The 67,460-nt window shown below is 38.9% G+C and overlaps 1 protein-coding gene across 2 annotated transcripts; it reads left to right on the top strand.

Annotated features, from left to right (window-relative positions):
* Window positions 1-14,313: 14,313 nt before the first annotated feature.
* Window positions 14,314-59,291, top strand: ERAP2 (endoplasmic reticulum aminopeptidase 2). 2 transcript variants are annotated; one of them, XM_025387274.1, is made up of 19 exons: window positions 14,314-14,897; window positions 17,932-18,628; window positions 22,180-22,318; window positions 26,194-26,328; window positions 28,673-28,793; window positions 31,726-31,880; window positions 34,666-34,779; window positions 35,734-35,865; window positions 36,098-36,229; window positions 39,529-39,597; window positions 40,869-41,044; window positions 43,958-44,037; window positions 45,057-45,240; window positions 50,635-50,791; window positions 51,255-51,439; window positions 54,010-54,171; window positions 54,688-54,828; window positions 57,068-57,149; window positions 58,849-59,291. In XM_025387274.1, the coding sequence occupies exons 2-19, from the start codon at window positions 18,054-18,056 to the stop codon at window positions 58,990-58,992; spliced, it is 2,883 nt and encodes a 960-aa protein (XP_025243059.1). In that variant the 5' UTR covers window positions 14,314-14,897; window positions 17,932-18,053; the 3' UTR covers window positions 58,993-59,291. The 2 variants fall into 2 exon arrangements, with proteins under 2 accessions (XP_025243059.1, XP_025243060.1); XM_025387275.1 differs by lacking the exon at window positions 26,194-26,328.
* Window positions 59,292-67,460: the final 8,169 nt, after the last annotated feature.

The following is a 67,460-nucleotide window of genomic DNA, read 5'->3' on the forward strand; positions in this document are numbered from 1 at the left end:
CCAAGAAGTTGCAACCACAGGTGCACACAATCATGCCCAGCTAATTTTATTTTTTTCTTTTTCTTTTTTGTAGAGATGGGATCTTCCTATGTTGTCCAAGCTGGTCTCAAACTCCTGGCCTCAAACAATCCTGCTTCAGCTTCCCAAAGTGCTGGAATTACAGGCATGAGCCACCCTGCCCAGTCTAAATCAATTTTTACAAAAGGTGATACTATAAGCTCTTTAGTGGACAAGACATTGCTACCGAAGTGCTATCTCAATAAACAGTAAACTTTTACAATAAATAATCATATAAATTAAATAAATAAACTCGCCTTCTTATTAGTGAAATTGAGGCTGCCAACCAGGTAAAGATGGCCTGAGAATCAGCCTAACCCAAGCAGTCACAGAAAATCAGAAGGCAAATATTTAAATATTAGCAAATATTTCAGTGTGTCAAAGCCAGATATGAGACCTGGAACTTATAACAGAAACTCCCTGAAATTACAGTGGTTATGAATAAAGGGCATTAAAAGATTCCATCATTGTCTGGTGAATGGTTGACTTTTAGTAGCAAATGAGTTTTAAGGACCTCTGTTGTTTCATTTTAAGCTGATCTTTTCTTGATGGCAACGGGGTAACCTTCCCTGAAGCCACCATGATTGCCTACAGATTATTCTTTATGTTCTGCCTCATTCTAAGGATATGAGGCGATTGAGAGATTAAGGAGGAAGAGGAGTGCTCCTTACAAGACCATCCCTGCGCCATTCTCTGGGCCCATCCCCAAGAAAAGGTCTCATTTTGACCTTTGCTGTCCCCCTGCCATTTTGCTGTTACTTCCTACCAAAATGCCTTGGACCTTTCAGAGCTACCTCTTTTACCCTCACCCATATCTGGGTTGAGCAGGGCATAACTAAAAGTGACACACTTGCCATGTTAACTTGTGCTTCTTGGAACCTTATGATTCACTTACTTTTTTTTACATAAATATTTCTTCTTTTGTCGGAAGGTCCACCTACACTATCCTCTCAAGTCTCTCTTCTCTAAATCCACCACTGTGCCCTAAGTTTGCCCCTGCCCCCACCTTCCCATTCCCTGTGTGCCCTCCTCAGGCTCCTCTCTATTCTAAGTCCCCAAGGCTTATTCCCCAATCAGTCTCTTCCTGCACCCTTCCTCACCAATTTGCCCTCTGTCAGCTGCAGAGCCTCTACACCAGAACCTCTACAGATTCTACCAACAGCTCTACTCCCACGTCCACCTCCTTAGCTCTCTGCAGTGTGGTTTCACCCTTTGCCCACCCCTGAAATTAAGCGGTTTCTCTTAGAGGCATGATCTGTGTCATCCTGTTCAGTGGGTTTTTCTCAATCACCATCCTCACTAACCTTTCATTTGTGTCCCCTGACAACCCCTTTTTCATAAAACTCTCTTCCCCTGGCTTCTGTGTCATGTTCTTATAATCCTCCCCCGGCCCTGATTTCTCTGACTCTCCTTTCTTTTTCTCGTTCCCCAAAACATAAGTTCCTTCAGCCTCTTTCTCTTTTTACTCTGTATTTTCCCTTAGCAGATTCACTCATGGTCATGACTTTGCTGCCTTTTTATGTGAATTCATACCTGACTTTTTCATACATTTTTGTTCACATTTCTAACTACCCACTGATTTTGATGTGAAAATTCTTATTAGTTCTTCAAGCTGGATATGTTCAGGATCCATCATGCCTACCACTCCTCTCTGGTACAAACCCCTAATTCCAACCAGGAAATTTAGAAATCTCATCCTTAAAAAAAAACAAAAAAACTCATCTCGATTACTTTGCTCCTTTAGTATCACTTTTTATGTGCTCTTTCCTCCTTTTCAAATAATCATTTAAAGCCCAACTGATGTTGTGTATTATCTTCAAAGGTTTCCTTGACTCCAGCTACACTGTTAAGTTCTATAGTATAAATTCTTGATTTTTTTTTACCATGTGCATATACTGTTGTGATGTTTTTAAAGATGGGTACATTCATATACACATTCACATTTACATGCATACAAGATGCTTCAAGCAGGGGCAAGAGTTCACTCCCTGGCAATACTTATTGTGGCACTTTGCAGATAGTGTAAACACACACAAAAAAGCTGCCAAATGAATAATGTTACCATTTTCCTTGTACTTAGATTTAGTGGCGATTTGACACTCACCTCCCAAAGCTATGAAATTGCCTTATCGTTGACACAGTAGCTGAGCCAAAAGTTATTTAACTTGTGCTAAATATGTCAAAGCCATGTGTCTTTGTGTTTTCCCTTAGAGAGGCCAATGGGTGCTTTTTTATTCTTTAAAAGTTACACTTAATGTTTTGAAGATTTTATGGAAAATGAATGTACATTCAAAATGACATGTATCTTAATACACACAAGATGACAGTGAAAAGTCTCAGATTTACTTTGCTATCTTTTTTACGCATCACATTGGTAAAAAAAAATACACAGATCTATTCCAATACATGATAAACAGAAATCATATTTCAGCTGTGGTAGGTTTTAAGGTTATTTTTCAAAAAAATAAATTTGTAATAAAATTAAGCCAATTGATTGTACAAGAAACCTTTATAATCCCTTGGAAGGATACAATGCTTTAAAAGAAATTATCCTTTTTAGTTAGCTCTATCATATTTTATACTTTTGATTTGGGTATCTTGAAAATGCAAGTTCAATAGTAATTTTCTTAGAACACTGGAAAGATTTGATAGGTTGAACAGGGAACAATACGATTCTTTTTCAAAGTGACTTATATATGTGCAAGTTAAAACTATAAAAATATTATCAAAGGTCCAATTTATAAAAAGGTGTGTCTTCAGTAAAAATCTTATTGATACAGAAATGCAAATATGAGCTAATACTTTGAAAGGCATGGAAATTGAACAGACAGCTAAAAACTTTAAAAACAAGCCCTGGATTAAAGTTAATGTTTTATTTTTGTTCTTTACCTTTTGTATGCACTCTTCCTAGAACTTTTTCCATGGTCTTTTAGCCAATAATTAACTACAATTGAAGTGATGGGATATGGTCCCTCATAGTACGCTGAGGTGTTTCCTTTGAACTTATGACCTGTTACATCCTCCTTGTCTTCTAAATGAGTGAAATTTGTATCCATATCATGGGAAATGTCTCTGAATGTTTTTATAGACACAGAAAATTAGTCAAGACCTGCAACTTATAGAAAAAATGTGATTAAAGTAACCAACCAGAACAGAATTGGAAGGAGGTCCATTTCCTTCATTTCTAACATCTTCACTGAACTAATATAACCTGTTGGCCTTTGCTCCTGTTCCGATTGTAAAAATGTGTATAAAAGCCCTACTCCTTTCCAAAGTACAAACTAGTTCTAAGTAAATTAGGAAATGGAGATTTGCTTAACATTAGCAAGCTACAGAAATGATGTCAAAATACCCAGACAGAAATACTTGGTAAATAAGTAATTGTTCTCTACAAGTAATAAATCTGAGGTTTTGTTTTCTAAATTGGTAATCAGTAGTGGAAAATAAATACAATTTCCAAATAACCCTCAAATGTTTTTAGTCTGCCAAAAGAAAATGGTAACTATTCTATTTTTTATTTTTTCTTACTTTAGGCTTTAATTATGCCATACCGTACTGAATTCTAAAATTTATTTATCTTTAACGTTTAATTCCACCGCCACCCACCACACCACATCTAATCTAGTTCCACAGCATACTCAATAAGGGTTTTGGAATAGATGAATGGCCTTCATTTACATATGGGCAAATAAGATAGGTCCACATAAGCGATGCAATACTGTCTTCCAAACGCTGTTGCTTTCATCAGGCCTTGTCAAGAACTTTTCTTTCTCAAAGACATTATACCCAGACTGACAAAAATTAGTTGTGTTTTTACTCTATGCATGTATGTACCATACAAGATCGCTTTTTTCATACTCAATCTACCAAATATACATACTTACAGCAATTGTAACATCTATTTGTAACCTTACTATTCTATGTATTTACAAAAGGATCCATTTAAAAATGAAATATAGCTATTAGTTTAGACAAGTATAAAGCCTAGTAGTATTATCTACATGCTTCATACTTCCAGTGTTATGCCTTATTCTCTCATTATGCCAAGCCTGTACTTTCTCCTTTGGTCAAGTGATCACATTTTCTGAGTTCTCTTCCCCTTCCTAAGTGTCAACGTAATCTAAACTCTGCAATTAAGGTGTGTACAAGTTGTTTATACTTAATGCATCCTGTATTTTGGTCTGCGACTCTTGCCTTAAAGAGCCAACTTCTAGGCTAATCTCTATGTTTTTCAATGCTCACATCAATTTTAGTAACAAAAACACACCTGTGTGGAAAACAAATGGACAAACATTAGTATTTGTAACATATAGTATTAATAGTGATAATTATAACCTACATTCATTAAAGACGTCTATTTAACATGTATACCCAACCCAGTTGATATGCCATCCCAGCTCTGCCCCAGGGCATGAGTTGCTTTTCTGGGTGGAGTTGCCTTAGTAATAGCCAATGTCATTCCTGCAGCTATAAAGCCATAGTTCCTGCCATTGCAGCCACAAGAAACTTGGGAGACATCACAAAGCACCTTCTAGGAGAGACCTGGTACATGCACACTAGCCAGCCTAGAGGCTGGTCAGCCACCAGGAGGGACCTGCTGACACAAGCTGGAAGTGCTGAGGAGTTGATGTGCTATTGACAGACAGCAGAAGAAGCCAGCAGATAATTTGTCTACCTTTTACCCTATAAATAAACCATTCTGAAGCCAGGAGTTCCATACAGCCTCTTAGGGGATGTCCCACAAGACCAAGCAACCAGCTACGTTTCCTTGATGAGTGACCAGGTCATCAGTACCTAGCTTTGTGTTTGTTTCCCTCCTTACCTGCCTGCCTCACTTTCCTTTTTCCCTCCATTACCTCCCTGAGATTTTTTTTTTTTTTTTTTTTTTGACAGAGTCTCCCTGTGTAGCCCAGGCTGGAGTGCAGTGGTACAAGCTTGGCTCACTGCAACGTCCACCTCCCAGGTTCAAGTGATTCTCCTGCTTCAGCCTCCTGAGTAGCTGGGATTAGAGGCGCCCAGCACCATGCCCGGCTAATTTTTGGATTTTTGGTAGAGACAAGGTTTCATCATGTTGTCCAGGGCGGTCTCGAACTCCTGAGCTGAGGCAATCCCCCTGCGTTGGCCTCCCAAAGTGTTAGGGTTACAGGCATGAACCACCGTGCCGGGCTTCTCCCTGAGATTATACTGCATGCTTTAGTTATGGTTGCACAACAAATTAACACAAAACTTAGTGACTTAAAGCAAAAATAATTATTTATTATTTGTCACAGTTTTTATAGGTCAAGAATTCAGATAGGGCATAGCTAGGATGACTCTTCTCTGCTTCAAAATGTTAGAGTCTTAGGTGGAATTCCTGAAGGGTGGCGTTGGGATGATTTGAAACTCACTCACTCACTCACTTGCCTGGTATTGGATGCTGGCTGTCACCGGAAAGCACCTAGCTGGAAGCATCTGCCAGAATGCCAACAAGTGATCTCTCCTTATGGGCCTCAGCTTCCTCATAGCCTCATGGCAGGGTCCAAGGACCAGCAGAGAGAGACAGAATCAAAGGGAAGTAGTAGTTCCAAGAAATATTTAACAACCAGCTCTCACGGTGGGAAAAAGGTCCTGCTTTGTGTAATTTGTTTATTTAGCTGCTTTAATACTCTATGTGGGCTGGGCGCAGTGGCTCACGCCTGTAATCCCAGCACTTTGGGAGGCTGAAATGGGCAGATTACCTGAGGTCAGGAGTTCAAGGCTAACATGGTGAAACCCTGTCTCTACTACAAATACAAAAATGAGCCAGGTGTGGTGGCAAGTGCCTGTAATCCTAGCTACTTGGGAGGCTGAGGCAGGGAGAATTGCTTGAGCCCAGGAGGCAGAGGTTGCACTGAGCCGAGACCGCACCACTGCGCTCCAGCCTGGGTGACAGAGCAAGATTCCATCTCCAAAACAAAACAAAACAAAACAAAAACAAAAAACAAAACTATTCTCAGGCTACCAACTTGAAGTCACTGAACCCAAGATTGGAAAGAGATGTATACAATCAGTTCTCTCTTAAAAGTCAGCCCAGCACTCCACATTCACAGAAGCCACCTCCCTTCTATGACCTGCTGCATATTATTGAAGGCAGTTACAAAAATCTACCTAGATTCAAGCGAAGGAAACAGAGACCTCACTAACAAGAGCAAGTGGGACTGGCTGCCTATCAGTGTGGCCATCCTTGGAAATACAACCTACCACCCCTTCATTAGAGCATTAATACCTAAACTTTGCCTTATGCTGTCTTTTGTGGGGAACTTTGACTAAGGCAACACAGATATATCTCTTTTCATTCTCACAACAGCCCTATGAAGTTTGTGCTATTTTCACAACATTTGATAAATGAGGAACTTAAAACTTAGAGAAAAAGTGTCTTGCCCAAGGCCACCCAGCCATTCAGAAATTGAGCTGGGATATAAAGAGAGAATGTTTTATTTAAGATCCTGAACTTCTAACCCTAGGCTAATGGTTCTCAAATTTTAGTGTGTATCAGAACCATTTGGAGAGTTTGTTAAAATACAGATTTCTAGATGCCACCCTGAGTTTCCAATTAATACCATTTCGGAAAGACTGAGAATTTGCATTTCTAACAAATGTTCAGAGTGCTGCTGATGCTGTTGGAGGGGGCAGGGCATAATCTGAGAATCACTGCCCTAGGCTATACTAATGCATAGTTATTCAAGCATTCAAATTAGATTTAGTAATGGTATCATAAAAATTCTGACCCCCAGTCCTCAACGTCATATATCGGAAATCCAAATCTACCTATAAATCTGATTATCTTCGTTGTGTATTCACAGAACATATGCCATTGCTTTTTGGATTGTGTGATTTGCCACAAGATGTGTGTTTGCACCAAGTGTTAGCTCTACAATACAGGATTCTCTGCAGTTACACTTGTTACCACTAGATGAAGCTCCTGCCGCTTTTGCTTTCTTTGCTCAAGAGAACTTGTTGGTTGGCTACTAGATGACACTGATTGTAATTTAAAATGCATAGCTAGGGTCACACAGAGTTGCTTTGCTCTGAAGACAGAGTGACCAGTCTTACCAATCAATAAAATTCAGAAAGCTAAGTGGTAAAGTGTACATCATGGCCTGAAGGCTGTAATCCATAACTTCTCTAGTTGATAACTGCTTATTTAAAAGTATGTACCCATCACCCTCTACCCTCCACTGACTAGTTTTATACCAAGTGTTGGCTTCAGAGAGGCACAAACACAGGACATTCATGAAAAGAAGAAGACTCTATTTACTCCTGGATGAAAGTTGAGAATTAGCTTACTCAACATATTTCCAAAGTACAACCATGAGCCCACTCACATTTATTTAGTTTACAGATTTATTAGAAAATAACAGGTAGATTCAGGATTTTTATGGAAAAGGATGGTAGAAGGAGCAATCTGTCTGGAACAAAGGGTTTGAAGTTTTTTGCTGTATTTGAATGTCAAAAATATTGTCAAATGGCTCTGGAGAGTTAGGAAGACAGCTGAAGAAGGCAAAGAGTATTGAAGTAGGGAAGGCTAAACATAAGTCTAGCGAAAAGTCCTCAATAATCTGACCATGAAGACTGTGGAGCTATTGTAAGGTGATCAGACATCTATCCAGATTTAAATGGTTCAGATAAGAGGATGGGTGCCCAGGCAAAGGGTCCAGAAAACCATTTTTGGAGGCTGAGGGAAATCTATAAGTGGGACAGAGATAGGGGAGGGCGCTGCCTCTTGCTGTAATGGCACAGTATGTAATTGGACCAACCCTGCCACTGAAGACAATTGTAAACACTGACAAAATGGAAGAAGATCTTTAAAGCATAAAAGTCTAAAAAGACAGTGAAGAATGACTAAGCTAAGATTCTGGAAAAGATGGAAACCCAAAGAGGTGAACCAGGGATTCCAGAAATGCCCCAGGGGCATTTGCAGATTTGGAAGAGGAAACTGAGGGGCAGACTAAGCTTTTGATAGTAGGAGCAGGGGGTGCAAAATCTGAGAGCTGCTTAGAGTAATGAGAAAGGCAGTCCCTGATAGCCAGTAGCTGACCTGGCACTCACAGCCAGACCTCAGTGTTCTCCTGTTGAACACAAACAATTTCATGGAATATGAACATCAGACACAACCACTCTTGTGACTCTGATGGATCAAGACAAACACAAGCCAACTCCATAATCATGTCTGAACATAGGCAAACATGAACCTTATCCAAACCACAGAAACGACCAGACGTCTTCAAATCCTGGCTAATGTGAATGACTGCTGTTTCTTCCCCAGTTTCAGCCTTAGCCTTAGTCTAATCTCTTAATAAGATATGAAATCATAGAATCACTCCCATTTTCTTAGAACATTTAAACCAAAGCAAAGCCCTCCACCATGAAACTCTCATGCAAATCACCTATAACATGCCATAATAACTCCTTTCTGAGACTCTGTTTCTGAGATGCCCCAGGGCTCCCCAGGGTGTTTTCCCTTGCTGTAGTGAGTTAATAAACCCAGTTGGTTCAAAAATCCCCACCCATAATTGCATAATGCATAGTTATTCAAGCATTCAAATTAGATTTAGTAATTTAGATTTAGGCAGATCTCAAGGCAGAAAGCTGGGAAAATCACAGAGCTTGCCTATTTGTTTCCTTCTCTCCAGGGATCGCTGTCTTGGGTCGCCTGATACTCATTGTCTTGTAAACGGTCTTTTGTCCATCATTTTTTTTTGGTTGTTTTAAGCAGGAGAATAAATCAGAGCCCCTACTCCATCTTGGCCAGAAGCGAAAGTTTTTATAGATCTTTTAGTCAAATATTTAAGTAGGGGGGAAGCCAAAACATTACTGATTTGGTTTAATCAGTTGGTTTTAATCGGTTGGTTGAAAGCATACAAATTTACTTTCAAAATATTTAACAAGCTCAGAATCACCCTGGTTTATTTTGCCATCATTTTTCCTGTTTGAGAATGCGTCATCAGTTATTTAAATAATCTTTAATTGGAAAGAAAATAACAGAGGCACCAGCATTTTTCATTTGGCCACTAAATAAAAATTTTAAATGTGGTAAAATAGCAGTTGTTCAATGTCAAGTTTGTCTAATATTCGGTTGTACTTTAACAACATCAGATTTTTATGGTTGCATTTTTCTGTTTTTGTTTTCAGTAAGTGCTTTGTGGAAGGCATTGCAAAAGATAACCATTTTTGAAAAACTGTCTTCCTGTCAGTTACTGATTTAAAATTCTGAGAATACATGTTTTAATTTTCTGTTGCAACTGAATGAGCTTAAAAGAAGCTACAGATTGCATTTACTAGGTGAATTTCCCCTCCTTACCCCCATTTCTCATATCTTGCATAAGGCCTTTATACTAACAGGTCTTTATGCTAACATAAACTTTCACTGATTTTCTTTAAATTAAAAATTGTAAGCCCATAGTATAGACTGTCTCTATTTTGTCTGAAAATGAACATAGGCATAACAATAATTCTTAGAAGTATTTTTAATAGATTTATAGAGACCCTTTTGAAAAATAAAATGGAAGTCAGAGAAAAAGAAGCTATTTTTTAAACTATAAGTTGGCTTGAGAGTGACAAGCATCTAACACTGACCAAGGCCAAGCTGTGACTCTATTAAGAGGAAGAAGTTCAACAGCCACATTAGCAAAAAGGGAGAAGGAGATTCAATACGGTTTTGTTTGCCAGGACGCCATTTGTCATTTTATTCATTCTGTATCTCTTCACTGGCAACACAGACAAAATTAGGAAGTAATTTTTTGTTTGTTTGTTTTACACAGAGTCTCGCTCTGTTGCCCAGGCTGGAGTGCAGTGGCATGATCTCTGCTCACTGCAACCTCCGCCTTCCGGGTTCAAGCTTTTCTCCTGCCTCAGCCTCCTGAGTAGCTGGGACTAGAGACGCACGCCATCACACCTGGCTAATTTTTTGAATTTTTAGTAGAGATGGGGTTTTACCATGTTAGGTAGGATTGTCTCGATCTCCTAACCTCGCGATCTGCCTGCCTCGGCCTCCCAAAGTGCTGGAATTACAGGTATGAGCCACCGCGCCAGGCCAGGAAGTAAATTTTAAGGCATCTGAGTACCTGAAATAATGTTCAACTAGCTTTGTTTGTTGATTTTTCAGTTTACAGTATACCGAAAGAAACAATTCTGAGAGAGGTTTAGGATGGTGGTTAGGGATAACTGAAGGTGCCAATAGAAGGTAAATACAAATTGGATAATAGTGGAGGAGGTGGAATAAACTTTGTACAGTACTCACAAGAATTCAAAAAGACATAGCAACATGGGGTCATTTATTACATCTCGTTTGCCACAAGAACAGCACTGTATTACAATATAACATAAGATGTTATTATAATAAAAGTAGGCTGGGCATGGTAGCTCTCACCTGTAATTCCAGCATTTTAAAAGGCCAAGGCAGGGCCGGGCATGGTGGCTCATTCCTGTAAGCTGGCAGATCACCTGAGGTCAGGAGTTCGAGACCAGCCTGACCAACATGACGAAACCTTGTCTCTACTAAAAATACAAAAATTAGCCAGACATGGTGGTGGGTGCCTGTAGTTCTAGCTACTAGGGAGACTGAGCCAGGAGAATCGCTTGAACCGAGGAGACAGAGGTTGCAGTGAGCCAAGATCATGCCACTGCACTCCAGCCTGGGCGACCGAGCGAGACCTTATCTCAAAAAAAAAAAAAAAAAAAAAGGAAGAAAGGCCAAGGTAGGTGAATCACTTGAGCTCAGGAGTTCAAAACCAGCCTGGGAAACATGGTGAAAACCCATCTGTACAAAAAATAAAAAAATTAGCCAGGTATGGTGGTGCACATCTGTAGACCCAGCTACTTGGATGGCTGAAACAAGAGAATCGCTTGAGCCCAGGAGGTTGAGGCTCCAATAAGCTGTAATTGTGCCACTGCATTACAGCCTGGGCAACAGAGCAAGACTCTGTCCCAAAAAGTAAAAAAATAAGAATAAAAGTAACTGATGGAAGTAAAGAACTTTAAAGTTTACAAAAAATTTATGAATTGTCTTTCATATATTTCCCCTAATTGATTCTCAGATTGACAATAATCCTCTGTAGCAAAGTATCAATGTGTCTAATTTGGAGATGAGGAAGTGAATTATTTTAAGAAGATGATTCAATTCTCTTTATCCTAGGTTCAGTTTATAATTTAAAAAAAATGAAGTCATTAAGATTTAAATCTGTTGAGAACACCCTAAGAGGATAGAAACATACGTAATATATTTAATAAAAATTCTCCACAGGGTGTGGTGGCTCACGCCTGTAATCCCAACATTTTGGGAGGCCTAGGTGGGTGGATTACCTGAGGTCAGGAGTTTGAGACCAGCCTGACCAACATGGTGAAACCCCGTCTTTACTAAAAATACAAAAATTAGCTGGTCATGGTGGTGGGAGCCTGTAATCCCAGCTACTCTGGAGGCTGAGGCACAAGAATCACTTGAACCCAAGAGGCGGAGGTTGCAGTGAGCAGAGATCGTGCCACCACACTCCAGCCTGGGCGACAGAGTGAGACTTTGTCAAAAAAAAAAAAAATGCAAATTAGTGAAATCTTTAAAATATTTTGACAATAAAGTCTCATCTCTTTGGAAAATTCACTTTTAACTCATTCATTCTCACCTGTTTGTTGAGGGCCTATGATGCGTGCAACACTGATAGGTGCTAGAAAGAGGTGGAATCCTGGTGCATGGCCCATAGCCTGAAGTTGATAATCTGAGGAAGAAAATAAGACACAAACAGGTTAGCCTCAGATGAGGGCCAGTAGACCTACTAAACAAATACCTGTAGTTAGGGACTGGAAAGGAAGCACGTGTTACTTCCAAAGTGGCTTCTTGGGACTGGCATTTACCTTGTGATAGGTGGTTTACACAGGGGACACTTTGAGTGTTCCACAGACACTCTAGGTCAATGGAGAGGCAGGTGCAGAAAAGCTGAGGAAACACAGGGCTCATCCAGAAGTGGAAAGTACCCTGATGTGCCTGAAGCATGAAGCAACCTGTTGGGCAATCTAGGAAAAACAAAAAACAAAAACTAAAACCAAAACACTGAAAATGCCTTCATCCACTCAGCTAACATTTGTTGAGGGTCTCTTACATGGCAGGCTCTGCTCTAGACTGGGCACCCGGCAGTTAGAGGGCAGACTTGCTACCTGCAAAAAGCTTACGTTCTAGTGAGGAGACAAGAAAACAAACAAACAACTATATAACGAAGTATCAGGAACTGACCAATGCTAAGAAGAAACATAAAGCAGGCTGACGGGATAGGCCTTGGCGGTGGCAGGGTGGATTTAGAGAGGGGTGGTACTGCCTTAGAGCCAACAAGGAGGGTCTCTCTGAGTAAGAGACAATTCAGAGACCAGGATGAAATGGAAAACTGAGACATGAATTCCCTAAGCCACAAACCTCCCAAAGCTTATCCCAAAGAAAAGAAAAGAAGAAACAAGAAAAGAAAGAAAGGAAGAAAGAAAGCAAAGCAAAGGAAAGTTAGGAGCCCATTTTGCTGAGAAACTCTTTTAAATAAGCTGCAAAGTACTTGAATCCTGCTCAATTTTCACTTCTAGGATTCTGCAGCTCAATTCCGTAGCCTGTTTCTTCATTCTCCACCACCACTTCTGTTCCAGTGGGCAGGAGAGAGCTCTGAAAACACACATGCACTCGCCCACATACCCACAGCTAGGCTGAATCCTGTGACAAGGAATATCACAGAAATACTCCCAGCCTCCTATACCTCTTCTACTTGCCCCCACACCCTGCAGAGTTAGAGTCCGTAGATAAGCCCTTGGGGCCTCCTCTTCTTTGTCCTCTTTGTCCCCTTCTTTTTCCCACTCACTGGTTTCCAGCCATCCCCCTTCCTGTGGTGTCCCTCTCACTACGTGAAATGCAGCTCTGAGGGACCCCATTCAGTCTTATGCCTCGGGCCTTAGGTGTAGGTAACTGCCTTGCTTTCTGCCCCTTCTACGTTATCGACTTGTTCATTCAGGTTGAGATAATAAAATGTAGAAATGGGGAAAAATTAAAGCTTGAGACTTAACTAGGATCTAATCATGGCAACGTGTGCTGTTGGGCCAAACATAGGTTGCAAACACAAACCACAGCAGGACAAGGCACATGATACAAGTCTATGAAGAGCGTCTGCAACACAATAAGGGCTAAGCTTGCTATATTTCACTCAACAATAGAACTCGTATGGATGTATTGCCTTTTAATAGACTGTGATTCAAACAAAACAACTATAGGCTGGCATATAGGCTGCCAGTAGGCCACCATGGTTCCCACTCTAGGACTTGCCCCTCTGTAAATGGGGAAATCAAGGAAAGATCTTGAGCAGTGGGGGAGGCATGGTCAAGCAGTAGTTGAAAGGATTAATCTGGTGGCATTGTACAAGTAAACTGCAAGAAGCTGAGCTTGCGAAGCCGGGAAGATATGGTTGAAGGCCATTGTGAGGAAGGATGAGGACCTGGACTACTTTAATAAGCAGTGGGAGTTTTTCTTAATTGGATAGAACGAGATTGAAAATGATTCAAAAGGGCCAGTTGTGGTGGCTCATGCCTGTAATCCCAACCCTTTGGGAGGCTGAGGCAGAAGGATCACTTGAGCCTAGGAATTTGAGACCAGCTTGAGCAACCTAGGAAGACCTCATCTATAAAAATAATAATAATAATAAATTAGCTGGGTGTAGTGGTGGATGCCTGTAGCCCTAGCTACTTGGGAGGCTGAGGTGGGAGGATCATTTGAGCTGAGGAATTCGAGGCTGCAGTGAGCTGGGATGGCACTACTGCACTCCAGCCTGGGTGACAGTGAGACCCTATCTCAAAAAAAAAAAAAAAAAAAAAAAAAAAAAAAAAAAAAAAAAGGAAAAGGAAAAATCCACAGGCTTTGGTAACAAATTGGAGAGGGACAGAATCAAAATAACTAACTATATGGTTCAATCCCAGATAATGGAAGAAGGCTGGAAGCATATAAAGCTCAAGCAAAGGGTGTTAATCTGGGGAAAGAAAACACTGTTTGTGTTGTTAGGGTTCTGGTTCAGGTTAGGGTTAGACAGCCACGTAATGTCAGTCCATCGGGCTGTTGGAATTACAGCAGCAGAACCCTTGGAGGAGGGATCACAATGGGAGCAATGTGGGATGAATGGGGATAAATGCTAAATCTGGGTACTGGAAAGGATAAAGAGAGGGCAGAGCAAAGTCCAGAGGTTTCATCTTTGTGGAAGGTCTATATTCAGAGCAAAGAGGAAGTAGAAGCCCAACTCAAACAGGCAGATAAAGAGAGATCAAAGAGATGAGGGTGAGATACAGTCCCCTCGTACCCAAGGAGACGGGGAGGTTACAGACTGGAAAAATTGAGAATAATCACCTCTGATAAAGACCACAGAAGTTGCCTGGGAGGTGTTTGGTACGCTTGGAGTTAGTTACATTTGTCGGGTGGATGGGCAGAAGTCAGATTTCATAGCACTGAGGACGCAGCACAAGGAGAAGTTCAAGATCAATTCCTAAGGCAACTTGGCACTAAAAAACATGAAGTATGTTCTGAAGGCTTTACCCTGGGGATAAGGGAACGGAGGCGATAACAGCAGAAGTGGCAGCCACTGGCAATCCTGTCTTTCCATGGTTTGGCTTATACTCCAAAGCCACTTATTAGTGCATTCTGCAAAAAGTTTCTTATCCTTTTGGAATAAAGCTTGGATCCTAAGCTCCATTCACACCTGCGTGATAATGAACCAGCTAGCACTGTACTCAGGAAGCGTGCAAAGTTCTGAATCTTATAACAGAAAGCGAAAGCAAAAATAAATTCCCCTTCAGTCAAATCTGCAGCAGCATGACTTAAGGTAATGTATCAACATTTCTCTTGGGTTTGTCTTAAAATTAGAATTTTTCAATGAGAATAATGAACTGAAGGTATAGAACTGCTGTGTTGAGAAGGTTTTGTAATCTAAGGCAACATTCTGGAGGACCGGGGTGAATTGGGCACGGCTGTATTAGAAAGTGTATGCAGTTGAGGGTGGCACTTGATCTAAGACTCTGCTGCACTGACTCACTCTCTTTCAGAGATGTTTTTGTCTTTTCTAAACATTTGTGACAATTCTTGCCTCTTCAATCCCAGGATGTTTTGCTCACTGCATTGCTATTTAAGGTACAGTGCAGTATAATAGAAAGCTAGAGGTCAAAGAGCTGTGTTTTAGTCCTGATTCTGCTTCAAACTTCCTGTGTGGATTTTGAGAAGTCACCATCCTGTTTCTTTACCTGTTTATTTAACTTAATTTATGTATTTATTTATTTATTTTGAGACAGAGCCTTGCTCTGTCGCCGAGGCTAGAGTGCAGCAGCACGATTCAGCTTACTGCAACCTCCACCTCCCAGGTTCAAGCGATTCTCGTGCCTCAGCCTCCTGAGTAGCTGAGACTATAGACATGTGCCACCAGGTCTGGCTAATTGTTGTATTTTTAGTAGAGACAGGATTTCACCATGTTGGTGAATACCTGACCTCAGGTGATCTGCCCACCTCGGCCTCCCAAAATGCTGGGATTACAGACCTAAGTCACTGTGTCTGGTCCTGTTTCTTTATCTGAATACTAAGGACTTGTACTAGCTGGTCTTTAAAACCCTTACTAGTTCTAAAGTTAAAGACTGTGTGAGTAAAGCTTTTCTCTCTACTTTTATCAATCAAGTACATCTCTGGGAGTGTCTGCTACAAGTGGGGGCAGAGCTACTCCTTCATTTTGGTCACCGAATGCAAGTTATAATCCCAATAATAATTTCCTATCCAACACTCATTACTTGCTTCCTATATGCTCCATGCTGTGCTGTGCCAACTTCTTCACATGAATTATTTCATTTAATCATAGCAGCATGAGGAAGACATAATTATTACACTGTTTTATGGGTGAGATAAATGAAGCTCAAAAAGTCAGAAACTTTGCCCATGATGACACAGGTGAGGTTGGTAGACTTAGTATTGGAATCCGGTCTGATTCCAAAGCCTCAGACCCACCTAATAAGTCATTCCATTTTTTTTAAACCCTCCAAAACTCAAGTTAATAGACCAACTATGAGTGTACTTATCAGAGGTTCTTGGAACATTGAGATTTGTAGCAGTAATTTAATGCTTGTTTTTCAAAAGGAGGGAGAAGTATCTTTATTTAATATTATTTTATTTTTGCTCCTTTAATAATACCTGTTATCTGCATTAGTATTGCAAATTGAAAAATTGAAGTAATTATTTGGATAATTAATACTGCAAAACTTGTTAAGGATTATAAAAAGCAGCAGCAGCAGAGAAAACCTTCATGGTTTCAGCTGGAGCAGTAAGGAGGTAAGTAGAGGCAGGTGGCAGGGTGAGAATAAGAATTGATTCTCCTAAATTAACTATGCTGTTCATCCTAATTTTATATGTGTTATAGCTTTACCCTTCGAAGAGTAAGAAACTTAGTTCTATTTACAAAGGTAGTAAATTCAGTTTGATTTAATTGTGCTTTCAAAAGTAGTGTAAAGGAAAAGAACTAAACCTTTAAAAAATTATGTGAGAATATTATAAACTCAAAATTTATTTCAATGGCTTTTGACATATTGAAAATAAACTGAGGATAAACACCTACCTTGACCAGCAACCTTTACACCAGTAGCCATAAAATGAGGCCATTCAGATAATGTTATCGAAAGAGTTGAAGTTCAATGCCATTAGTAGTAGTAATAATAATATCTGGTATCCAAAGAATATAGAATATATACAGACTATTCTTTGTGACTTATGAAGACAAAATAGAGATATCTTGCAGAGTTTACTTTCAGGCATACTCTTAAGATTACACATGTGCCTGTGGTTCCAGCTACTTGGGAGGCTGAGGCATCAGGATTGCTTGACCCCAGGAATTTGAGGCCAGCCTAGCCAACATAGTGAGACATTGTCTTTAAAAAAAAATAAAATATGACTGGGCGCAGTGGCTCACACCTATAATCCCAGCACTTTGGGAAGCCGAGGCAAGTGGATCACCTGAGATCAGGAGTTTGAGACCAGCCAGGCCAACATGGTGAAACCCCGTCTCTACTAAAAATACAAAAATTAGCTGGGTGTGGCAGCACATGACTGTAATCCCAGTTACTCAAGAGGCTGAGGCAGAAGAATCACTTGAACCCAGGAGTCAGAGGTTGCAGTGAGCCGAGACATCGCCACTGTACTCCAGCCTGGACAACAGAGAGAGATTCCATCGTAAAAACATAAATAAATAAAAATAAAATAAAATAGGTTGGTCACAGTGGCTCACGCCTGTAATCCCAACGCTTTGGGAGGCTAAGCGGGGAGGATTGCTTGAGTTCAGGAGTTTGAGACCAGCCTGGGTAACACAGGGAGACACCCCTCTCTCCAAAAAGTAGCCAGGTGTGGCGGTGTGTGTCCATAGTCCCAGCTACTCTGGAGGCTGAGGTGGGAGGATCACTTGAGCCCAGGAGGTTGAGGCCACAGTGAGCTGTGATCATGACTGCACACTCTACTCCCGCCTGGGCAACAGAGCAAGACCCTGTCTAAAACATAAATAAGTAAACAAAAATTTAAAATATAAACAAATGTTAAAAACATTCAACATGCAATAAATTTACACACCTGCTTTCTGCTCATTGCACAAGAATTCAGAAGAAATTCATTACATTCAATTTTAAGGTAGGGTTTTTGGGGGGAATCCTAAAAGGTTTTTATTTATAATAACCAGATAACAGCTTAATTTCTGCTTTATTTTATGGATACTTGGCATAATTCAGACAGAAAGCAGATTTTCCCTTACTCACTCATACCTTTTTACATGTTTAAGATTTTATTTGTAAATTGAAATCTTTTTCTTCATGTTATAAGTGTGTTTTTTTTTCTTCTAGATTAAATTCATATATTGAAAATATTGTCCAGACCCCGTGTGACAGAACAGGAGCCAGTGCAGTGCTATGAAGAACTACGAGATTAGCCTGGATATTAACTTGTCTTCTAGGGAATAGATGCCATGTTCCATTCTTCTGCAATGGTTAATTCACACAGAAAACCAATGTTTAATATTCACACAGGATTTTACTGCTTAGCAGCCATCTTGCTCCAAATATGCGTTTGTTCTCAATTCTCAGTGCCATCTAGTCATCACTTCACTGAGGATCCTGGGGCTTTCCCAGTAGCCTCCAATGGGGAACCATTTCCTTGGCAGGAGCTAAGACTCCCCAACGTGGTCATTCCCCTCCATTATGACCTCTTTGTCCACCCCAATCTCACCTCTCTGGACTTTGTTGCATCTGAGAAGATTGAGGTCTTGGTCAGCAATGCTACCCAGTTTATCATCTTGCACAGCAAAGATCTTGAAATCACAAATGCCACTCTTCAGTCAGAGGAAGATTCAAGATACATGAAATCAGGAAAAGAGCTGAAAGTTTTGAGTTATCCTGCTCATCAACAAATTGCACTGCTGGTTCCAGAGAAACTTACGCCTCACCTGAAATACTATGTGGCTATTGACTTCCAAGCCAAGTTAGCTGATGGCTTTAAAGGGTTTTATAAAAGCACATACAGAACTCTTGGTGGTGAAACAAGGTAAGAACTTGCTCAGGTAATTTACATTCTCTTGTGATAATTTCCTTATGAGTTACATCTCTTTGCCAGGAGCGGACTTCAGCAGCCATTTATGAGAAATCCAGTAAACTATGGGGAACCCAGAAGAAGGAAAAGCTCTACCATTCCTTAAGGAAACCACAGTAGAGATGGAAGACAGGACACAGAGGCATAAACAGCTGGAGGGTGAATAACTAGGAGGAGAGTACAGTATATGACTAATGTGATGGATATGCTTATGTGCTAGGGAAAGAGATGGTCAGTGCAGAGAGGGCTGAAATAGGGAATGTTTCTCAAAGGAAGCGAGTCTTCATCTGGGACCAGAAGGAAATGTAAGTGAGATTGGGGTTGGGAGAGAGGAAGTGACAGAGTATACATTGCCTAGGTAACACCATGACTCATATAGAATAGGCAGAAATAAGGAACAAGTTTGTTTGGAAAATGGAGAAATATAGTCTATTTGATCAAGTCACATTCATTGAGCACAAACTATGTGCCAGGCACTGCACTAGGCACTGAATGTATCATGGTGGGATCTGATGGAACAGACAACCAGGGCAAGAAAATAAATAAAACCGGCAAGGTAAGGAGCCAGTGTTATGAATGAAATAAAACAAGGTGCAAAAAAGGTAGAAAATGTGACTGAGGATTGAGAGTAACTCAGTTGACTGGGCAGGGAAGTGTTTGTTGAGGAAGTGAATTTAAACTGAGAGCTTTTTTTTTTTTTAAGAGACAGTTATGAGAATATCTCAGGGCAAGTGCAAAGGCTCTAAAGTGGGATTGATTGAGAGAAGAAAGTCAGTGTGAGCTGAGGAGAGTGAACAAGAGGGAGAAAGGGATCAGATCACGTGGAGCCTTGGGGCATCTTGTAAGGAGTTTTGACTTTAACTCAGATGGAATGGGAAGTCATTGGAAGATTCTGCTGTGATTTATGCTTTAAAAAGATCAAGTCTATGTTGAGGGTATGTTATAGAGAAGCAGTGTAATCATTTGGGAGGTTGCTGCAGTAGTTCAGGTAGGAAGTGATGCTAATTTGGGACAGGCTAGTGACAGTGCTTATGGAGTGAAGCAATTGAACTTGGCAGTTATTTTGGAGGGCAAAATAACAGAGATTGCCGACATGTTGGTCATGTGAGGTGAAGGAAAGAGAAGAATCAAGGATGCTTCATAGAGTGGATGGTTTGGTTTCCCAGGGCCAGGATCCATCTGGGAGGTAAGAGGAGTCTGGCTCAGTGCACTCTGATGTTATATGAATTGTGTTCAATTGCCATTTGGAGAAAACTAAATTCCATGGCTTAACCACACAGAGGTATATTTTTCTCATGCAACAAGAAGTCCAGAAGTGGAGCAGCTCAGAGCTGCTGTAGTGCTGTTCAGTGTCATCCAGGACCCAGGCTTCTTCTGTCTTTCTGCTCAGCCATCCTATGGCTTTCTTCCTAATACTTGCAAGATGATTGCTGCACCTCTAGGCATCAAGTCCACATTCTAGGCAGGAAGAAGGGGGACATGGGGGAGAGATAAGGGCAAAAAGAAACATTCTAGTTGAATCTAACACTCTTTACAAAGATTTCGCACCCAACGACTTCTGCTAGGCCAGAATGAGTCACAGCCTCATGAAGTCACAAGGGAGCCTGAAGAAGTAACTCCCTTATCTGGACTTGCTGCCTTCCTGAATAAAATCAGGATTCCACTGGAACCAAGGAAAGGGAATGGGCACCAGGAAAGCAACTAACTGTGTCTGCTACATACCTGCTCTTCCCTTCCCTACCTTGGGTGCTCACTGCACAGACTCCAGCCATCCACGTAGGACAGCTCTTCCCCAGGCTCATCTCTTTCCACATTCCCTTGGTGACACTTCCCCTCATTGCAGCCACAATCCTCAGGGAATTGTTCTCAGGCTCAGCATAGTATTGGATGGGAAAAGTATCAACCTCTTCTCACTAAGGTACCACGTAAACAATGATGGCTTTTTTCATTTTTTTCAAATGCCGAAGGCCCCATCCAAAGGACATACATCTTAGGGATACTATTCTGGGGGCTGTGGGAGATGAGATGGGGAGATATTTGGAGTAAAGCTGGAGAGATTTCCAGCATGCCTCTCATGATTAAACGCAGGCTATTCCTGATGCTTCTTATGGTTGATTAGTCAGTTCCACTCATACTCAGTCACCTAGTAGGGCTGACATGTATGATAATGTACTGCACAATGTCAATTGAATCTTGTGAATCTCTCTTTCTCTCTCTCTTTCTTCCTCACTTCTTCATCTAAAATACACAAATAATTCAGTTGATGGTGGTTCTTTTGAGATGCAGAAAGTCACACGTTGCCTGTAGAGCTCAAATTAATCATGTAAGCAACAAAGATTCAATTTTTTTGTTTTTTCAATGTAGACTCATTACAACCAAAATTTCATGTGAGTGAAAATTATTCCAGCCACTTAGAATTCCTTTACATTTGCAGAAACTGCTACCAAATACAAATAAAACCTTGAGGCCACAAGTGAATCATTTACATCCCTAGTCTCAGTTTCCCAGCCTGTGGCATAGAAATAAAGTAAGCTGAAGTAAAATATGCCGACAGCTTCTCTTTTTGCCCTCCTGATCTCTCTCTCCCTCTTATTTGAGCTATTCTATTCTCCCTTCCTTTTCCAGTCAAAATCTGCTCTTCAGATTCACTTCTTAATTGAAGCTTAACCTCCAAGGAGTAAATCTGCAACCGTACAGTTTCAGGCATATCCAGGTGTTGGGGAAGAGAAGTTTGTCAGAGTATATATCTATTATACCTGTCATCGTCTGAAGAGTGCCAAGCAAAGAGAACTAGAAGTACCTGGGGGCACAGGTGCAACAGAGGGATCGTTAGCCAACAATGGTACAAGAATATGAAAGCCCAGCTCCTTGCCTCCAGTGGGGTACATGTGAAGGCGTAGTTTGCATCCCAGAGCAACCTGGGAATCAGGTTGATGCTGGAACTTTGCCTGTCCTGCACCCTTGCCTGGCTTCTCCCTTTTCCCTGTCCTGCTTCCTTCACTCCCTTACCTGTTTCTCCTGGCAGGATGTTCTCAGTAAATCAGGATCTGCTTCCTGGAAATACAACTTAGGACATCACTCATGTACACAATTACTCAAATGTCTGCTGAGGCCCTTTCAGGTTTAGAGACGGCACTGAACGTTTAATTTCCTAGTCAATTTTGAAGCCATGTAGACAACATGTGTACTATCTCAGTCATTTACTGGCCACGGATCCTGCTAAGGTCGTTCAAGTTGTCTGAGCCTCAATATCCTTGTTTGACCTGAGTATGAACGAAATAGTGTAATTAGGGTTCCCAGAACAGGGCATTGCTCATGACTGGTGGCTGCTAAATAAGGTTTTACCTTCATTTGCCTCAAAGAGACAGTTGAGATTCACAAAGATTGCAGTTTGAGAAATCAAGTCTATTACCTCCAGGTTTGATAAGCTGTTTGCTAAATGTACAGATTCATTTCTCTTCTTGATTTCACTTATGCATTTTGGCTGGGGGTGGGTCTTTTCACAGAATACTTGCAGTAACAGATTTTGAGCCAACCCAGGCACGCATGGCTTTCCCTTGCTTTGATGAACCGTTGTTCAAAGCCAACTTTTCAATCAAGATACGAAGAGAGAGCAGGCATACTGCACTATCCAACATGCCAAAGGTATTTCCACTTACAGAAACTTTTAGAAATTGTTCTCAAGTTTGAGACTCAGTCTTCGTTTGTTTTTTAAAATTACTTTCAGGATTTCAGCCATTAATTTGTTTTTATCTATTTATCCATCTATCTGTCTGTCTGTCTATCAATCAATCATCATAATTTCAATCCTTCTAGACTTTAACATCATTCGGTTTGGGGCATTGTTACAGAGCTTTTTTTTTTTTCCCAAGCAAAATGATTTATATTTTGTGTTCATATGGAAACAGTATCTTAAATCAATGTTTCTTGGCCAGGGATGAAATTCCGAATCTCCTAGAGCAGCACTTCTCAAACTTTAGGGTGCAGATTAATGGTCTGAGGATCTTGCTAAAACTCAGATTCTGATTCAAGAAGTCTTGGGGTAAAGCTCGAAGCTCTACTTTTCTAACAAGCCCCCAGGTGATGCCACTGCTGATGGTCCAGAGACCCCTTTTGCAGTGGCAAGGACCTCAGGGACCCTGCAGGGCCCCAATCCAGGAAATTCTGATCTAGAAGTCTGTGATGGAACTTAGAAATCCCCTCTTTTAAGTTTCACAAGTAATTCTTAAATTTATATATGAAAATTACTAATTGTGATTATACAACTTTTTTTTTTTTTTTTTTTTTTTTTTGAGACAGAGTCTCACTCTGTTGCCCAGGTGGGAGTGCAATGGTGTGATCTCGGCTCACTGCAACCTCCGCCTCCTGGGTTCAAGTGATTCTCCTGCCTCAGCCTCCCAAGTAGCTGGGATTACAGGCTGCCACCACTACACCCAACTAATTTTTTTTGTATTTTCAGTAGAGACGGGGTTTCACCATGTTAGTCAGGCTGGTCTCGAACTCCTGACCTCAGGTGATCCACCTACCTCGGCCTCCCAAAGTGCTGGGATTACAGGCATGAGCCACAGCGCCAGGCCTATACAACTTTTTTAATTGGAAGAGAACTTTGGGACTCTTATTTGGCTCATATTAGTACTCAAAATGCAGAGACTCTGGAAGACACCGTAGACCCTTTTCCTTGTTTGATACTTCCTCACTAATGATGTGCTTGCCATTTGTGCTGTTGAACAAAATGTAAAATATTTCTGTAACACTGCTTGGAAAGTAGAACAAAAATAGAGGCTTTTCTGACAGTGCTTCAGAAAGGTGGAGCACAGGAGGCAGCAGGTCATCCACAGCCAGCAAGTGGTCGCACGCCCGTTTTCCTCTCTGCCTCTACAGATGCAGGAGAGAAATGAGCCCATTATCTAGATGCTGCATCTCCCCAGATTTCTGCTTACTGTTGGAAAAGACGTTTGCTTTGAAATACTGGCAGAGCGGACCAAAGGAAAAAGTGGCAAACCTCCATGGGATCCATAGCTCAGTTTTTCTGTTATTGTTATAGATAGCAGTTTAATTAGCCCTTCATTCTCAGGTAGCAACAATTTGCTACTTTGATAGAGCTTAGGACATCACTCATGTACACAATTACATCTTTCCAACAGCATGTTCGTTTCAAGACAGTGTACCATTGAAGTAGCTTTCCTGGAAGTTTTTTATTAATATAATTTTTTATCTGAATAATCATGGTGGGTAAAGTAAAAACACGGCCCTTTTCATAAAAATAGAATGTAAACATAAATTGCTGTTATCATTATTATGTTAGAATTTAAAATTTATATCTCAGAAATCTCCAGTAATTTCTCATGTTTAAGGAAAAGAAGCAAACACTTTGAAAATATTTTCTAAGGTCCTTGAATCTCTACTTTGCCCAGTTGACTGCAGCAGCTCGCTGGATCATGCCCTTTTCAGTGAATACTGATTTAACATTCTGCTTCTTATAAACATTGACCAACCCAGGCTCGCGTGGTTAGTCAAAAAAGGAGAACTGAAGTAATGTCACAATCATACTCTCTAGATAACAGTTGTAGCACCTAAGCTGGGTTATGTAGACTGGTGGGAAGAAACAATACACACTCAGTTCTCAATTTCCTTAGTTAAGAATGCAGGATTTAAGAGAAGTGAGGAGGCACTCAAGTGCTAGTAGAGGCAGCATATCTTTTGGACACTTATTTGTCTCTTTCATCCTTTAAGGAAACACATACTCACTGGTGACAATTGCTATGCCAGTAAAGTTCTGCTGGTATTGAGAAAACAGGCAATTCCTTGTCTACCAACCAGTGTTTTGTACTTGGAGCTTACATCATCATCCTGGAAGAACTTACACTAACATCCCATACATGTTCATTTAGGGCAATATTAATCTACATGGGCCACTCCAGGTTTCTGAACAAAACTCAGCCTCCATGGACTATATCATCTTCATCTGGGGGGAATAAACCATAGCAAACACCCATTTGCCTCCTAACCGTCTCTGCCATCAGCCTTCTAGTAGCCCAGACTGATTTCCCCATAGTCTCACAGCCTCACCCCTCCACCAGTAACCCCTCCACACACTTGACTAAATGGTTTTGCTGCTGAGTTTGGTCAGAAGACCACCAATACCCTAGCTCTCAGTCCCCACCATAAGACAGCATCTCCTCTGCTGGGAGTGGATATCCAGAGAACGTTGGTTGAATCAGATTCCTAAAAATGGAGACTGTTGTTGGGGAAAATTAATTTGCTGGATAGAGTTTTTAAAAAGTACAGCCCTGTATATACTTCTACCTTTCTTAGAGTATTTGGTCAGTACCTTCTTCTTTATTGGAACTTAGAAATAGATTTCAAATAGAATTCAGTAAAATTAAATTCTGTAGAATTTAATAGCAAAAACATTTGCCATCGAAGTAGACTAGATAATTTATGATAATGCTTCAAGCTATTTTCTCTCACCAAAGCAAACTGTAATCTTCTCCAACATGTCAAATATGCTTAATAAGCTGCAGTCGGCATCATCACAAGCCTGACTCCCAGAAAGGGCTCAGGGATAGAGGTGGGGAAGAGCCTGTCTAAGAGTTGTGACTAGCTTGAAGAAAATGTTTTCAGATTTTTGAATCTGTACCCATTCAGTATTTAGGGGCATTGTACTATGGTGAAGACCATCTCTGAGACAAGCTGCCCAGACCAAATGAAGATGGAATTCAGTCATTACCCAGTGATCTTGATGGATGCAGCTGACGAGACTGCAGGCTGAAAAGCTTCTGCTTCCTCAGGAGATGGGCAGAAGCTTAAATTACTAATGACCTCCTTGGCCTGATTGCTTTCATTGCTGAATCAATGAAGCAAAGATAAAATAAGACCATGACTCAAGCTGTCATGCCGCAAGTGAGAGAATGAGCATCATCTTTGGAATCACACGGTCACCATCCACATCTTGGTCCTACCGTGGAACTAGCCATGTGATCTCCAACAATTCTGTGAACGTTTCTGAGTTTCTGTTTCCTCACCTGAGAAATAACACCAACCTCACACCCACATAAGAGGTTTAAAAGACAATGTGAGGCCTCTAGTTCAGTTTCGCTTCCTGTTTCCTTTTTCCACAGAGGTGTATTTCTTGTACAACAAAGGGAAAGGCGCCATTATCTGGCATTTTACTTAAAAGCCCAGAAGTTGAATTGATGCCAGTGTTGGAGATTATTGCATTTTAAGAAAACAGAAATATCTAATATTTTAGTGCTTTCAATCAACAAAATGAGATTTGGCATTTTTGTGCTTTGGGGATCTCAAAAGCAGGGCTTTGTGTCTTCAACAGAGTGCCAGGGTAAAAGCAATAGAGGTAAGAGAGGCCACAGAATACTAGGAGAGGCCATTGCTCTCCTAGGAGGTCATCGATTGTCCTTTAGAGTATCAGGCTTGCCTCTAACTCACTTGACATAAGTCATAGGCATGGTTGTGAAATACTCCAGTTTTCAAGTACTGATTATTCCTTTTCGTTTCTGTAGGTTAAGACAATTGAACTTGAAGGAGGTCTTCTGGAAGATCACTTTGAAACTACTGTAAAAATGAGTACGTACCTTGTAGCCTACATTGTTTGTGATTTCCACTCTGTGAGTGGCATCACCTCATCAGGAGTCAAGGTGAGACTGAGTTCTAATTTTCTACGCAGTGCAGAAAAGTGTCCTGAGAGCAATGAACTTTTATTTTCTCATGTTTTTCCTTATTATCAAAGTATTATGTTTATATTACAAAAAGAGACAGATAAAAAACTAACTTAAAAATTATCCGTAGTCTTGTCACCAAGATACAACTACTGATAATATTAATGGAAGCCTTCCAAATATTTTCTATATGTATGTCAGCATATACGGGTGTACATAGTAACAGTATTTACTGACTATATATATGTAAAGGTAGTTTTCAAAGTGTATATATATATACACACACATACACACACATATACCCTTTGCAAAATAGTATATTGACTATTTTAACCCATTTTTCATGAAAATATGCCATAAAAGTTGAATGTCACTAAAAATTTTAAATAATATTATATTAATATTTCATGGATGTTTAATAAGGATTTTAAAATCAGCACCTTATTTTTAGACATGTATATGGTTTCCCACTTTTTTTTTTTTTTTTTTTTTGAGACAGATTCTCACTCTGTTGCCCAGGCTGGAGTGCAATGATGCAATCTCAGTTCACTGCAATCTCCACCTCTTGGGTTCAAGCGATTCTCCTGCCTCAGCTTCCTGAGTAGCTGGGATTACAGGCACGGGCCATCATGCCTGGCTAATTTTTATTTGTAGAGATGGGATTGCACCATGTTGACCAGGCTGGTCTTGAACTCCTGACCTCAGGTGATCCTCCTGCGTTGGCCTCCCAAAGTGTTGGGATTACAGGTGTGAGACACCGTGCCGGACCGTTTCCCACTGTTTTTTTTTTAACTTTTTTCCCTCAATGAAGAAGGTCTTTATAATTTTTAGAGTCTTCATTGTTTGCAAAAACTTACAATACCTAATGATTATCTTTGTAGTTAAATATTTGCAAACAGCAGTGGACACATTAAATAAATAAAAAAGAACTTCTTATCCCAAGGGACCAAATTATAGACATAAAAACATCTTTAAAGAGTTATAAAATAATGCTTTTGAAAAATGGGTATAGGGCGGGCACAGTGGCTGATGCCTGTAATCCCAGCATTTGGGAGGCCGAGGCTGGCAGATTGCCTGAGGTCAGGAGTTTGAGACCAGCCTGGCCAACATGGGGAAACTCTGTCTCTACTAAAAATACAAAAATTAGCCAGACATGGTGGCAGGCACCTGTAATCCCAGCTACTCAGGAGGCTGAGGCAGGAGAATTGCTTGAAGCTGGGAGGCAGATGTTGCAGTAAACTGACATCGCGCCATACACTCCAGCCTGGGTGACAAGAGTGAGACTTGGTCTCAAAAAAAAAAAAAGAAAAAAAAATCGGTATAAAATATCTATTACAATTTACATACGTATTATGTTTATGAATAGGTAGATATATGAGTTGTGTAGCTACACATACACATCATGGCACCTCTGCACTTATATATATATATGCATAGACATGGATGTGCAGGAGGTGAATGGCACTTCAGAGGACAGGTTCCTGTCAGCCTCTTTGGATTCACATCCCAGCTCTACAACTTTCAGCCTGGGTGATCAGGAGCAAGTTACTAAATCTTTATGTGTTTTTATTGTTTCATCTATAAAATGGCACCTGCTTCATGGAGTGGGTGCAAGTATTAAATTAGATTTTATGTGTAAGCATTCAGCACAGTGCCTGGTAAACTGTCAAAAAAATGGTGGCCATTTACATTTTCTCCACATAAAAGTTTTGAAGGACTTCAGTTAATTCAAAGCGTAAAAGTGGGTCATGAAATAAAAGTAGCCCTATACTTGGAAGGCAATAAAATTTGAATCTAATTCTATTTTTTCTACTTGATAGCTAGTTTCTTTGGGGGAGCCATTGAACATATTTGAGCATTTCTTAGTTTAAAGCAAACTTGACAGACGGCGGATCCAATAAATTCTTCATGGCTTCCCTACGTAGGTCTAGAAGAAACCTATGTTTTATTTGAATTGTGTTTGTGGTCATTATTTTGGAAAGCTAGTTGTCAAGTGCTAAAGTATATCATAGAGATGAACTCAAGTGGATTCATCTCTATGATATACTTGGGTTATGATACGATGGGTTAATATGATTTGAAAGTTACAGATGAGCACTGAGGAAATGGATTGTAATAGAAGATCCAGGGTGTTTGTAATTTTCAAGACTGACTTGCTTTAATACGTCACAGAAACTCTTATCCTTATTGACAACATGCTTAATGGTATCTTAATACTTTCTTAAAAAGATGCAGTCTGCTTTTCTATGTGAGAGGGTTATCAGGAATGGAATTTTGCCAGGGAGCTGTCATTCAAAAACCTCTTCTGATCCACATTTCCCAGGTGTCCATCTATGCATCCCCAGACAAACGGAATCAAACACATTATGCTTTGCAGGCGTCACTGAAGCTACTTGATTTTTATGAAAAGTACTTTGATATCAACTATCCACTCCCCAAACTGGGTATGTTCAAATTCCACATTATTGTCTTCATTTTTGCTCATAGAACTCGCTTTGATTTCTTCCCTCTTTCTCTTTCTGTGGGACTTAAATGAGCACTGAGGAATTCAGTTAGCCCAGGAAAAAATAATTTGTTCCTCAGAGATGATTCTTGATCGTAGAAAATAAAATATTTATGAGATGCCCCAGTAGTGTGGATCATTTCTGTATTCTTTTATCAGGTTTAATGCTAACATATCTGCATTGCAATCTTTCCCAGGCCGATTAGAAAGGGCACACACTGGAGGCTGGGACGGAAGCCAGGTAGAGGGCCCTGGAAAGAGATGGGGAAAAAAAGAGAAGGAAACCAGTGACTGTTCTGTTCGAAATAAGGGTCTATATGTCCAAGAGTTCATCACAGGAATGCTTTTTGAATATTTGTCTACCACAGTGATGCTGTGGCTCCCTGTGGCGGACATCAAGGCTCTCACCTATTATGTTCCTCTTCTATGGGAGGGAAACACACCTCCCATCATGCTGCTCTTCTATGCCCCAGCAGCACTGATTAGAGAATGGATTTTCCATTTAAAAATACACACACCCACGCGCGCGCATGCATTGCATATTAGAATTAGAGGGATTTCGGGAGGAATCGCTATACCCTATTTGTACAAGGTCAGCAATCTTTTATAAAAGTTATCAAAAGTTTATGTAGAGAGAGAACTGAAAACTGTGCCTCCATCTGTTATCTATATTGGGCACTGAGGTTGGATGGTAAGACTGTGGAACAGATTTAAAAAAAATTGCAGGAAACAGATCATCTGGGTGTGGTAGTAGGTGTTTACACGAGATGATACTCATAGTCTATCTTGCTTTTAATTTTGTATCTTAAAAAATAAAAACGTTATTTTTAGAATGTTATAGAGAAACGACCCCCAACCTTTTTGACATTAGGGACCAGATTTGTGGAAACAATTTTTCCACGAAGGTTGGGGGGATGGTTTTTGGGTGAAACTGTTCCACCTCAGAGCATTAGGCATTAGATTCTCATAAGGAACACGCAACTTAGATCCCTCATATGAGCAGTTCACAATAGGATTCATGCTCCTATGAGAATCTAATGCCACCGCTCATCTGGCAGGAGGCAGAGCTCAGGCAGTCATGCTCTGTCACCCACCGCTCACCTCCTGCCATGCAGCCTAGTTTCTAATAGGCCATTGACAGGTACTGGTCTGCGGCCCCGGCGTTGGGGACCCCTGTTGTAGAGCATTTAAAAACTGTGAAGAAAGTTTCATAACATATAAAGATTAGTGCTTGGGGTTTCTGATAGTGACAAAACAATTTTTTTTCCTTTGGAATTTAGGATATACTTCTTATCCTGTCCTTTCTCACCTCTTGCCCCCAACTCCAATGCATTTTCCTTACACAAATTAAAAGGGACCCTCAATTGGCATACAGTTCTAGGCTTAAAAAAATTAAAAGCTATATCCAGGCGCTTATTTCGATAGTTCCTGAGTCTTACTCTATTATTAACCTGCAGATTCTACATACCCTTTAGGTCAGATATACTAAATCCCATTTATACATAATTCACTGCTGTACTTTAGGTCAAAAGTCAAGGAAAGATTAATAACAACCATCAACCATATTAATGCATGTTCTTGAAAAATGCAGTCTTAAAGAGCATATGAAATACCTTTAAGACTAACAGAGAAGAAACATGCAGCTTAAGAAAAAAATAGAGCAGATGTAAGTCCCACTACTATAAAATCAGCAACGCAATTTAGAAGAAAAGTCATTCCCACATTTGAAGTGCTAATGAATACTAATCTTTATTAGTGCTAATTTGGTTTTTGATTGTGTTATGTATACTTGTTTTTAATCTACTAGAATTAACCAGTATTAACTCCAGACAATGTAATTATAAGCCAAATGATTTGGTTCATTTTGAACTTTTAAAAAATTATCTCTTTTTTTTCCAGCTAAACAGAACATTTTAGCTAGCAGAATTCAAAGACTAAATATTAGCCAGAAATTTTTTAGCTTACGTGAAATCATTAGCAAAGGATAGTAAACAATGCACATATACATATACCTGTGTATGTATATATATGTGTGCATATGTGTATATATGTGTATATATATACAGGTGTGTGTGTATATACACACACACACACACACATACAGGTATATATATATAATATACACACACATATACCATATATATATACACACACATACACATAATGCAAATTAATGCATTATACCTGAGTTGTTTAAAGATGATTAGGTTGCACTTTTTCCCCCCACGACACTTTCTTAAGAAACAGAGGAAATATCAGTGTTGAAAAGGAAATTGAAGTCAGAAAGAATCAATGCTGCCCAGAGCTTTTTTCCTCTACTGTCTTAGAAGGACATGTGCTCATAATAGAGGCTGTATGTGCTAGAAATATCAATCAAAATATTGACTATAGAGATGGCCATAAGAGGTATTCTCCTGAAATTAAAATCATGTATCTTTTTGTTTTTTCTAGAAATGAGTTCATTATATGTTTTGATGAATCTCAAACATATTAGAAATTATTTTATACCTTTTTTTAAAGTTTTCAGCAGTACTAACATAAAATACAATGATTGTTTTTAAATAAATTATTTTCTTGGCGGTAAGGCACCCAAAATATTTTCAGAGTTCAGCACTTTCAGGAAGAAAATGGTTAAATGTCAATATGTTACTTCATCTACGAAACTCTTTGTACAACTTATTCCACTTGATAATGGGCACTGATTATTTTCAGCACAACTATAAGACACTCTGTCAATGTTAAGATATTCTTGATGTTTTCAAAAAGTGTACTTACATATACTTAAAGGATCATAGTGTATTTGAGCAGGGAGCAAATTCTATTTCTGGTGTGGGAGCCATAAAAAATCAACTGTGGTTGTTCTTATTTCTTAGATTTGATTGCTATTCCTGACTTTGCATCTGGAGCCATGGAAAATTGGGGCCTCATTACATATAGGGAGACGTCACTGCTTTTTGACCCCAAGACCTCTTCTGCTTCTGATAAACTGTGGGTCACCAAAGTCATAGCCCATGAACTGGCACACCAGGTACTTGGCACTCAAGACATTATCTCGATATCAGTTCAAAATAACATTATATAGAACACCACCAATCTTTCTGAAACAAAATAAATCAACTCATTTACCTCTAGAGGGGAACTTAGAGATTACCAAACCTAATACAACATGTCAAGTAGCAGAGTACTCAGTCTCTGAACTGTGGTGTGCATGCTGGAATTTTATCACAAGAAGTAGCCATTAAATTTATCCTCTAAAACCTTTCAAAGCAAAGCCTTCAAATGTCATTTGGGAAAAGAAGGGAAGTGACTATACAGACACATGAAGCACAGAATTGGAAACCTTACAAATAAAGATTTCTACTAAAAATATTTCTCCTTATATCCCCTGGTACTCTGACATTCCAATCTAGGGCAAAATCAATCTTCCTTCAGTTGGAACCTGTGCTTATATGGCCATAATGAAATACTTCAAGTGAAACTTGATGGGCTGATGATCCTGGGCACATTACCTAACTCTCTGAAGTTCAATGTCCCCATCTATAAAATGAAATTAATAACAGTTCTGTTTCATAAAGTTGTTGTGAGGATTATGGATAGGGAAAGTGTGCAGATCACATAGTAAGCACTCAACAAGTATTAGTTATTAATGATGATGACAATGGCCACTACATCTACAAGAAATACTACTGTTTCTTACGGAATAAGATATCTTAGGGCCATCTATCAACACTGTATTACCTACAAATGTGGAATTGTAAAGCTAGGTCTATAGAGATTGGAGACTATTCCCTCTTTCATTTCTGAAAACTCTCGGTAATGCAGTAAATTATTAAAGGCACCAAAATTGTCTTTCACCAAGTTGGCAAATACCATTCCATTGTAGAATCTGGTAAAATCTGTTATTTAAAACATTTTAACTTTATCCTTTATCATCACCACAATAATGACTTGTTGTTCTTTAAACCAGTGAACTAAATACTCCATTACACAGAGAGCCATACTCAGCACTGTGCTTCGAGAACACATGGGCTGTTTCCTCTTGTTCAGAATCTCCCCACTGGTTCATTTTAGGTGTTTTGATCATGAGTCACCAGGAGCTCTAAAGCACTTAACTGAGTCTGGGGATTTCTCTCTTTCTGCCCGTTGTTTCTAGGGAAGTGTTCTGTGAGCTCTACCTCTGAGGCTCCACGCTCCCTCTGGCCCTCCCTTTAATAGCTTCTCTTCCACGGAGATGCAGTCAAGTGCTGAAGCAGCAAACAGCACTGGAATTTTTGCCCCCATTTTTTTGTCTTCCCATTGATGACCATATTAACATGTCACTCTGTGCATAATCCTGGCAAGGATTCTCCAATGCCAACTGTCTTAGACTGGCATACAAGGTCCCCATGACCCAGCTCCTTTTTACCTCTCCAGCCTCATCTCTTGCCTACGCCTAAACTTTAGCCATCCAAGATTATCTGCCATTTTCTGAGCATGACAGGTTGTATCACTCTGCCTTTGTTCCTGCTACCTGATATTCAGCATACCTGAGTACTATTTGCAAGGCTCAGGAAATGAACACCGTCCTGGCAAAACTGTTTATTTCCTCCTAGAATCCCCTCTGTCCCTGGCAAAGACATTGATCTTAGCACCTGCTTTACTGTATTTATTTGTCTACTGGTTGACCTCCATCATTTGTATTGAGGCAGTGGCTATATTATATACATCTTTGTATTTCTAACATATGGCATGGTGCCAGGAATGCAGTAGTTTCTCCATAGGTATTTATTGAATGAATAAATAAACTAGTTTTACTAACTGGTGAAGTGACCAGAGTCAGTTTATCCTGTACTTCTTATATTCACCAGTTTTCAAATTGAGGAAACGCCTCTCCCTTTCCATGAATGCCCTTCAGAAAGTTGGTGCCCACTTGTAAAGTAATCTGAAGGCTGTCAGAAAAGGCATAGTGCTTAAACGGTTTCTAGAAGCTACAGACTTATAATTTTCTGTTCTGTAACTATAACCAGGCTCTTCTGAATCTTAGAATCTTATTGTTGAAGCTTTGGTCCTTCTAGAGATTGCAATTTTAGAGACATACACTAGATGTACAGTATTAGGCATACAGACTAAATAAATAAAATATAAAAGCATATAAAAGAATAGTAATATTTAAAATGTATAATACAGATCAAATATAGGTAAAGGGTAAATATGTCGATTATCCTTATGCATCCTTTTTATTTTATTTGTATATATTTTAAATCTTACACCTTTATTGTTTCTAGTGGCCCATGGAAGTAAGTCAGGGGCAGAGGCTAACAACAGAATTTGCTCTTCAGTAATATTATATAACAATCTGAGAGCCCTAAATGAATTCTTATGATTCTCCTAAGTACCTGCTACTTAATATAAAAATATAACTTCACCCAGGACACTTGGGTTTATATTTCTCCCTTGAACATCATCATATATCAAGGACAAGGTGAGATTGTTCTTATTGTGCAGGAAAAAAAAACTACCTCCACAAAGTGTTCCATTTTATTTCTTAATATTAAATCTAATCACTAGGAAATGCTGGGCAGATAGACTGAAAGTCGAAGAGTTAAGAGCATTGAGAACATACAAAAAAAAGAAAAAAGAAAATCAAGCAAAAATGTGGTGGTGAGAATAAGAAGGCAAGAAAATCAGTAGAAGAAAACTGTACAAAGAGAAAAGGGTAGCAAAGGGAGAAGAGAGATCCTAAGTAATAAAAAAAGTTAGTACCTTTTTTTTTTGCTAAAGTTAATAACTTTTATTTGTTTAACTTCTAATAACATTGAGTTTTTCCCTCCTAGTGGTTTGGCAACCTGGTCACCATGGAATGGTGGAATGATATTTGGCTTAATGAAGGTTTTGCAAATTACATGGAACTTATTGCTGTTAATGCTACATATCCAGAGCTGCAATTTGTAAGTTCACAATTCTGTGTATCATACTATATGACGTAAAGAATCATCAATTCACTGTTAAAATTTCAAGTTAATGTTAAAGAGAAAAACTACATAATGTTGTGGTTTTTGAACATACGGCATTTTGTTTGATACACGAAACAGATCACAGAACTGGAGGAAACATTGAAAGTTTTAGAAAACAATCAACATAAATCTGTCACCCCAAAGTTTGTAAACAGAGAAGACAAACTAATACAAATGTAGAGCTGTGTATGTGGGTTGTATACACTGTTTGTATACATCTGCACAGGAATGCCCACGGCTACTAGGTACTATACAGAGTTCTTGGCATGTAACCTGAAATCAACATTAAAGGGTCTGCTGGCTTCCCCAAAATGTGTGAAGGGATTTCTTCAGGCATGTCTTTTTTTAAAAAACAACTATAGTGATCTGAACACTATGCAAATTTGGATATCAAGGTGGTTAGTAATGGTTAATGAGGTCTTTAGGATCTATATTTAGTCCAGTACACTATAGACAGACATGGATTCAAACTTAGGCTCTTCTTGTTACGGTGTATGTACTGAATTTGTGGCTTATTGCCAAAGCTTTATATATTCTCATTTGTAACATGCTTATACTACATCTCCCTTGCAGAGGTGTTGACAGGATTGCAGACGATAGGTCTAGGCACATAACAAGTATTCAGTAAATGGAAACCATTATTTTATTTCTGTATTGAAGGGCTGGTACATGGTAAACATTCAGGCAATGTCTGAAGGAATATTGGATTTGTATCTTTTTAAAGTAGAGAAACGGTGAAAGGGAAATACATAAATGAAAAGAAACATCTTCTAAGAAATATTGATTGAAATCTTACCTCTAAGAACATCTTACTAAACCTACTGTGTTTTCTATTGCTTTTACAGTGTCAAATAGAAACTAAAACTAAACGTTTTTCTCCTTGTTTAGGATGACCATTTTTTGAATGTGTGTTTTGAAGTAATTACAAAAGATTCATTGAATTCATCCCGCCCTATCTCCAAACCAGCAGAAACTCCGACTCAAATACAGGAAATGTTTGATGAAGTTTCCTATAACAAGGTAGTAAATACCACGTGCAGGTGGAAGCTCTGCTTTCAGAAGAAATGTAATAATGACTATAAAATCAACAGTTTAGGTCATTGGTGCCAGTTTTTGCTATTTGTTTCACTTTTTATTTGTTCATTTTTCAGACATCACACATGTTCCATAAAATTTAAGCTTCCTTTAAAAACATACCATACTACCCTTTTCTTTATCTCTTTTTTCAACTCTTTTGTTTTTTTTTTTAAAGGGAGCTTGTATTTTGAATATGCTCAAGGATTTTCTGGGTGAGGAGAAATTCCAGGAAGGAATAATTCAGTACTTAAAGAAGTTCAGCTATAGAAATGCTAAGAATGATGATTTGTGGAGCAGTCTGTCAAATGTAAGTCATATGTTGGGTAACGGTAGACTGTTATTTAATCTAGAAAGTAACAGAATACTTGTGAATGTTTGTAGTTATATATTGTCAGTCAATCATATTTATTCTGCTTGCTAGGTTGTCATGGTCCATAGAAGGCAGCACTTCCCTTTTTCCTCTAACATCACAGTAGGATGTCATGCTGGAGTGGCCCCAGGGGCTCACTATTTGACCTGACTTTCTTTGGTTTCTCTTCTATGGCTAATCCTACATTTTTATGTTGCCTTGATCCAAAATCTTTAAAATGTTGTCATTTCTACTGTATAGCACCTAATCTCTGGCAAATTTTAAGGTTGTCAACCATATTCCCCAATGTATATTATTTGTTTAGCAAAACTAATCTTCTCCCTCATAAGAAGAAATCTTGCTCAATCCCTGGATCATTGTGTCTATATTTCTAGTGCCTTTACTAGCTGAAATGCCCTTTCTTCTTTCCAACAATTCAAATGCCATCCAACTTTCAAGATCCAGCTGAGATTTCACCTCCTTCTTACAGACTGTTCCAGCTCTCATTCGTTTGCCTGTCTGCTGAATTCTTAGAAGTGCACTTATAATCTGTTCCACATGATAGTACGCTCTTTTATTGTTTTTATTAGTTCAATAATGATAATGTGCTTAAGAACAAAAATTGTGTCTAGTCTTTTTTTAAAAATGTGATAGCACCTAGCATATGCTGATCCTATAATAGTGATTAACAAGTAGTTAATGATTGATTAAATAACTCATGTTCTCTTTGTCTTTGGGATTCATGTAGATCATAGGAAAGGCAAAGCAGAAAAATTCAGTTAATTCAGATTATTCTAATAATTATTAAAATATTTTAAAATTTCCAACTGCAAAGAAAATAATTTTTTATAGAACCATTAGACCCAGAGAACTCATACCTGTAATTAGAAGAACACTAAGTCATTGTAGACAGAAGAGATCCTTTCTTTTTTATAAGCACTTGTGTCCCAGGGACAGCAATAATACTGTTTAATATTTGTGCAGCAGTTTACAGTTTAAAAAGCACTTTCATGGCCGGATACAGTGGCTCACGCCTGTAATCCCAAGACTTTGGAAGGTTGAGGTGGGTAGATCACTTCAGGTCAGAAGTTTGAGACCAGCCTGGCCAATTTGTGGAACCCCGTCTCTACTAGAAATACAAACATTAGCTTGGCATGGTGGCGCTTGCCTGTAATCCCAGCTATTCGGGAGGCTAAGGCAGGAGAATCACTTGAACCCAGCAGCTGGAGGTTGCAGTAAGCCGAGATTATACCACTGCACTCCAGCCTGGGCGACAGAGCAAAACTCTGTCTCAATAATAATAATAATAATAATAATAATAATAACAATAATTAATAATAAATAAGAATCAAAGTTAAAGAATAAAAAGCACTTTCATGTTCATTATCTCATTTGATATTTTTGTGCCTTTATAAAGCACCCTTATGGTCCAATTGATGTGTGATTTTGTGGTTAAAGAAACAAAATTCAACAATCAAAAATTATTTCACAGTTCTAATTTTTTACTTGCATTTCTTAAAAATCCTGAGGCATATTGAAATACATAGTTCTTACTTATAAAAATACTTATAAGCCAGGTGTGGTGGCTCATGCCTGTAATCCCAGCACTTTGGGAGGCCTAGGCGGGCAGATCATGAGGTCAGGAGATCGAGGCCATACTGGCCAACATGGTGAAATCCCATCTCTACTAAAATACAAAAAAAAAAAAAAAAAAAAAAAATTAGCCAGGCATGGTGGTGCACCTGTAATCACAGCTACTCGGGAGGCTGAGGCAGGAGGATCACTCGAACCCAGGAGGCGGAAGTTGCAATGAGCTGAGATCACGCCACTGGACTCCAGCCTGGCGACAGAGTGAGACTCTGTCTCAAAACAAAACAAAACAAACAAACAAACAAACAAAAAACATATAAAGATGCTCTTTATTATCCATTTCCATCACCCACCGTCAGTGGTCCGGACACTTTCTCCATGCTTCCGCTTAAGCTTCTCAACACCAAGTATTGTGTTGTTTCTCTCTCTCATCTCTCTCCATTTCCCTCTCCCTTGCTATGTGTGTGTGCATGTATGCATATTTGTAGACATCAGTTTAGCCCCTCTCCAACATGGAATAATCTATCATTTGGTGTGCATGCTGGCAGTAGAGGGTGGGAGTTAGAAAGAAAATGTGGCCAGCAGTTACCAGATCATTTTAGTCCAGCAGTGTAGATTCCCGTGTTATTTTTTGTCACATCATGCTTATAATCATCTCAAGAGATAAAGTAATCATCATTACTCCATGTTTATAGGTGAGAAAACTGATACTAAGGGAGAGATTTGCCCAAAGTCACCAAGTCAGTGAGAAAATCAGTACTTAAAATTTGTCTTCTGACTCCAAGCCAATAGTTATTCTTTCAGTTGTATCACAGCTACTTCCTAGTTATAAGAAAAGTCCCCCATCAACCTTTCCCTAAAGGTCTTAGATTTTAACCAGCTCCCTTCTGACACCAAAGGGCCCTGTAGTATTAAAATAATAAATTACTGAAAATATCTTGCCCACCATTGTGTCACATAAAGTCAATTCTAATACATGCCAATAGCAACTTGAGAATGAGCAGACTTCTTTGCTGTTATTTTTCATAAGGTCATTTAAAGGCATTTGACAGCCTTAACACATACTTCATTTTTTTCTCATTTGCAGTTGCCCTTAACTACTGGTTATTCAAGGTTGATTGCCAAGTTGGTACTTTTCTTAATTCTTATTTTATTCCCAGTTAGTTCGAAATATTGTACAGTCATCACATGCTGTTGTGATAGCCACTGTAGGAATACCCAGGTAAACAAAGGCGTTTCCACTACTGTCAAAGAACTTGCAATAGGTCAGGGGAGAGTTAATAGTACTAGAGTTGCCTACATGCTAAATAGGGGCATGCATAACATGCATAATGAAATAATAAAATAAGACCTTTCTTAAGGGAAAGAGAAGAATTGGATAGAAAATTCAACAAATTGATTCTTCCTTAGAACAGTTATTGACTTTATTGAACTTTTTAAGGAAACTTTACACATGCATATATATATATAACACAAATAAATAACTTTTGTGAACTTCTATCCTAGGTCACTGCAAGCATGCCTCTTTTATCATTTTCATGTTCATCATGTCTGGATGAATTATTTCATACAGCTCTTTTAATAAATGCCTGCATCCATGGCTAATGTGCATGTTCAGCCAACTAATGATGCCTACATGGCAGTGCTCTTTTGTTCTTTTTTTGTAGAGTTGTTTAGAAAGTGATTTTACATCTGGTGGAGTTTGTCATTCGGATCCCAAGATGACAAGTAACATGGTAAGGATAAAGAGAGTCAAAGAGTAGAAGAGATCTGTGGAATAGCCTGACCTGGAGTGAGTAGCCCACCTGTCCCTTTTAAACGCTGGAGAGAAAGAGTCCCCACAATTTTCTGTAAAACAAAACTGAAGGGGAAATGCTTGGGATATTTAGGGGGATGATGCTGTTGCTACTACATTTTTATTGTTATAGTTCAGCTTTTCCACAACCCCACTGCTAGCTAAAACTCAGCTCAAAATGTTTTTGAGTGGTTACTACTGCATTGGCATCCCTTAAGCTCTGAAAAATGCCAAAATAAGTATGCTGTTAGGTTTGGAAATACAGTATATGTTTTTCTTTTTCCTTCTGGAAAGTTATAGAATCACTACAGGAAAGAGAAAAGAAAGTCAGTCATCACAGGGGAAAAAAGGAAAACTTTTTATTTAAAAAAAGAGTCATGTTAATCCTCCTTTTTTTTTTTTTTTTTTTTGACAAAGCCTTGCTCTGTTGCCCAGGCTGGAGTGTAGTGGCACGATCTCGGCTCACTGAAACCTCCACCTCTCTGGTTCAAGCAATTCCTCTGCCTCAGCCTCCCGAGTAGCTGGGGTTACAGGTGCACACCACCACGCCTGGCTAATTTTTTTGTATTTTTAGTAGAGACAGGGTTTCACCATGTTGGCCAGACTGACCTCATGCAATTCGCCCACCTCAGCCTCCCAACATGCTGGGATCACAGGCATGAGCCACCGCACCCAGCCCTAAATTGTGTTTTCTAAAGGAAGATTCAGCATTATCCAGTGATCAGAAACCCATACTAGAAGCGCAGCAGCCAGAGGTTTTGTTCTCCATTCACTATACCTCTATTGATATAAAATTGTTCTGTTGAAATATTTAAAGTTTCCCTAAAGACAGATATTTCCCTCTTATACCACTCCTCTTGGATTTTACTGTTATTAGAGGGTTTTTGTTTGTTTGTTTGATTTTGTTTATTTGTTTTTGAAAGGGGGCAGGAAAGAGACTCCAGTCTCAACCCCCTTTTCACTGGCTTTTCCTGCCATATATTAACCCTACGAAATCCTGTATATATCCCTCAATTCAAGTAATTGTCAGAGAGCAGCCCTGGGATAGCCATCCCTCATCCAGTTGCCTGGATTGCCCTTCCCTGAGATAGCAGCCCGAGTCTTCTGTTCCCCAAGCCTTATTTCTGGCATCCAAGGAGATGGAAGTTTCTGTCCCTCTGTCTTTGGGTTGTCTCCTCTCTCTTGAGTTATCATAGTCACCTGTCATTTCAGCTCACCTTTCTGGGGGAAAATGCAGAGGTCAAGGAGATGATGACTACGTGGACTCTCCAGAAAGGAATCCCCCTGCTGGTGGTTAAACAAGACGGACATTCACTCCGACTGCAACAGGAGCGCTTCCTCCAGGGGGTTTTCCAGGAGGACCCTGAATGGAGGGCCCTGCAGGAGAGGTGGCTGCTTTTCTTCTTTAGGTCTAGCTTATCTCATCTCAGTTTCCTCATCATTTCCTTAGCTTTCTCTCAGCTCCTCTGGCAACTTTGTAGGAGGCTAGTTCCATATAGGAATCGAAGGCCTAAAGTAGACTTGATAAGATTTAAAGAGCTTCATATGACCCAGACTTCTTTGTTCAGCAGCACCATTCTTAGCGATTCCATCAGCCTTGAGAACCTCAGTTCTAATGCCAATGGTGGTTAGTTAAACTTATGTCATAATGCACTGACTTCTGGGCCCTAATAAGCTTTGTGACTGGCCTATACCTAGGAAGTATGACAACAATGCTTCTTATCATCAGAGGAAAGATATCCCCTATGTGATAAATTAGATGCTAAGATCTCCTGCTGCCTTTCATTTTTCAGTAATAAACTATAATGTCTTAAAACGTATGATGTTATGAGTAATAGTAAAAGCAAATCCAATTAAACACACTGTCATCTTGTTCACCAGCCCATCCTGAAAAAAACCTAGTAAAGACTACTGAAATCAAGTAACACACTGTAAACATTTCTCTGAACTATTGCTACTAACCATGGGTTCTTGGGCCGTCAATGCAATAGAAATTGACAAAGAGGCCAAAAGAGTTTTCCCAGAGAAGGCTTCATTTGAGCTTATGCCCAGACATAATGGAGGCAGAGAGAGAGAGAGAGACAGATAGAGAGAGAGAGAGAGAATTCCTTGACTGGCATTTTAAAAAGAGCTGGTAGAACCTTTTCATTAGGCAAAAGAATAGGTATCAGGGGTAGGGTATGCAGGTTGGACTGGTTAAAGCACATAAAGGATAAGGTAGGCAGATAAGCCTTACCTGGTTGCTACAATTACCTTGAGTAATGGGCTACCTGGTAGTCTGGCCAGAAGCAACAAGGCTGTAAATCAGTTGGTCAGCATTCCTTCCCTAAGTAGGACACTCCATGACCTTGGTTATCTCCTAAGGCCAGCTTCTGGAATTAAAAGGAATGGTTCAAACATTAAATTAAGAGGCATGATTCAAACATTATGGCATCAGTGAGGTAGTGGTATAAGTTTTGTGATCACTGGGGATACAGGAAAGAATGCTCTAGTGGGAGTGAATTGAAGCTAAGCCCCCTTCCTACTCTGTCTCACTATTAGCTCTGTTAATAAGATGAATGAGGTTAATTTAAAATGAAATAATCCAGGTGAACCTTTTCTGGTTCTTATGATGATAATTTTGTTTTCTAAGAACTGAGCTGTCAATGCTAGAATTTTTCTGGAAATCAGAAACAATTAGAGATCTTTGACATATAAAATTACTGGGGCTGGTTTGTTTAATCAGTTACACATTTCCAATCCAGTGGAACCAACTCTTATGCCACTTCTTATGTATGCATCCTTCTATTTTTTCTGTGTGTTGTTCTGAAGTCTGAACTTCAGAGAGCTTACACAAGTTGCAGCTTGTTAAACAGGGCTGAATAATTTAATGTCTGCTTAATTATTGGGAAAGCAGGACTCACAATTTTGTAACTTATCAAAGTGTGATGAGAGAGTTCAAAACTGTGGATGACCCAGAATAACAAAGATCCACTACAATAATCTGTATTTTTCCTCCTTCTGGGGCAGTATTTAGACAATTCTTATAAAATGATGGCCCGCTAATTCATGGCTATCCAAACTCATGAAGTGCTACTCTCCCTCTCTCTAGCCCCAGATGTGTTTATTTGGAAAAATCCCTTCTCTTCTGGAGCCAAGCTGCACTGACGGATCCCAATCAATTAAGTCTTAGAAATTCATCTATGTGGAGTTTTTTTTAATCTTTTTTTTTTTTTTTGGAGACAAATTCTCACTCTGTTGCCCAAGCTGGAGTGTGGTACAATTTTGGCTCATTACAACCTTGGCCTCCTGGGTTGAAGCAGTTCTCCTGTCTTAGCTTCCCAAGTAGCCAGAATTACAGAGGCACGTACCACCATGCTTGGCTAATTTTGTTGTTGTTGTTGTTGTTGTTGTTGTTTTGTAGAGACGGGGTTTCACCATGTTGGTCAGGTTGGTCTTGAACTCCTGGCCTCAAGTGATCTGCCTGCCTCAGCCTCCCAAAGTGCTGAGATTACAGGCGTGAGCCACCGCACCTGGCCTTTTTTACCTTTTTGTGTAAAGATCTCAGTTACTCTTCTGTCTGCTTTACACCTGTTGGTGTTATCAAGCACATGATTTTACATGTGCAGGATTATTATAGCTAACATGACTTGATTTAATAGAGGAAATGAATTCTAGAGGCTGCTAGAAAGTTAATCAGAAAAAGATAGCCAATTTCTCTTCTTTACTACAGCAGGGCCATTGAAAAGTGACTGGGAACTTTTCCTCTAATCCATTCTGCTTTTCTGCTCTCTGCACTTAGCTCTCCTACAAATCCTGAGCTGTAGTATTGTTGACTATTTATTTGCAGTCATTCAGCAGTTGAGAGGTTGGATGTGAGTAGTACTGTTGAACAAAAGCATAAGTAGAAAATCATACTGGAGTAAGTTATTTACCTCTTAAGGGCTTTCCCTACAGCTTTGGTTTAGTTATTTGAATCAGCATCAGGCTGGCAGTTTTTGAAACTGTGAAAGGAATATTGGATTTTCTTTCTCATACAAACAGCAGAATTTGTTATGATATGAGATTAGGACAGCAAATGACACAATTATTTGTGGCAGAGTTCAACTAGGTAGATATGGCTGCTGCTTTATAATTATCATGGAATAATTTTTTGCATACTTAAGGATATGCTAGTCTTAGCCTATAAAATTTATAGGACCACTGTGGGTATGAAGGATGATGGGTACTTAGGTGCCTTTTACAGTCTGTCCGAGTCTGACAATGTGAAAAACCACAGCAGTATTCTTTTGGTGTGTAATTGTCTTTACTCCCTGTCATAGGTACCTGTGGCATATCCCGTTGACCTACTCCACGAGTTCCTCTAACGTGATCCACAGACACATTCTAAAATCAAAGACAGGTAATGAACTAATTAGCCAAACAGGTCTTTCAATGTTGAAATTAAACATGTGTTGAGCTATTTGAAGGAAAGATACAATAAGTAAATCTAATAATAAAAGATTTATATTTGAGGGAAATTTTCATTTATCCATATGTTACTAAAGTAACTCTTTTAGAAAGAAAATCTGGTTTTTTCATTCAGTGGGAAGTTCTCTCGTGCTTTTATCATTTAGAGATAGATTATTTACATCAAGAAATAACAGAAATTCATCTTATGTCTTATAATACACACTAATCTATTTTATAGGTTATGGATGAGGCAAAAAATGTTCAGTGGAGAAAAGCATATACTTTAAAATTGATTGCTTCTGGATTCAAATCCTCACTCTCTCACTTACTAGATGTGTGACCTTAAGAAAATTTACAAACTCATCCTGAGCTTCAATTTTTTCATCTTATGTTGAATAAGGACTAAACCTCACAAAGTTGTTGAGAGAATATTATAATGTAATTTTACTCTCTAGTATAATATATGCCGTATTAAAAATACATAGTATAATTTTAATTTTCCTCTAAACACTTTAATACAATTTGAGAGGTTTTCCATCACAAAGTCATGCTTAACCTGGAGTCCTTCTTTTACTAAAATGAACAAATGGATCACCTATTTACACATACATATTTCAATGACTAGTGACTAAACCTTGAGACAAGGATATCATCAAATTAAGCCAAATTCCCATCATGCTAGTTATCTGGCTCACTGGGCCCTTGCATGCCTCTTAGACCTGCATAGATAATTTTTTAGAACAAATTCAGCAGTCTTATTCCTATGAATCAACTTATTTATTAATTTAATAAGACCATCTTCCCAAAAGAAATCATCCAGTGAACTATGAAAATGAATATCATTATGACTCTCCCCAAACTTCATCTTCCCATTGATTTATAAGTAATTGGATTAAAACTAACAGTTGTGGAGATGTTCTGAATGAGTATGTTACTAATAAAATGCCTATGCCAATTTTATCCTCTTAGATACTCTGGATTTACCGGAAAAGACCAGTTGGGTGAAATTTAATGTGGACTCAAATGGTTACTACATTGTTCACTATGAGGGTCATGGATGGGACCAACTCATCACACAGCTGAATCAGAACCACACACTTCTCAGACCTAAGGACAGAATAGGTCTGATTCATGATGTGTTTCAGCTAGCTGGGTAAGGCAACATTTCCTCTGACTTCATGGGAAATAACTGATCCGTAACCAGATATGCTAGACTTCAATACTGAATGTTCAGCATTGGTCATTCATTTGATATGGATTTGAATGGAATTCAAACAGTAACACTAGTCCAAAGGCTACCCACTAATAACATATTTTGACCCACACTGTGTTTATAAATGTAATCCAATATTTTAAAATGTGGAGAACCTTACCTAAAAATCCTGACCCCTGGAATCTTTTAAAAATGATATCTGGCAACTGTGGGTCTTTATCCTGTGGGCCACAGGATAGCTATAAAGGAGAGTGCAGTGGGCCAAACTCCCTTTATGCCAGGCCTACTTTCTCCCAAGCACCAATATCCCAAATGGCCTGTTTCATTCACTTAGTGTGGACTCTCTAAGTATTTGAGCTTTTGACCTCACATTTAAAATGTATTTATGATAGTAGCTGCTACACCAAATACCTGTGTAATCTCTTAAATAAAAAGTACAAATATAGGCTTAATCTTTACAATTTTAAATGGGTTGTTATGAAATCTAATCATTACTTACACTGGAGAAATTAGTATGAAGTTTGTAGGGAAATGAAGTAATAATTGGCTCTTTGCATTTATTCCTCTCTAGACTTTCCTGGAAGGATAAAATGTTTTCTTTCCTTTTCTATGTATCATCAACAGAATAATGTGTAGAATGAATTGGGTCACAAGATCACCAATGGGTGGAGGGAATTGAGGACCAGGAAGTATATTGTGCATTGTAAGCTTTCTCTATTCTGAGAATTACTGTGATGCACTCACTTTACTCAACGTGGCATAAAATTTTCTTTCGGAAGCTTGTTTAGGTCACATTGAGTGACAGTGACCAGCAAGACATCTCTGAAACAAAGTTTCTTGGTACACTAGAATCCTTCAGTTAGAAAGAAAAGAGAAAGTGAGGCTTAATCCTCAGTCCCATGGGTCTCAGGAACATCTTGGAGGCACAGCTCATTGGAAGCCAAAATTAGGAAAAACACCATCCTACATAGGAGTGAATGCATGAAAGGTGCGCTAAGAAGCAGGCTATTGCTAGCTGAAGGAGGCTTGGCTGCTCAAAGGAGGAAGCTCTGAGCAGACTGAAGAGAAGATAGATTAACAACGCAAGACTAGGAAAAAAATGGAGAATATTGACAACTCAGCAAATTAATCTTTTAGGTAGTTGTGAAGTCTTTTTTGCTGTTTCTAGCCTATACACTTAAGATTGTCTAAATTTAGCAGGAGGAAATGTGCAGTTATTGATGCATTGGTGGAAAACCAATCATCTTTTCTTCACTAAGTAAACAGATTAATGAAGTTAAGAATACAAATTTTATATGAAAACAGAAGATTTCAAGTGCTATGCCTTCACTTACTAATTTTTTGAACTTGGGCAAGTTTTTTTTTTTTAACCTTTTTAAGCCTAAATTTTCCAGGCTTTAAAACTTTATTACTAATAATATCCGACATACAGGGTTTGGAGGATTGCGCAGGTAATGAAGATAAAGCAGTAAGTACAGTACTTACTCAATAAATGTCAGCTGTTAACATTATTAGTATTATCTAATACAAATTATTTGAAATGTCATGAGATGAATAGGAAGAGGAGGTGACAACATAGAAAAGTACATTTCAAATAATGTGAAGTTGGGAAAAAGGCAGAATGTAAGTTTGTGTATTATTATGTTTGTTTGCAACTACATATGAAAAAATAAGTGCGAAGGGGAAAAAGAAACCTGAAGGAATGATTTTAAAATGCTATTGGTGAGTGTGTAGGGTATTGAAATTATGAGTCTTCTCTAATTTCTGGTTGTTTTGTCATTATGAGTCTAATTTCCAGTTGTTCTGTAATTTGTGTTTATATTTACTTATATTACTTTTATAACAAAGAGCAATTGTATAAGAAAACAATTTAAAGCTTTCATAATAGATAAAGATAAATAAAATATTTTTACTTGATGTTCTTTCTCAATACTATAAACCACTTTCCTCCATGCTTTATGAAACTTCTATTAAAGAATTGAGGCCTGGCATGGTGGCTCACACCTGTAACCCCAGCATTTTAGGAGGTTGAAGTAGGCAGATCACTTGAAGCCAGGAGTTTGAGACCAGCTTGGGCAACATGGTGAAACCCCGTCTCTACTAAAAATACAAAAATTAGCCCAGTGTGGTGGTGTACGCCTGTAATCTCAGCTACTCAGGTGGCTGAGGCACATGAATTGTATGAACCCAGAAGATCATGCCACTGAACTCCAGCCTGAGTGACCGAATGATACTCTGTCTCAAAAAACAAACAAACAAAAAAAGAATTAAAGGAAACAATAGTGATCATATTTAGTTTGGAGACAGAATTTTTTCTTTTTAATTAAATTAATTAATTAATTTATTTATTTATTTTTGTAGTGACAGGATCTCCCTATATTGTTCAGGCTGATATTGAATTCCTGGCCTCAAGCACTTCTGCTCAGCCTCCGAAATTGCTGAGTTTACAGGCATGAGCCACCACACCCAGTGTAAATCAATCTTTACAAGAAGTGATACTATTTAGTTCTTAATGCACAAGACATCGTTATCCAAGGGCTTGCTCCAGAGCCATTCTCCTAACCATGACACAACACTGTCTCCTTTTTTTTTCCCTTCTCCTTCCTTCCCCTCCTTCTCCTTCCCCTCCTTCTCCTTCTCCTTCTCCTTCTCCTCCTCCTTCTCCTTCCTTTTTTGAGGGTCTTGCTCTATTACTCAGACTGGAGTGCAGTGGTGTGATCATGGCTCACTGCAGCCTCAACATCCTGGGCTCAAGTGATCCTCCCACCTCAGCTTCCTGAGTACCTGGGACTACAGGCACACACCACCACGCCCAACCAATTTTTAAATTTTTTGACAGAGATGGGGTCTGCCTATTTGCCCAGGCTGGTCTCAAACTTCTGGGCTCAAGCAATCATCCTGCCTCAGCTTCCCCAATTGCTGGGATTACAGGTATGAGCAATTGCACCCAGCATGGAGAGAGAATTTGATGCAAGAGTTGATATTTATTTTAGTTAGGTTTTCATACATTTTAAATGTAATTTAAAGACATGGGTCTTGTATAAGTTGAGTGGAATTGAAATGACAACTTCAATTTGCCTATAGAAAAAGCTGTATTTGTTTCTTTTAGTCCCATACCTTAAAAAGAAACCCCCAGATTGGGCTTGGTGGCTGACTCCTGTAATCCCAGCACTTTGTGAGGCCGAGGCAGGCAGATCACCTGAGGTCAGGAATTCAAGACCAGCCTGGCCAACATGTTGAAACTCCATCTCTACTAAAATCATAAAAATTAGCCAAGCATGGTGGTGGACGCCTGTAATCCCAGCTACTTGGGAGGCTGAGGCAGGAGAATCGCTTGAACCCAGGAGGCAGAGGTTGCAGCGAGCCAAGATTGTGCCATTGCACTCCAGCCTGGGCAACAGAAGCGAAACTCCGTTTCAAACAAACAAACAAAAAGCCTAAATTGGTGCTTCAAGACTATGATGTTATTTCTCAAAGGTACAATCTAGCTGAAATTATATACAAGTAAGTAGGTATAGATTTTTACTGTTGGGCTAAAGTTTATGTTTATCTATTTTTATTCTTTAAGCTAAACAAACATTCAGAAAATATTCTATGCATTTTTTGAAGCATAGGGTGAGTAATGAGGACTTAGATTTTTTTATTAACCAATTTAGTAACTATATAAAAAGAAAAGGAGTTGCTTATGAATAAATATTAAAATTAAAAGAAATAGGCAACTATAAAAGTAAGTATTTTTAATAATAGCATTGATTTTAGTAAGAAATCAATTAGGCTGGGCTGAAAAGAAAAACTGGCTTAATGTAAAGTAGTTTTAATATGTCAAATATTCTTTTTAAACTCATGACCCTGGAATATCATTTCCACCTATTTCTGATGCTAAGGTATCAACTGTGCCAGGTATTGTGCTACTCACACAGGTGGGAAGGAGTAGTAACATTTTGTGGATTTTTTTTTTTTTTAAATACTGCAGACTAGCTGGGCGGGGTTGGCTTAGCACTGTAATCCCAGCACTTTGGGAGGCTGAGGCGGGTGGATCACCTGAGGGCAGGAGTTCAAGACCAGCCTGACCAACATGGTGAAACCCCGTCTCTACTAATAATTACAAATCAGCCAGGCATGGTGGCACATGGCTGTAATCCCAGCTACTCGGGAGGCTGAGGCAGGAAAATCGCTTGAACTCAGGAGGCAGAGGTTGCAGTGAGCTGAGATTATGCCGTTGCACTGCAGCCTGGGTGACAAGAGCAAAACTCTGTCTCCAAAAAAAAAAAAAAAAAAAAATACGGCAGACCACAGAATCATGGAGTATACGGTCCAGCCTTCTGTCTTCAGGCGAAATTTTTGAAAAAAATTTCCATAAGTCTATTTTAAAGTAGTAAGTCATCATGATTGAGAAGATTAAAGGGACAACAAAGGTTGGTTCTTTTTCATTTCCTTCTGGTCTCTTTTCCCTCTTTTTAGACAGGAATTTAAAAAATTTATAAGCCCAGCGAAGGTAGAGCATTATGTTAATGATTAGCTCGGAAAGATATCCTTTGTTCTGGAATCAGTTTCCACATTACATGATTGTGTTAGTCTGGGAGTTAGGTGCTCACAAGAATGGCTTATAGACCCTGTGTGTGTACATAGCCTCCCAGAAACACACGTGAGAAGCACTTTCCAACAGTGAGGTTATAATGGTTTGTTACCTCTACAGAAGATGCGCCAGCATGTTGGTACTTAGAATAATAAACATGTTGTTTATTCTTCTCATTGAAAGAAAACATAGAGAAGGCATGTAACTTTAGAATCTAAAAAGTGAAAATACTTCTTTTGCCCTATTCACAATGATTATCACTTCTCTGGTAGGATTAAGGACAAACATCAAAGAAAAACAAGACATGGCACCTGTTCTCAAAGTTTCCAATGTACTTGGAGAAACAAGTCAAACCCACACATGAAGCAATTAGAGAATGATATCATATGTAAAAAGTTTGATATTATTTGGTACTAAAATGTTAATATTGGCTAATATTTATTTCATTTATTAACCTTTTGCTATGTGGTAGACACTATTCTAAATGCATTTTAAAATATTAGCTCATTAATCCTCACAACAAATTTATGACGAAGATAGTATTATTATCCCCATTGTACAAAGGCAATAGGTCCAGAGAGGTTCGGTAATTTGTCCAAGATTACCCAGCTAGTCAGTGGCAGAGCTAAGATTTAAACTGAATGGTCCACCTATAATGACCTACTTCTGTTATTGTTCTCTATTTCATATTTGTTTTAATGTTAAAAATATTAAAAACTATAAGATACACACAAACCACCATTTTTTTTATACCTCAGTGCAGGGAGACTGACCCTAGACAAAGCTCTTGACATGACTCACTACCTCCAACATGAAACAAGCAGCCCCGCACTTCTCAAAGGTCTGAGTTACTTGGAATTGTTTTACCACATGATGGACAGAAGGAATATTTCAGATATCTCTGAAAACCTCAAGGTTTGTGTTGCTTTTAGAAAATGTATTAAGTAAATACACGGTGTCTGGAGTATCAGTGAGGCTCAGTTTGTTTTGTCTGAAGTCCTTGAGGTTAAATCTGGAGCAGCTCAGGAGACTGACTGATAGCATTTAATGGTCAATGACCCTCGTTCTTTATCATTGCCAATCCTAAGAGCTAGATAACCAGGATCACGTGCAAAGCATCTCTACTAAAGGTGATTTTATTTTATATCCATTGATATTCCCCTTTCAGATAGGAAATTAAACCATGTTTTAATGCAAAAACTGTTTCCTAAGTGTGGTGGGTAGGAGCCAGAAAAAGATAAGAGAAATACAAAGATACACTGTTTGGGGAAAGATTGGGAAATATGCAGAAAGTTTAGAGTTGAGCCCTTTAGATGGGCAAGAGCTGTGTTAAGGACTAAATTTAGCCTCTCTGTTAACCATCTCATATTTTCTACAGCGTTACCTTCTTCAGTATTTTAAGCCAGTGATTGACAGGCAAAGCTGGAGTGACGAGGGCTCAGTCTGGGACAGGATGCTCCGCTCGGCTCTCTTGAAGCTGGCCTGTGACCTGAACCATGCTCCTTGCATCCAGAAAGCTGCTGAACTCTTCTCTCAGTGGATGGAATCCAGTGGAAAATTAAAGTAGATATAGACTTCTGTCCTACTCTTTGTTCTTTTCTCTTTGATGTAAAAGTCTTTGATCAAGCAAGACATTAGATCTAAAACCTTTTAGTGAGGATAGAAAAAAAAAAACATGCTGGGAATTACAAACCCTGTTTCATGCTCTCACACTGTAAGTGCTATGTATGGCGACTAGTACAATCTCTACCATGAAATGTAATGGTGTCCATTATTCCTGTGCTGGCAGGGTGCAGTGGCCCATGCCTATAATCCCAGCACTTTGAGAGGCCGAGGAGGGTGAATCACTGAGGTCAGGAGTTCAAGACCAACCTGGCCAACATAGTGAAACCCTGTCTGTACTAAAAATGCAAAAATTAGCCAAGTATGGTGGAGCACGCTTGTAATCCCAGCTACCTGGGACGCTGAGATGGGAGAATTGCTTGAACCTGGGAAGCAGAGGTTGCTATGAGCCGAGATCACTTCACTGCACTCCAGTCTGGGCAACACAGAAAGGCTCTGTCTCAAAAAAATAGAAAAATTTCCTGTGCCAAATTGTTATAAGATGCTATCATAACTTCTCTCTCTATAACTAAATCTCAGTGAGCTTTTTGAAATCCTTTCTTGAATTCTTCCTTTTAAAAAAGTAATTCAAGTTTTCTTCTTTTTGGACTTTTTTACTTGTTGGGATTCAAGCCTAAAATCAGTTTTACCAAAAAAAAAAAACCTTAAAAAAAACCTTTTAAATCTATTATTCTCTTCTTTTTGTTTCTGTTTGAATGGGTTGTATGAGTGAAGCTAAAATGTAAACATCCTGCTGCCCTATACAAAATAGAATACTGTTATTTCATCTTTATGCTGGTTATAAGAAGGATAATCTTAACCTGCAGTAACCCACCTACAGTAGATATAAATGTTCAACATGTTGAATATACCTATGAAAATATTCTAGGTAAACTTACTTATGCTCATAAACAAAAATATGTAATTAAATATTGTTGGTTTTTTCTAAACTCCAAGATTGCTAGTATGACTTTTAATGAAGAATTTCCTTACATAGATGAATTGATTACTTCATTCATTTGTGGATGTGAAATGTAACTAGTTGCACATTTCCTTTATGCCAGCCAGGTATTGCTGTAGGAGCTAAGGATAAAGTGGTGAACAAAACAACCATGCTGCTTACCTTCAAGAAGCTTACAGTGTGTTTGTTACCAACTGTTATAAATTTGTTCAGCAAAATACACTAAAGTGAAAACAATATGTAATAAAATTTAATTATTTGATCTTCATTATATTATTCAATGTCACTTGGAGTATTTAAGTACATATAGTATAGCGGAAGTAGCACAAGTATTAGAATCATAGGTTTAAATCCCATCTGCAAAATCGCAAATTATGTCATCTTGTGCAAGTTACTTAACTTTTCTGAGATTTATTTCCACTTTAAAAAAATCAGGATAATAGCTATCTCAGAGGGTAGCTTTTGACAGTTAAATAAGATGTATGGAGGCTAGTACAATCTCTACTACATGGTCACTTCATGTCAAATGCAAGTTTCTGGCTTCACAAATCCAAGTTTCTAGCTCCCTCCTCAATGCTCTGTGTTGTGTTTTTTCTGAGACATCGATAACAGTTCTTGTTGATCCATTGACATTTGGGATTAAAAAGTCATATGCCCATTTAGAATAAAACCTGGTTAATGTCCTCAAGATAATAAAAATCAAAATAGTGGTGTCTTTTGTAGAAGGACAGAAAATCATGTCACTGCATCTTATCAGTTTTTAAAAATTACAAAATAACTAGACACTAATGACTTGTACTAAATTAAGATTCTCTAGGCCTAGAGAGTCAGATGACTCCTGGACAGGCCTCAGAAAATGCTCTCAACTAGGCCAAGTGCAGTGGCTCATGCCTGTAAGGCCAAGGGGTGAGAAGATCACTTGAGCCCAGGAATTCGAGACCAGCCTTGTCAACACAGTGAGAGCCCGTCTCTACAAAAAAATTTAAAAATTAGCCAGGTATGGTACTATGTGCCTATAATATCAGCTGTTCAGGAGGCTGAGGCAAGAGGATTGTGCAGGAGGCTGAGGCTACAGGGAGCCATGATCACGCCACTGCACTCCAACCTGAACAACAGAGTAAGACCCCGTTTCAAAAAAAAAGAAAAAGAAAAGAAAAAAATGCCCTCAACTTGGTGATGAAAAAGCATCAAGTAATCATCTTTTAAAAAAATTCTTATAGCACCAATAGTGGTTACTACATAGTAGAATTTATATAAACCAGTAGTTTTGTATTTCAGAAAGCTTTTATATTTGTTGACTACATCAACTTTCTATTTTCACCACAGAGTGGTTAAAATTTTATGCTTATTTTCTTGCTAACATTTTATCATCAGTAGGAGATAAAACACAGATTTGCAGAGTAAAAGCACATAAAATATTTTTATAGAGTTTGGCAGAGAAAAAGATTTAATACATTGAGTACTGAAAACAATTCAGAGATTATTCTGTTATGGGACTTAAAATTGTCATAAGAAAAAAGAGTTTTTCTTTCATAAAACTTTTTCTTCATTTTTGTGCTTGATATTACAGTATACCAACAGATGTTTTAAAGATTGTGTATTCTGTGGGTGCTCAGACGACAACAGGATGGAATTACCTTCTAGAGCAATATGAACTGTCAATGTCAAGTGCTGAAAAAAACAAAATTCTGTATGCTTTGTCAACGAGCAAGCATCAGGAAAAGTTACAGAAGTAAGTTCAATAATTTAACTAAATGGTTATAAGTAAACTGACACAAATTCAATGAAGTCACTAAAACTTCAGCCACCAGTTTTAAAGGCATAAGATAATTGAATCAGAATGTGTATGGCTTTAACTTTGCTTTCAGAAAAGAATATATTGACAAAATACAAATAGTGAAAATAGGTATTCCCTAGTTATTAATCATATGATTGATACTAGACAAGTGGTTATATTTTATCTTCAGAACCTTGAAGGAAAGTTATTGTAAAAGTACACTCTTGCATATAAGATGTATAAACGATGCTAATCAAAGTTCTTTGAAATAATAAGTAAACATTTTTGCTAGGAACAAAATAAAAATTATTTCTAAAAAAGGTAAAAGTTTAATTGGAACACTAAAAAATTGGTAATTATACTTTTATCATCCCTCTTTCTGTTCTATTCCTTTAATATATTGGTAACTTAAGTTAATGTCCATGTACAAAATAACTACTATTTAGAAACAAATTATTTTTCTTTCTTCAGGTTAATTGAACTAGGAATGGAAGGAAAGGTTATCAAGACACAGGACTTGGCAGCTCTCCTTCATGCAATTGCCAGACGTCCAAAGGGGCAGCAACTAGCGTGGGATTTTGTAAGAGAAAATTGGACCCATCTTCTGAAAAAGTTGGTATTCGTTGATATCCAATGTGTGTTCTTCCATGCAGATGTCTCAGTTGCCTCAAACCAAATGGAATCGAATGTTTCTCAAAGTATATAAATGATACCATTTGTATCTAAATAGTTCGGTGGAGTCAACTTTGAAACTCCCTAGCTCAAATTATCCTATCCAGGAGTAAGGGAGAGACGTGAGTATAAGGGAATGGGAAACAGCCTTCTCTCATTCAGTACAGGCAAGAAAGCACTGGGAGCAAGTCTGAGTTAAATTAAATGCAGTCATCAGCCCCCTCCCACCATTCCTTCTTGGCTGTCTCCTCAGCCCAGAAGAATCCCAAGATGCCTTGTATAGTGCATCACACATATGTGGCCTCGTTTGTTAATACAGTTTTGTACTGGGGGAAAACCTCAGGAATTTTGGTAAGAACTACTCCTCACCCCGAGAACCCCTGTGGAGGTGGCACAGTGGAGACCTTGGTTCAGGTGAAAGAAACCCAGTCAGGAGTGTTTGGGGAGCCCTCCCTCCAAATTGTTTTGGTTCTGAGTCTTTTCTGTGGTTTCAACTTTGGGGAGAACTGGAGCTCATTTCAATATGTTCCTGGGTCTAAAATATCCCTCAGAAATAATCAATAACGATTAGATTTTGTTGGAATGGAATGTATAAGACAGCATTGCTTTCTCTCTCTCTCTCTCTCTCACACACACACACACACACACACACACACACACATCACAAAACCCTGTAAGGCATTCAGCCATCCTCCATCCAAATTTAAAATGTCATTCAACATATGGAAATATGTTGAATCAGAGAGATATGATTTGCTTTGTTTATGTCAGGGTGAGTTAGCATCCCTGATGCCATTAATTCCTAGTTCCTTCTCTTTCATGTCATAGCCATGGAAGGTTTAGAGTCCTCAGACAGCTTTGCATAAGCAAAAAGCACATTTCCACTTCTCTCCCAAATGCTCAAGGAGTTGACAGCCACATGAGACCAAATAGAAACTGCTTTAATATGTGTGTGTGTGTATGTTTCCTTTAAAACTCTACTTGAGCCATTGATTTGTCTGTTTGCATGATTGTCATTTTCCTCCTGAAATGATCAGACTTTTTCTACAATGCTGTGGATTTCATTTTAAATAGGAAATGATGTCCCTGCCCAACCATGTGCAGAGCCCAGACTTGGAACCATATTTTTTCTGAGCTGTAACTGTGCTCTGCTTTATCAGCATGAATCACTTTGACCCGTAGTACAAGTTTTCCATATATAAAACATCAGGTTGAAGGATGCATTCTGTGGCCATTAATGAGAGTTCAACCAAGTAACATTGCCCCACTAAACACAATGTTTAAACACAGTGGTATCCAAAATGGGATGAGAAAGTGTGCAAGAAGTTCAATACATTAGAGTGTCTATTATTTCTTACCTAATTTTAAATTGTATAGTGTTATAAATTTATAAACATAAATGATATATAGTGTAAAAAGTTTAATAAATATATTATTTACATTATTTATCTCATGCTTTTAATTTTATCATTCCTTAACATATGCATATAATTTTTTAAATTAATTAATTATTTTTGAGATGAAGTTTCACTCTTGTTGCCCAGGCTGGAGTGCAATGGCACGATCTTGGCTCACTGCAACCTCTGCCTCCTGGGTTCAAGCGACTCTCCTGCCTCAGCCTCCCAAGTAGCTGGGATTACAGGCATGTGCCACCACGCCCAGCTAATTTTTTTGTATTTTAGTAGAGATGGGGTTTCTCCATGTTGGTCAAGCAGGTCTCGAACTCCTGACATCAGGTGATCCACCCGCCTCAGCCTCCCAAATGCTGGGATTACAGGTGTGAGCCACCACACCCAGCCCATATAATTTATAAATAAAAATATGTATATTGAGAAGTTCTTGCTCAAAAAATCTTTACTGACAGGAGTATGCAGTGAAAAAAAAAAAAAAAGTAGGGAACACTGCTTTAAACAGAAACATAAAATTAAACATAAACATTGCTGAATAACCATATTACCCAAAGAAGCGGTATCTACCTTTCATTTTATAGTAAAATTTGATAAGTTTCACAGCTTTAGAATTGTACTGGATGAATGTTATTATGGTAATTAACAGTATCTATTGTAATACACAAGCTTATCGCATAGTTATTAATATACATTAAAAATATAATACAGGATATAATAAACATAAGGTCAGTATTTCTATGACTTTCTATGGTGTTTCTTTTTATTTTCAGATTTGACTTGGGCTCATTTGCCATAAGAATCATCATCTCTGGCACAACATCTCACTTTTCTTCCAAGGATAAGTTGCAAGAGGTTTGTGACTTTCTATTGTTAACAATTTCAAAAAACATGTTCAAACCGTAGAACTGAAAGTAAACTTAGATATAATCTGATTTGAAGTTCTCATTTTATTTTTTTAAAAAGTTGTTTGTCCAATGCCATATAGCAAGTAAATGGAAGGGACAGGATTAAAACCTGACACTTGGCCGGGCTCACACCTGTAATCCCAGCACTTTGGGAGGCCAAGGCAGGCAGACCATGAGGTCAGGAGTTCGAGACCAGCCTGACCAATATGGTGAAACCCTGTCTCTACTAAAAATACAAAAATTAGCCAAATGTGGTGGTGCGCACCTGTAGTCCCAGCTACTTGGGAGGCTGAGACAGAAGAATCACTTGGACCCAGGAGGTAGAGGTTCCAGTGAGCTGAGATCACATCACTGCACTCCAGCCTGGGTGACAGAGCCAGGCTGCATCTCAACAAAACAACAACAACAACAAAACAACAACAACAACAAAACCCTGACTCTTAAAATACTTAAAATGCATATATTCGTAGCATTCAAAATGAAAATAGACTTGAGAGGTGAACCCTTTTGTATTATTTCTTTCATATTGTATTATGATGCAAGAGTGATTATATTAAAGTTTGGAAGCCTACTTAATGATCTTATTAACAAAACTATTGTTGGTAATTCCAGTTGTCTTTTTTTTTTTTTTTTCTCTTGACAGTGTCTCGCTCTGTCGCCCAGGCTGGACTGCAGTGGCGTGATCTCGGCTCACTGCAAGCTCCGCCTCCCGGGTTGACGCCATTCTCCTCCTTCAGCCTCCTGAGTAGCTGGGACTACAGGCGCCCGCCACCATGGCCGGCTAATTTTTTTTTTTGGTATTTTCTTTTAATAGGGACGGGGTTTCACTGTGTTAGCCTCGATGGTCTCCATCTCCTGACCTCGTAATCCACCCACCTCGGCCTCCCAAAGTGCTGGGATTACAGGCGTGAGCCACCGCGCCCAGTCTTTTTTTTTTTTTTTTAAAGCATTATAGTCTGCATCTTTTTTTCACAATAAATCTTGAATTTATTTACCCTTTAGGCAAATTCAGAATTCCAGAACTTAAATCCCAGCTCACCATTTACTCTATGACTTGGGTAAATCATTTAACTTCTTTAGTCACATCGTGGTCACTTGTAAGATGAGGATTTATAATTTTTGTCTTACTTTACCTATTGTTTGAAAATAAAGTGAATAATTATGCAGAAAAGTAGAAAAGAATCTTTTAGAGGTTGACAGAGAAATGCCTATACCTGTGTGTATATAATTTGCAAGCTCTTTTGAAAATTGTTGGAAGACAAAGTGGTTTTATTGTTTCTTTGTTTTTGAAACTGCCTCACTCTGTCAGCCAGGCTGGAGTGCAATGGCACGCCATCTTGGCTCACGGTAACCTCCACCTGCTGGGTTCAAGCAATCCTCCTGCCTCAGCCTCCCAAGTAGCTGGGACTACAGGCATGCACCATCATGTCCGGCTAATTTTGTTGTTGTTGTTGTTATTGTTGTTATTTTTTGTAGAGTCAGAGGTTTTGGCATATTGCCTAGGCTGGTACTGAACTCCTGAGCTCAATTGATCTGCCTGCCTTGGCCTCCTAAAGTGCTGGGATTACAGGTGTGAACCACCACACACGGCCAAGACAAAGTGTTTTATGAACTGTCAGTAATTTTGTTTCTTCAATATTTTACAGGTGAAACTATTTTTTGAATCTCTTGAGGCTCAAGGATCACATCTGGATATTTTTCAAATTGTTCTGGAAACGATAACCAAAAATATAAAATGGCTGGAGAAGAATCTTCCCACTCTGAGGATGTGGCTACTGGTTAATACTTAAATGGTCAATAGAAAAAGTAGGCCGGGCGCGGTGGCTCACGCCTGTAATCCCAGCACTTTGGGAGACCCAGGCGGGCGGATCACGCCGTCAGGAGATCGAGACCATCCTGCTAATATGGTGAAACCCCATCTCTACTAAAAACACAAAAAATTAGCCAGGCGTGGTGGTGGGCGCCTGTAGTCCCAGCTACTTGGGAGGCTGAGGCAGAAGAATGGCGTGAACCCAGGAGGCGGAGCTTGCAGTGAGTGGAGATTGCGTCACTGCACTCCAGCCTGGGCGACTGAGCCAGACTCAGACTCTGTCTCAAAAAAAAAAAAAAAAAAAAAGAAAGAAAAGAAAAGAAAAAGTACATCAGACATGACTACCTCCATGAAGTTACACAGGGTAACACCAGCAAAGCTCAAGTCGAGAGCTCTGGATATTTTGTCTAACCAACAAGAAGTTTCAAGAAATCAGACAGTGCAGTTGCCTGCTTTCAGCTATCATATCCAGCCAAAAGATGCATAATGATTCAGTGGTGGTGGAAGGCCAGTTCAGTATCCTATTTAAAAGTAAACTTCCCAAATAATGGATATATGTGGAGATACAGACGTAGATATATAGATATAGCTGTAATTATTTAGCCTCAAGCGACTTTCTCCATTGCTTCACGCTATGCCACTATTTAGCTCCTTCAATTTTTTTTTAACCTTGCTTTTTTAACTTTGTATTCTATAGTTTGCCCAACCAGTTTTACGTCCAAGAAAAATTAGCCAATGCATAAAAGATACAAACTATGAAAGGCAAGGATCAGGAAACCAGAGACTTTGTCACCACATCTCCGATTATCAGAAACTAGATGTCAGGGTTTATCAAGAAGGCTAGGAAGGCCTTTTGGGTTAAGTCTTACATTCATGAAGAATCTCAAGGGTAGATTTTTGAGACCATTCCAAATGAATGGTCTCTGGTCAAATGAATGAATCTGCCTTACAGAGACACAAGCGGGAAAGGAATATAATTCATACCATTTGGTTTAAGTCTTACATTCATGAAGAACCTCAAGGGTAGATTTTTGAGACCATTCCAAATGAATGGTCTCTGGTCAAATGAATGAACGGTCAAATGAATGAATCTGCCCTCACAGAGATACAAGAGGAAAAGGAATATAATTCACACCATTTGGTTTAAGCCTTACATTCATGAAGAACCTCAAGGGTAGATTTTTGAGATCATTCCAAATGAAGTTGAATCTGCCCTCACAGAGATACAAGAGAGAAAGGAATATAATTCATACACCATTGCATTTTTAATAAATCTTTTGAAATTTGCAGAATTAGATTGCATTGTATATTTTGGGTTAAATCATAATTGAATGTAAATATTTAAATGCATCACCATATTTTATAACCCAGCTTAGCATTTCTTCATATTTTAAGGAAACTCCCCACCTCCTTCTTTTAAGGGCACCTCTTGCTCTCTGAAATGCCCTGCTAAATGCTTCTCTTAATTATTTGAATAAGGTAGTTTGGAATAAAGAAAGAAAAGATCACTCTACATACAGATAGTAAACTTAATTTGTGATCCTATATATGAGACAGTATGAAAATACAGATAAGTTTTAGAAAGACTCAAAACAATACGTAAATGACTGATGTTTGCATGATTAAGGAAAACTGGGGATGTTGGGTCAAGAGGGGAAAGTGTTATTCAATCCACTTTGGAGCAATATCATGAAGGTCAATTATAATTCCATATACCTTTCTTTGATGCCACAGTCAGACATAGCATACAGTTTGGGTGGCCATGGACGTGCCCCAATACATTACACATTTTTTTGTTAAATTTGTTTTCAGATCATTTCATGGAAACTGTGACGTATCTTTGACTCTAACTTTGACTTGGTGGTGGACCTACCTTGGTTTATATAACACCTAAGTGATATCCTTTAGAATTACATGTATTTTAGCTTAAGGAAATTGAAAAAGTAAAACATACTGGTTTTTTCAACAAGACCATATGTAAATTAAATAGTAAAATGCGTATGAGTTTCAGTAGAACTGCACCATCAACAATGTTTCCATAAATATGCAGAGTTCTTTCTTTTGTTTTGTTATTTACAATATTGTTATATTGAATGCATTTGCAATTTCTAGGATTCTAAAGAATTGAGTACTGAAAGTAGCAATTTTATTATTTGATGATAATATGAGAATTACTGTGCCAATACTGTTTTGATGAATAAATAGACTTTTAAAAATAAATGTATTGTACTTATTAGTGTAGTATTTCAAAAACCTTATGGTAGATGCCAGGCCACTGACACCAACTTCAGACTTGGTTAAGTTACTTTTATTTTCTTTTACTCTGAATGAATCAGATGTGAAAAAGTTATATATAAGATCATGAATATATGATGGGGTGAGCAGATACAATTTCTCTGGGCCTCCCCCATTCTTCACAAGGCCCAGTGAGAATTATGTGGTTCCAGCAACCCACTCATAATGAGAAATCTTTCAGATTATGAAAGCCCAGAACCACTGGCTTTGTGTGGGGGAGAGTGGACACTTTGACCCTCAAGAGTCTAACTAGCCAAGCACAGTGGCTCATGCAGGCACTCCCAACACTTTGGGAAGCCGAGAAGGGTGGATTACTCGAACCCAGGAGTTCAAGACCAGCCTGGGCAACATGGCGAAGTCCTGTTTCCACAAAAAATACAAAAATCAGCCTAGCATTGTGGCACACGCCTGTAATCCAAGGTACAGGGGAGGCTGAGGTGAGAGGATCACTTGATCCTGGGAGGCGAAGGTTGCAGTGAGCCAAGATCATGCCACTGCACTCCAGCCTAGGTGACAGAGCTAGACCCTGTCATAAAAAAAAAAAAAAAAGAGTCTAACTGCCATGGTAAGGATTTTCTTGTCCTATATCAGTACATGCTTCTGCACTTCATTCCTTGCTATGACATTGAGCCCATTTGAGGTTCTATTTGTAAATTTTTTTGTTTTGTGTTTTATTCCACCCCCAGCCATAAGGCAAGCCTCCAAATAGTCATGGGAACTAGTTTTCCACCTGAACACTAATGTCTACCAAACATAAGCCTGCTCAAAATGGCCACATTTTTACTCTGCTACTTTTCCTTCACTTATATTCTTTATTGACCTTCTCTCATCCATGTAACCATGTATCACTATTTTAAAAATTTCAACCTATAGTGGTTTACAACTTTTACATTTACAAACTTTAAACCAATCACGCATTTGCTTGTCTGCTTCCTGGTATCTTAATCTCATCAAAGCCAGGTCTCCAAATCATAAGGAAGAAAGTCTAAAAAGGGTCATGAAAGAAGTGGCTTTACTAGGTCAAAGCATATGTGTATTTCATATAATCCTCTATTTTAATAGTCTGTGCTGGGTAGTTTCCTTAAAAGGATGTTAATTCACTTTCTTCTTATTCATACATTCTGTAGTTGTCAGTACCAGATGTTAATCTCTGATCTCTAGTAATATTTTAGGTACCACTTCCCCTGATATCTTTCTGTATCCTTTAGTTTTAGATGAGTTTTTTGCAAGGAGACTGTACCTGAATTTTGTTTTTTATTATGCTCCCCAACTTGGGCAGGCCCTGGGCTTTGTTATCTGTCCCCAGCACTCTCAAAGGCATAAAAATGGAAGCTTCAGATGCTCTCAAGGTAAAAGTTGGCCTCAGCCTTCAGCTTACCCCTTGGGATTCCTGCCTTCACTTAGTTTCTGATCCAAGAGTATTCCTTACTAACTTTCCAGGTCATCAATGCATTAAAATAATTTTATTCTACATTTTTAGTTATTTTTAGCAGGAAAGTCAGTTAAGGTACCTATTCTAGCATATTCCCCAAAACCACAATAATTTATTTTCTAATGTACAAATACCTAAGTCTGCATCAAACTTAGAAAGCTGGCAGTGTAAACAGATCATTTGTTCAGGATTTAAATCAGGAAAATGTTTAGTATTCATAGTGAGAAATCTTTAGAAAGTCTGAGAAATGCACACTTAACTAACAAACAAGGTAGAAAAAACATTTTATTTCATACTTGTTTCTATAATCTTTCCTTCCCAACCATAAATTCAAGATCTTTTACAAATGTATTCTTCCTTCTTCCAGATGTCCTAATCCTCTACTATGCGGACAGAGAAGTTCAGGAAACTGGTTTTCTATTCTCAGTACATGACTCAGTAATTCTTATCTTTAGTTATTTACACACATGATTTCCCACACTTCAAAATTCAAGCCTTCCTCTGTTGAATTATGTCATATTTCTTTCTTTCAATACTATATTTCAGGTTCATTCCTCCATAAGGAATTCCCATAGTAATACCACCTGGTATGTCCATCTAGTCATCCAAAGAATACCACAGTTAAAATTACAAACCTCATTTTAAGTTAGCCAGAATAAATTGTCTATGAAAAGACTGAAAAGACACAAAGGACATTTTTTCTCAGTTTTAAAACTGTATTCTGCTTTAAAAACTGTTTTCTAGTAAATTAAATTTGGAAATTCTAACTCGTCTCTAATATTTTGAGTTGGAGTTGGGAAAAGGATAGAGAGTTTTTTGAGTTTTAAAACTTAGAAATGGAAAAAGGCCAGGATGGGCCTTGGGGCACTTTTTCTAAAAGGGAAACAGTTGTCTCTGTGGCGTAAGACTGCTGGCATATAATTTTACTTTCTTTCTATTCATATCTTCAGATGTAGAGCCAAAGACTAAAAGCAGGAGTCTTAGAAGGACAAACAGGGCTTTCTAGCTGGTTGGGGGCAAACAGGTAGAGACACTTCAGCTAACAGGAATCAAAGGAAAGACCTGGTTTGAAACAATTGTGCACAATCTATGTGAACCAGACAGAGCCCACAGTTGTCAGACCCTCTGTCTGGGTGAGTTAACTTGACTCACACTCAGAGACTAAATTAGAGTTACTCAAGCAACAGTTAATAAGTTGTTAGTTAATGAAAGAGGCTGCATAACATTTAAAGATTTGTATTTGTTTATTATTGTTCAAAGTTGTGCCTTATCTGTAGATAAAAGTTATGATGCTACCAATCAAAGCACATAACTTCTATCTTACAGAGAAGCCATTATCAGGTAGGACAAGCATATTATTCTTCTGGTTTCAAACAACTGTGCCTCTGGGAAGCCTAAGTATTTGGATTTTTTTTTTTTTTTTTTTTTTTGAGACAAGTTCTTGCTCTGTTGCCCAGGCTGGAGTGTCATGATCATAGCTCACTGTAACTTTGAATTTCTGGGTTCAGGTGTTCCTCCTGCTTCAGCTTCCCACGTAGTTGTGACTGAAGATGTGCACCACCGTGGCTGGCTAATTTTCATTTTTTAATTTTTGTAGAGATGGGGGTTTCACTATGTTTTCCACACTGGTCTCAAGCTCCTGTCCTCAAGTGATCCTGCCGCCTCGGCCTCACAAAGTGCTGGAATTACAGGTGTGAGCTACCACACCAGGTCCTGGCTGCTTGGATTTTAAGACCAAGGGAAACTACTATTTATTGACCCCTTGGTCTCACTGAGGACCTGGAAAGAAATAACAGCAACACTGGGCCTTGCAAATCCAAACCTAAAACGTGCTGTCTAAAAAAAGAAACTTCATACATGTCAAAATATATAAGGCAACTCTTATCCAGTTGCCTTTTCTTTTATAATTTCACCATTATAGATTTATTCCTTTGGACTAATAAAAAGTTAAAATACTACATTGTAACTCACCAGCTATGCTTTAGTGCGACATTTTTAAAAAATTAATATTTCTTTATAGCTAGCTAAGCAAAGGGCCCTGAGGAGACAAAGAGAGCCCTGAAGTTGGGAGAGGGGTTTGGGGAGTGAATTGTGGAAACTGGCCAATAGCTTAGAAAGTACTGGTTAGGTAGGAGGGTCTTGAGGACAGTATCTGTCACTTACTCAAGGATGTTACACAGATGTCATTTGATAAATATTTGTTGGCTGTAAAGCAGCACCTGGAAGTGAGGAAGAGACACAGAAAATTTGCCTCAGGCTGATCCTGCTAGAACATGATGGTATATGTCTGTGTCATGTTTCATGTATTATGTATACATCCTGTGCGCTTGTCCTGATTGGCCCAATAGATTCTATGTGTCGTAAAAGCCAAGCATTAGCTCCTGCTTTGTTTTGAGGTCTCTTTGAAGCCCTGCACACCAGGGGCCCTCCATAAATGGTGCTGACTGACTGACAGCCTGTGCTGACAACCATCAGCCAAAGGGAGGAAAAAAGCACCTGAATCAACTGAGAGTCAGCCAAGAAACACAGTCAAATGTAATTTTCGGTACAAATATTATAGGACCTTCTCATGCTAAAAAACAAACAAAAAGCTCAAGGACACATTTTATGGGAGTGAACCTTGGGCAGGCTCTATTTTAGCATAGCTCTAAGAAACAAAGGAAAAGGAAAACTAAATCAGAATATTCAAGAGTATAAACATCTCTCTAGAAAGAGCAAGTCAACAACAATTCGGGCTAACAGATCTTTTCTTTTTTTTGAGATGCAGTCTCGCTCTCGCCCAGGCTGGGCGCAATGCAATTGCGTGATCTCGGCTCACTGCAACCTCTGCCTCCTGGGTTCAAGTGATTCTCCAGCCTCAGCCTCCCGAGTAGTTGGGACTACAGGCACCTGCTACCATGCCAGGCTAATTTTTGTATTTTTAGTAGAAATGGGGTTTCACCACGTTGGCCAAGCTGGTCTTGAACTCCTGACCTCAGGTGATCCACCTACTTCGGCCTCTCAAAGTGCTGGGATTACAGGCATGAGCCACTGCGCTTGACCCAGATCATTTCTAAAAATGTTTTTTCTATCTTCTGACTTTTATAGAAGAAAGCCTATGATTGGTTTTTATGGCTATAAAGCCAGGCCCATCATCCTAGTCACTTCCTGGCCTAGGTAGGCCCCATCCAACCTAGGGCTTAGGTGCCAACTCAACACTGAAAACTTGGTTTGCCAGCACATCATTATTTTAAGTGATCAGATTGGAATATGTTACCGTTATAGAAATTGGTTTGCTATTACAAGTCTAAACTTCTTTGCATGTGATCTACATGGTATTTAAATTTTATAACTCACATTCAATAGTAACAGCAAATACATCTTTAGTGCTTACTTTGTGCCAGTCTCTAAGTATAATTATGTGAATTCGTCTCATCCTCACACTAACTCTATGAGGGGACTTGTCCTTATTTTACAAAGGAGAAAGTGAAGCTCAGGGAACTTGCCCCAGGCATAGGGGTAGAAAGTGGCAGAGGCAGAATTTGAACCCTTAGAGTCTACCTCCAGGGGCCAGGCTCTCACCTCAGTCCTGGGCTATCCTGTAGTAAATGTAGTGCAGTTTCTAGCAAACATACTGCTCCTTATTTACCCTAGAATTCCTTCAGCGCAGGATTATCTGAGGACCACCTGTGTCACAATCACTTGATAAAGATGCAGATTTTAGGCAATATCTCATACCAACTGAATTGAAATTTTGGGGGACAATGCCCAGAAATTTGTTTTGTTAACAAGCTCCCTCGAGAAATTCTAACAGTCACCACAGTTTGCACTTCCAGAGTGAAGATTTCTTTCTAAGCATTTCTAGTAGGCTTAGGGTTCCATTTGGAAAAAATGGAAATGATATATCTATACCTGTAGAATTTTCTATAGCGTTTCTGTTTCTAAATAGGTCAGTGTTTAATTGAATGAAATCTGTACCTTTTTTAATAGTAGCAACCAGATGGGGGGAAACAAACTTGCTTGAGCAATGGTGAATGGAGATACACATAGTATAATTTGCATTACTGTTTTTGTTTGTTTGTTTTGTTTTGTTTTGTTTTGTTTTGTGAGACAGAGTCTCGCTCTGTCGCCCAGGCTGGAGTGCAGTGGTGTGATCTCGGCTCACTGCAACCTCCGCCTCCCGGGTTCAAGCGATTCTCCTGCGTCAGCCTCCCAAGTAGCTGGGACTACAGGCGTGTGCCATCACGCCCAGCTAATTTTTTGTATTTTTAGTAGAGACAGGGCTTCACCGTGTTAGCCAGGATGGTCTCAACCTCCTGACCTCGTGATCTGTCCACCTTGGCCTCCCAAAGTGCTGGGATTACAGGTTTGAGCCACCATGCCCGGCCATTACTGTTTCATTTTGATCAAGCATTGTTATTATGGTTTCTAAAAATTATAACCTCAAGTCTTTCATATATATCAGTTTTACTGAGATATAATTTACATGGCATAAAATTCACCCATTTAAAGTTTGTAATTCAATGGTTTTTAGTATAGTGACAGGGTTGAGTGCCTAGCAAAATGATCAATTTCAGAATGTTTTCATCACCCTAACAAAAAACCGTATACCTATTAGCAGACACTTCCCGTTCTTGCCTCCCTTCAGTCTAAGGAAATCACTACTCTGCTTTCTGATTCTATAGATTTGCCTGGTCTGGACATTTCATACAAATGGAATGATATAATACATTTCAAATAAG

The sequence above is a fragment of the Theropithecus gelada genome, chromosome 6, assembly GCF_003255815.1.
Source record: "Theropithecus gelada isolate Dixy chromosome 6, Tgel_1.0, whole genome shotgun sequence".
NCBI classification, from domain to species: domain Eukaryota; kingdom Metazoa; phylum Chordata; class Mammalia; order Primates; family Cercopithecidae; genus Theropithecus; species Theropithecus gelada.

Bases quoted from the DNA above. Each gene is read 5' to 3' on its own strand.
- ERAP2 (XM_025387274.1), top strand. From the start codon at position 18,054: ATGTTCCATTCTTCTGCAATGGTTAATTCACACAGAAAACCAATGTTT. The intron at 28,794-31,725 runs GTATGTTCAAAT...CTTATTTCTTAG, and splicing joins CTATCCACTCCCCAAACTGG to ATTTGATTGCTATTCCTGAC. The intron at 39,598-40,868 runs GTAAGGATAAAG...CTGTCATTTCAG, and splicing joins CCAAGATGACAAGTAACATG to CTCACCTTTCTGGGGGAAAA.